Source organism: Nomascus leucogenys, chromosome 9 (assembly GCF_006542625.1).
Source record: "Nomascus leucogenys isolate Asia chromosome 9, Asia_NLE_v1, whole genome shotgun sequence".
Taxonomy (NCBI): domain Eukaryota; kingdom Metazoa; phylum Chordata; class Mammalia; order Primates; family Hylobatidae; genus Nomascus; species Nomascus leucogenys.
Window position 1 is genome coordinate 81580312 of NC_044389.1, and position 72089 is coordinate 81652400.

The 72089-nt window shown below is 39.1% G+C and overlaps 1 protein-coding gene and 1 pseudogene across 2 annotated transcripts; both read right to left on the reverse strand.

Annotated features, from left to right (window-relative positions):
• Positions 1 to 21619: 21619 nt before the first annotated feature.
• On the reverse strand, positions 21620 to 38697 carry ADH6 (alcohol dehydrogenase 6 (class V)). 2 transcript variants are annotated; one of them, XR_001114015.2, is made up of 9 exons: positions 38548 to 38697; positions 35577 to 35678; positions 33018 to 33159; positions 29547 to 29634; positions 29208 to 29424; positions 27806 to 28067; positions 26588 to 26723; positions 23895 to 24033; positions 21620 to 23214 (listed from the first exon to the last, which is right to left on the reverse strand). XR_001114015.2 is itself a non-coding variant. In XM_003257508.4 (9 exons), the coding sequence occupies exons 1-9, from the start codon at positions 38563 to 38565 to the stop codon at positions 23190 to 23192; spliced, it is 1143 nt and encodes a 380-aa protein (XP_003257556.2). The 2 variants fall into 2 exon arrangements, 1 of the variants encoding a protein (XP_003257556.2); XM_003257508.4 differs by having other exon boundaries at positions 23190 to 23214; positions 26588 to 26745; positions 27814 to 28067; positions 38548 to 38565.
• A 4311-nt stretch (positions 38698 to 43008) lies between these two features.
• On the reverse strand, positions 43009 to 44765 carry LOC115836641 (annotated as a pseudogene).
• Positions 44766 to 72089: the final 27324 nt, after the last annotated feature.

The window sequence follows — 72089 nt, forward strand, 5'->3', positions numbered from 1 at the left end:
TATCTATCTATCTATCTATCTATCAATCAATCATCTGTCTGTCTATCTATCTATCTAATCTATCTATCTATCTTTTACAGAACAATTTGTGGGATAGTAGCTTTGGGGTCCCAGATCTAGGATGGGCCTGGTCCTCCATGCTGGTTCTCCTAGGTGATATTTCTGTTAGTTTGAACAGTAATCACAATTTTATTACTGTTTCATCTTTTTTTTTTTCACTCTTAGACTGATTTTATCATGTGTATAAAGCATACACACACCTACATCTCAAGGATAAACATTAATCCTTGAAAAATATGTGGTCTAAAACTATATTGAGGAAAGAAAGAGAGGAAACTTTAATTGCCACATGATTAACAGGAGGTCACCACACAGCTTTCACAAATCTACAAGTCATTCAATTTAGGCTGATTCAAGTTCTCCCTTGGGCCAGCCAGAGCACAAATAATGGAGCAATTTGACTCTTCAATGACAGATCTCTGATTTCCAGAAAAGAGACTTTGAAATACCCAATTCTAGTAAATATGCAATTAAATTTCCAGCTAAATGACCTTTGCTCCTGTAATCTTCATCTTGGGGAAGGGAAAGAAGAAGGCTTATTCTGTTTAATAGTTTGATTTTTATAATAGGGTTTGTCTCTGTTATAATTCTTGTTTGATATTTAAAATGTTAGCTAAGAGAAAACTTCTGTTTGTTTTTATTTAGTGGGAATAAACTAACCCTCATTTGAGTGCCTAGTTAACATCAGGTGCTTTGTACACATAATCAATTTAAACTTGACCACAACCCTGTGATGTAAGTATTATGTACCATATTAACAAATAAGACAACATGCTTACCCTGTTTGATCTTTTCAGTGTTTGTTAGGGAAGCAGAGGTTTGATTTGAAGTCTGTTTGATTACAAAGTTCATGTTTGCTGTCAAATTGCTGATCTTGAAAGTTTTAGGCTGTTTGATGAAATTTGGGCTTTGTAGTCTCCTCTCTCTTGCTGTTATCTGTAAATAGAACTTGAGAAATTGTTCAGTTTTATGTTTGAGAGATTGTTTACATTTGAGATTCTGTACTGTTATTGTTGTAAAGTTAATGGTTACTCGATGGGATTACTACTCTAGGTCATAGTTACAATGCAGGAAAAATATTTTTTCATCATTAGATGAGTATCTGTAAGTCAACAATTCATACTAATATAATTATTTTAGTATTGAGATACCAGGCAAATATAACTTTTCTGTATTACTCAGAGTTTACTTAAACATTACCTCTTCAAGGTGGGCCTCCCTAAATCTCTCATACTAGGTCAGGGACCCTGTGTTACAAGCCACCTATACTTTTCCTTCATAGTACTTTAAACTTTTATTAATACTTTCAAAATGTTCCCCTTCTTGTGTCCATGTGTTCTCATTGTTCAATTCCCACCTATGAGTGAGAACGTGTGGTGTTTGTTTTTTTTGTCCTTGCGATAGTTTACTGAGAATGATGATTTCCAGTTTCATCCATGTCCCTACAAAGCACATGAACTCATCATTTTTTATGGCTGCATAGTATTCCATGGTGTATATGTGCCACATTTTCTTAATCCAGTCTATCGTTGTTGGACATTTGGGTTGGTTCCAAGTCTTTGCTATTGTGAATAGTGCCGCAATAAACATACATGTGCATGTGTCTTTATAGCAGCATGATTTATAGTACTTTGGGTATATACCCAGTAATGGGATGGCTGGGTCAAATGGTATTTCTAGTTCTAGATCCCTGAGGAATCGCCACACTGACTTCCACAATGGTTGAACTAGTTTACACTCCCACCAACAGTGTAAAAGTGTTCCTATTTCTCCACATCCTCTCCAGCACCTGTTGTTTCCTGACTTTTTAATGATCGCCATTCTAACTGATGTGAGATGGTATCTCATTGTGGTTTTGATTTGCATTTTCTCTGATGGCCAGTGATGATGAGCATTTTTTCATGTGTTTTTTGGCTGCATAAATGTCTTCTTTTGAGAAGTGTCTGTTCATGTCCTTCGTCCACTTTTTGATGGGGTTGTTTGTTTTTTTCTTGTAAATTTGTTTGAGTTCATTGTAGATTCTGGATATTAGCCCTTTGTCAGATGAGTAGATTGCAAAAATTTTCTCCCATTCTGTAGGTTGCCTGTTCACTCTGATGGTAGTTTGTTTTGCTGTGCAGAAGCTCTTTCATTTAATTAGATCCCATTTGTCAATTTTGGCTTTTGTTGCCATTGCTTTTGGTGTTTTAGACATGAAGTCCTTGCCCATGCCTATGTCCTGAATGGCATTGCCTAGGTTTTCTTCTAGGGTTTTTATGGTTTTAGGTCTAACATGTAAGTCTTCAATCCATCTTGAATTAATTTTTATATAAGTTGTAAGGAAGGGATCCAGTATCAGCTTTCTACATATGGCTAGCCAGTTTTCCCAGCACCATTTATTAAATAGGGAATCCTTTCCCCATTGCTTGTTTTTGTCAGGTTTGTCAATGATCAGATAGTTGTAGATATGCGGCGTTATTTCTGAGGGCTCTGTTCTGTTCCATTGATCTATATCTCTGTTTTGGTAACAGTACCATGCTGTTTTGGTTACTGTAGCCTTGTAGTATAGTTTGAAGTCAGGTAGCGTGATGCCTCCAGCTTTATTCTTTTGGCTTAGGATTGACTTGGCGATGCGGGCTCTTTTTTGGTTCCATATGAACTTTAAAGTAGTTTTTTCCAATTCTGTGAAGAAAGTCATTGGTAGCTTGATGGGGTGGCATTAAATCTGTAAATTACCTTGGGCAGTATGGCCATTTTCATGATAGTGATTCTTCCAACCCATGAGCATGGAATGTTCTTCCATTTGTTTGTATCCTCTTTTATTTCATTGAGCAGTGGTTTGTAGTTTTCCTTGAAGAGGTCCTTCACATCCCTTGTAAGTTGGATTCCTAGGTATTTTATTCTCTTTGAAGCAATTGTGAATGGGAGTTCACTCATGATTTGGCTGTCTGTCTGTTATTGGTGTATAAGAATGCTTGTGATTTTTGTACATTGATTTTGTATCCTGAGACTTTGCTGAAGTTGCTTATCAGCTTAAGGAGATTTTGGGCTGAGACAATGGGGTTTTCTAGATATAAAATCATGTCATCTGCAAACAGGGACAATTTGACTTCCTCTTTTCCTAATTGAATACCCTTTATTTTCTTCTCCTGCCTGATTGCCCTGGCCAGAACTTCCAACACTATGTTGAATAGGAGTGGTGAGAGAGAGCATCCCTGTCTTGTGCCAGTTTTCAAAGGGAATGCTTCCAATTTTTGCCCATTCAGTATGATATTGACTGTGGGTTTGTCATAGATAGCTCTTATTATTTTGAGATATGTCCCATCAATACCTAATTTATTGAGAGTTTTTAGCATGAAGGTTTGTTGAATTTTGTCAAACGCCTTTTCTGCATCTATTGAGATAGTCATGTGGTTTTTGTCTTTGGTTCTGTTTATATGCTGGATTATGTTTATTGATTTGCGTATGTTGAACCAGCCTTGCATCCCAGGGATGAAGCCCACTTGATCATGTTGTATAAGCTTTTTGATGTGCTGCTGGATTCGGTTTGCCAGTATTTTATTGAGGATTTTTGCATGAATGTTCATCAAGTATATTGGTCTGAAATTCTCTTTTTTGGTTATGTCTCTGCCAGGCTTTGGTATCAGGATGATGCTGGCCTCATAAAGTGTATTAGGGAGGATTCCCTCTTTTTCTATGGATTGGAATAGTTTCAGAAGGAATGGTACCAGTTCCTCCTTGTACCTCTGGTAGAATTCGGCTGTGAATCCATCAGGTCCTGGACTCTTTTTGGTTGGTAAGCTATTGATTATTGCCACAATTTCAGAACCTGTTATTGGTCTATTCAGAGATTCAACTTCTTCCTGGTTTAGTCTTGGGAGGGTGTATTTGTTGAGGAATTTATCCATTTCTTCTAGATTTTCTAGTTTATTTGCATAGAGGCGTTTGTAGTATTCTCTGATTGTAGATTATATTTCTGTGGGATTGGTGGTGATACCCCTTTTTCATTTTTTATTGCATCTATTTGATTCTTCTCTCTTTTCTTCTTTATTAGTCTTGCTAGTGGTCTATCAATTTTGTTGATCTTTTCAAAAAACCAGCTCCTGGATTCATTAATTTTTTGAAGGGTTTTTTGTGTCTCTATTTCCTTCAGTTCTGGTCTGATTTTAATTATTTCTAGCCTTCTGCTAGCTTTTGAATGTGTTTGCTCCTGCTTTTCTAGTTCTTTTAATTGTGATGTTAGGGTGTCAATTTTGGATCTTTCCTGTTTTCTCTTGTGGGCATTTAGTGCTATAATTTTCCCTCTGCACACTGCTTTGAGTGTGTCCTGGAGATTCTTGTATGTTGTGTCTTTGTTCTCGTTGGTTTCAAAGAACATCTTTATTTCTGCCTTCATTTCATTATGTACCCAATAGTCATTCAGGAGCAGTTTGTTTAGTTTCCATGTAGTTGAGTGGTTTTGAGTGAGTTTCTTAATCCTGAGTTCTAGTTTGATTGCAATGTGGTCTGAGAGACAGTTTGTTATAATTTCTGCTCTTTTACATTTGCTGAGGAGTGCTTTACTTCCAACTATGTGGTCAATTTTGGAATAGGTGTGGTGTGGTGTGCTGAAAAAAATGTATATTCTGTTGATTTGGGGTGGAGAGTTCTGTAGATGTCTATTAGGTCCACTTTGTGCAGAGCTGAGTTCAATTCCTGGATATCCTTGTTAACTTTCTGTCTCATTGATCTGTCTAATGTTGACAGTGGGATGTTAAAATCTCCCATTATTATTGTGTGGGAGTTTAAGTCCCTTTGTAGGTCACTCAGGACTTGCTTTATGAATCTGGGTGCTCCTGTGTTGGGTGCATATATATTTAGGATAGTTAGCTCTTCTTGTTGAATTGATCTCTTTGCCATTATGTAATGGCCTTCTTTGTCTCTTTTGATCTTTGTTGGTTTAAAGTCTATTTTATCAGAGACTAGGATTGCAGACCCTGCCTTTTTTTGTTTTCCATTTGCTTGATAGATCTTTCTCCATCCCTTTATTTTGAGTCTATGTGTGTCTCTGCACGTGAGATGGGTTTCCTGAATACAGCACACTGGTGGGTCTTGACTCCTTATCCAGTTTCCCAGTCTGTGTCTTTTAATTGGAGCATTTAGCCTCTTTACATTTAAAGTTAATATTGTTATGTGTGAATTTGATCCTGCCATTATGATGTTAGCTGGTTATTTTGCTCATTAGTTGATGCAGTTTCTTCCTAGCCTCAATGGTCTTTACAATTTGGCATGTTTTTGCAGTGGGTGGTACCGGTTGTTCCTTTCCATGTTTAGTGCTTCCTTCAGGAGCTCCTTTAGGGCAGGCCTGGTGGTGACAAAATCACTCAGCGTTTGCTTGTCTGTAAAGTATTTTATTTCTCCTTCACTTATGAAGCTTAGTTTGGCTGGATAGGAAATTCTGGGTTGAAAATTCTTTTGTTTAAGAATGTTGAATATTGGCCCCCACTCTCTTCTGGCTTGTAGAGTTTCTGCTAAGAGATCAGCTGTTAGTTTGATGGGCTTCCCTTTGTGGGTAATCTGACCTTTCTCTCTGGCTGCCCTTAACATTTTTTCCTTCATTTCAACTTTGGTGAATCTGACAATTATGTGTCTTAGAGTTGCTCTTCTCAAGGAGTATCTTTGTGGCATTCTCTGTATTTCCTGAATATGAATGTTGGCCTGCCTTGCTAGACTGGGGAAGCTCTCCTGGATAATATCTTGCAGAGTGTTTTCTAGCTTGGTTCCATTCTCTCCATCATTTTCAGGTACACCAATCAGACGTAGGTTTGGTCTTTTCACATAGTCCCAAATTTCTTGGAGGCTTTGTTCATTTCTTTTTATTCTTTTTTCTCTAAACTTCCCTTCTCACTTCATTTCATTCATCTTCCATCACTGATAGCCTTTCTTCCAGTTGATCGCATCGGCTGCCTAGGCTTCTGCAATCTTCGCGTAGTTCTCGATACTTGGCTTTCAGCTCCATCAGCTCCTTTAAGCCCTTCTCTCCATTGGTTATTCTAGTTATCCATTCATCTAATTTTTTTTCAAAGTTTTTAACTTCTTTGCTATTATTTTGAATTTCCTCCCATAGCTTGGAGTAATTTGATCGTCTGAAGCCTTCTTCTCTCAACTTGTCAAAGTCGTTCTCCATCCAGCTTTGTTCCATTGCTGGTGAGGAACTGCGTTCCTTTGGAGGAGGAGAGGTGCTCTGCTTTTTAGATTTTCCAGTTTTTCTGCTCTGTTTTTTCCCCATCTTTGTGGTTTTATCTACTTTTGGTCTTTGATGATGGTGATGTACAGATGGGTTTTTGGTGTGGATGTCCTTTCTGTTTGTTAGTTTTCCTTCTACCAGACAGGACCCTCAGCTGCAGGTCTGTTGGAGTTTGCTAGAGGTCCACTCCAGACCCTGTTTGGCTGGGTGTCAGCAGCTGTGGCTGCAGAACAGCGGATTTTCGTGAGACCACAAATTCAGCTGTCTGATAGTTCCTCTGGAAGTTTTGTCTCAGAGGAGTACCTGTCCGAGTGAGGTGTCAGTCTGTCCCTACTGGGGTGTGCCTCCCAGTTGGGCTGCTGGGATGTCAGGGACCCACTTTAGGAGGCAGTCTGTCCATTCTCAGATCTCCAGCTGCATGCTGGGAGAACCACTACTCTCTTCAAAGCTGTCAGTCAGACAGGGACATTTAAGTCTGCAGAGGTTCCTGCTGAATTTTTGTTTGTCTGTGCCCTGCCCCCAGAGGTGGAGCCTACAGAGGCAGGCAGGCCTCCTTGAGCTGCGGTGGGCTCCATCCAGTTCGAGCTTCCTGGCTGCTTTGTTTACCTAAGCAAGCCTGGGCAATGGCAGGTGCCCCTCCCCCAGCCTCGCTGCTGCCTTGCAGTTTGATCTCAGACTGCTGTGCTAGCAATCAGTGAGACTCCATGGGCATAGGACCCTCCAAGCCAGGTGCGGGACACAATCTCCTGGTATGCCGTTTTCCAGGCCTGTTGGAAAAGTGCAGTATTAGGGTGGGACTGACCCGATTTTCCAGGTGCTATCTGTTATCCCTTTCTTTGACCAGGAAAGGGAACTCCCTGACCCCTTGTGCTTTCCAAGTGAGGCAATGCCTTGCCCTGCTTCGGCTTGCACACAGTGTGCTGCACCAACTGTCCTGCACCCACTGTTTGGCAATCCCTAGTGAGGTGAACCTGGTACCTCAAACAGAAATGCAGAAATCACCCATCTTCTGTGTTCCTCAGGCTGGGAGCTGTAGACTGGAGCTGTTCCTATTTGGCCATCTTGGCTCCACCCCCAGGAATATGAACTTTTCTTTTATTGTTGTGCCTCTGCCAGGTTTTTGTATCAGAGTGATCCTGGCCTCATAGAATGAGTTAGGGAGGAGTTCCTCCTCCTCAATTTTTTGGAATAGTTTTAGCAGGAAGGGTACCAGCTCTTCTTTATACATTTGGTAGCATTTGGCTGTGTATTTGTCTGATCCAGGACCTTTTCTAATTGGTAGCCTTTTTAATTACTGACTCAATATCAGAACTCATTATTGGTCTGTTCAGGGTTTCAATTTCTTCCTGATTCAATCTTTGGAGGTTGTATCTTTCCAGGAATTCATCTATTTCTTGTAAGTTTTCTAGTGTGTGTGCAGAGACGTGTTCATAATAGTCTCTGAGGGCTTTTTTCTGTTTCTATGGGGTCGGTGGTAATGTCCTCTTTGCCCTTTCTGATTATGTTTACTTGTATCTTCTCTCTCTTTTTTCTTTATTAGTCTAGCTAGTGATCTGTCAATATTTATATGTTTCGCTGCCATCCTAGAAAGGGGCTATAGTGCTGCAGGTGTCCACTTTCAGGTGGTGCCTGCATATCATGCAGAATCATCTGTCAATCAGGCCCCAGTCTTCTCTTTTGGGCATTTAAGCCACTTCCTCATGTAACTTACTTGTGCCTTTAGGACCTGCTCAAGCCTGATCACGTGTATGCCACTTCCATTTGAAGATGGAATGCTGCAGTACATGACCCACTTTATGGCTAGATGGGTCAGAAAGCACCCAGTTCATGATAGGCAGTTCAGGTCACATGGTGACTTGATGACCCCTAGTCAAACATTCAGTTTCCACCAAAGCCCAGTAACAGGCCAAGAACTATCTCTCAAAAGGAGAGTAGTTATCTACAGAAGATGGCAGGGCCTTGCTCCAAAATCCTAGAGGCTCTTCTGTGATTCACCTATGGCAGCTAAAGGCTCCAGTCACCATCCCTATCTGCCACTGACACCTCAAGCACCTTTGGATCTGCTGGGTCATATGGCCCAAGTGGCACAGCAGCTTGCACAGCAGCCTGGACCTGTTGCAGAACCTTCTTCTGTTCTGGACCCCATTCAAAGCTGGCAGCCTTTTGAGTTACTTGATAAATGGGTCAGAGTAACACAATCAAATGCGGAATGTGTTGCCTCCAAAATCCAAATAGGCCCACAGGGCATTGTGCCTCTTTCTTGTTTATAGAAGGGGCCAAATGCAGCAACTTATCCTTTACCTTAGAAGGAATATCTTGACAGGCTCCACACCACCAGGCCCCTAGAAATTTCACTGAGGTAGAAGGTTCCTGAATTTTAGTCAGATTTATTTACTATCCTCTGACACACAAATGTCTCACCAATAAGTCCAGTGTGTTTCCTACTTTTTGCTCACTGAATCCAATCAACCTAATGTCATCAATATAATGGAACACTGTGATATCTTGCAGGAGCTAAAAGTTATCAAGGGCTCTCCAAATAAGATTATGACAAAAAGGCAGAGAGTTGGTAAACCCCTGAGGTGGACAGTAAAATTATATTGCTTGCCTTGCCAGCTGAAGGCAAATTGCGTCTGGTGGGCCTTATGGACAGGAATGGAGAAAAAGGCATTTGCCAAATTGATGGCTGCGTACCAGGTATCAGGATATGTGTTAATTTGCTCAAGCAATGAAACCACAATTGAAGTCACCACTTGGTTAAGCTTGCGACAATTCATTGTTATTCTGTAAGATCCATCTGTCTTCTGCACAGGCCAAATAAGAGAGTTGAATGCGTATGTGGTGGGAATCACCACCCCTGCATCTTTCAAGTCCTTGATGGTGGAACTAATCTTTCCAGTCCCTCCAGGGATGTGATATTGTTTTTGATTTACTATTTTTATAGGTAGAGGCAGCTCTAATGGTGTCCATTTGGCATTTCCACCATAGTAGCCCTCACTCTACAAGTCAGGGAGCCAATGTGGGGGTTCTGCCAGCTGCTAAGTATGTCTGTGCCAATTATGGATTCTGGCACTGGGGAAATGACCACAGGATGTGTTCAGGGACCCACTGGACCCACTCTAAGTCAGACCTGAACTAAAACTCCATTAATTACCTGACCTCCATAAACTGGAGGACCACAATGATATTTTGGGTCCCCTGGAGTCAACATCAGCTCAGAGCCAGTGTCCAGTAGTCCCTGAAATGTCTGGTTATTTCCTTTTCCCCAGTGCAATTACCCTGGTAAAAGGCTGGAGGGCTCTTTGGGGAAGGATGGGAGAAAGATTCACTGCATAAATTGTTGGTAATGTAATGGGGTCCATTCTTAAGAAGACCTGGCCTCCCCACCTCTGCCTCCTGGGTTCAGGTGATTTTCCTGCCTCAGCCTCTCGAGTAGCTGTGATTACAGGCATATGCCACCCTGATTGGCTAACTTTGTATTTTTAGTAGAGATGGGGTTTCTCCATGTTGGTCAGGCTGGTCTCAAACTCCCTACCTCAGGTGATCCACCCGCCTTGGCCTCCCAAATTGCTGGGATTACAGGCGTGAGCCACCATGCCCATCCTGGTTTTAATTTTTATCTTAAATTTATTTTTAGCTTTGTTTTTAGAGATAGGGTCTCACTCTGCTTATAGTGGTAGAATCAGAGCTCACTGCAACTTCAAACTCCTGGGCTCCAGTAATCCTCCCTCTTCAACCTTCCTAGTAGGTGGGAGCAAGTTTGTCCAAACCTCAGTTCACAGGCTGCATAAGGTCCAAGACAGCTTTGAATGCAGCCCAACACAAATTTGTAAACTTTCTTAAAACATTATGATATCTTCTTTCCTATTTTGTTTTTTTCTAGCTCATCAGCTATTGTATTTTATGTGTGGCCCAAGGCAATTCTTCTTCCAGTGTGGCCTACGGAAGCCAAAAGATTGGATACTCCTGGTATAGGTAGAGATGGGAGTCTCACTATATTGCCAGGCTGGTCTCCAACTCCTGGCCTCAAGCAATCCTCCTGCCTTGGCTTCCCAAAGGGTTGGGATTACAGGTAATTACAAATACCGTTGCTATGAACATTTGTGTATAAGTCCTTCTGTGGACATGTGCTTTCATTCCTTTTGAGTAAATACCTAGGGATGGAACCTCTGAATCACATGCAAATAAATATATGCTTACATTTTTAAGAAACTTCCTAAGTTTTTTCCAAAGTGGTTGTACCATTTCATATTCCCATTAGTAGTGTATGAGTTTCAGTTGCTCTATGTTCTGACAAATTCTTGGTTTGACTAGTCTTTTGGAATTTACCATCAAATAGGTAGGGTATGTTGTTGAGGTCTTAATTTGCATTTTTCTCTTAATCTGTATTTCTCTAATGATTAATGATACTGCATATCTTTTCATGCCTTTATTTGTCATCCATATATGGCTTCTTTGATGAAGTGTCTCTTCAAACCTTTTGCCCATTTGTTTTTTGGGTTATTATTGAGGTATGAGAGTTCAAAAAATAGACACTCTGGATATAATTTTTTCTTTTTTTGAGACAGAGTCTTGCCCTGTCGCCCAGGCTGGAGTGCAGTGATTTGGTCTCAGCTCACTGCAACCTCTGCTTCCTGGGTTCAGGTGATTCTCCTGCTTCGGCCTCCCGGATAGCTGGGATTGTGGGCGCCTGCCACCATGCCAGGCTAATTTTTGTATTTTTAGTAGAGACAGGGTTTCACCATGTTGGCTGTGCTGGCCTCGAACTCCTGACCTTGTGATCTGCCCACCTCGGCTTCCCAAAGTACTGGGATTGCAGGTATGAGCCACCTCACCCGGCCTGGATACAAATTATTTACCAGGGCCCAGCGTGGTGGCTCATTCTTGTAATCCTGGCACTTGGAGAGGCTGAGACAGGTGGATTGCTTGAGTCAAGGAGTTCGAGACCAGCCTGGACAACATGGGGAAACTCCATCCTCTATAACAAATACAATAATAGCCAGGCATGGTGGTGCACACCTGTGGTCGCAGCTACTAAGGAGGCTGAGGTGGGAGGATTGCTTGAGCCTGGGAGGTTGAGGTAGCAGTGAGTCGTGAGCATGCCACTATACTCCAGCTCTTTTGAGACACAGCAAGACCCTATCTCAAAAAAAAATGAAAAAAAAAGAAAAAGCCACACACACACACACACACACACACACTATCAGATACGTGATTTGAAATGCTTGTCTTTCCATTCTCTTTCTGGGGCTGCAGTGAGCTATCACATTCCTGGGCTCAAGTGATCCTCTGCCTCAGCCTCTCAAGTAGCTGGGACTACAGGTGCATGCCACCATGCCTGCCTCAAATATTTTTGGTGCTGTTGTAAATGGTATTTTAAATTTCAATTTCAGATTGTTCATTGCTGGTGTACTACAAATGCAATTGATATTTGTGTATTGATTTTATGACCTGTAGTCTTGGTCATTTATTTGATCTGATAGTTTTCTGTAGATTTTGTGCCAGAGTTTTCAATAAATAAAACCAGTTTTACTTCAAAAAAAAAAAAAAAAAAAACCTGGCCTCCCCTTCATTCAAGAGGTTCTGGGTCTGTAAACTGGCTCAAGTCTGGAAATTGCTTGAGGGGCTGTGATTCTCTGTTTTTATAACTCAAATTAGTCTTTGTCCATTCGACCTGAAAGTTTTCTGCTTATATAAATTAAGTAGGAATGCAGTAGGTTTCCTATCAATGTTACTTCTAGGAACACCATGATTAATTAGCAAATGCCAGAGCTCTACATGAGGCAGACTATTCTGATTGCTGCTTTGCCTTGCTGTCAATTACACTAGCTATGCCCACCTTGCCTTTGATGGTTGAGTGCCACCACTTGGCCCCTGCCACCTCAGGATCCAATTATTGTATTTAAATTTTGTAGTTGAGTGACTATTGGTCCCACTGTTAGCTCTGACATACAGAGAAGAGCAATTACAGGGCTCTTCAAGGATGCAAGTGCTGCCTTCAGAAATCTATTTCACAAAGCATTGGTTACGGGTATATCTTCTGCACCCTCCCAGTTGGGATGAGTAGATCTAAAGTGACTAATCCACTCCACCATCCCAATTTCTGTGAGCCTTTTGATCCCCTCCTCTACATTTAACCAAGGGAGATCAGGCTTTTCCAGCTCGCTCACAGTGGGCCATCTTTTAATCCATATTTCAACTAACCAAGCAAATAAATTATTAGAACCTTTTTTAACTCCCTAAGCTGTAACATTAACTGCAGAATCCCTACTTAGTAGGCCCAAATCAATAAATTCAGCCTGACCCAGTGCTATGTTCCTTTCACCATTATCCCACACCCTTATCCATTCCTATGCCTGTTCTCCAGATTTCTGCTTATATAAATTAGAAAACCCAAGCAGTTCTTTTCGAGTGTGGCGCACCTCCCCATGGGTCACACTCAACCTTACCTCTAGGGGTCTGCTGGGACTTTAGTCTGATTATAGGTCTAGAAGCAAACAGGGGTGTTGGGGATGGCTCCTGAGGTGAATCAACATTATCTTGCCCGGCAACTGCCTCAAGAGAGGCCATCACTCTTGCCTCAGGCAATGCAGGGTTTATCTCTTCAGACAAAGGTGGAAAGGCTGATGGCAGCATGGGTTGGGGAAGGGTGTTGCCACTACTGGAGATGGGGAAGCTGTTTCTTCTGGCAAAGAAGGTTCGTCAGAGTTTACAAGCTCAGTGTCCCCAGCTTCATCACGGTCCTCCCACACATCCCCATTCCAAGTTTCAGGGTCTCATTCTTTTCAAATCAATGCCCTCACTTTAACAGGAGACACCTGGCAGGACTCTGCATGCACCTGTCATTGCAGGACAGCCACTCGCATAAGAGCTTGTGTCTGTTTTTCCACAATTTCAGCTCTTCTCTATAGGAGATAAGACTCTCAGGGCAATCTTAGCAGATTTGAGGCTCAGTATCTGCTTTTGATGCCTGGAGTTAGAATCCCTGAGTTCATCATTTTCTTTCTTTGCTTTGTCCAGTGAACTTAGGAGCAACCAACCAACTTCATTGTGTCTCTTGGTTCTCCACATATAGTCAAAGGTATTACTTATAGAGTCACTAAACTCCTTGCCTCTGATGAGCAGTGAATCAGCAGTGTCAAATGCATTTATTTTGCATAACTGTCTAAACAGTTTGTACCAAGGACTACCAGTATTCTCCATACTATTAGAAGTAGAGTCCTTAGCATTTTTGGGTGTAATCATATTAAGCAGCCAACTCCAGAAATCCCAAAACCAATGAAAGAACTCCATCCTTAATATTCTGTTCCTCTAGAACAACTCCTGGTACCAAAATCTGTATTAGTTAGGGTTCTTTAGAGAAACAGAACTAATATGTAGGTATTTTATACACATACACACACACACATAGGAGTTTATTAAGAAGTATTAACTCACATGATCACAAGGTCCCACAATAGGCTGTCTGTAAGCTGAGGAGCAAGGAAGCCCATCTGAGTCCCAAAGCTGAAGAACTTGGAGTTTGATGTTCGAGGGCAAGGAAGCATCCAGCATGGGAGAAAGATGTAGGCTGGGAGGCTAAGCCAGTCTAGTCTTTTCACATTTTTCTGCTTGTTTTTAAATTCTGGCCATGCTGGCAGTTGATTAAATGGTGCTACCCAGATTAAGGGTGGGTCTGCCTTTCCCATCCCACTGACTCGAATATTAATCTCCTTTGGCAACACCCTCACAGACACACCCAGGATCAATACTTTGCATCCTTTCAATCCAATCAAGTTGACACTCAATATTAACCATCACATTGCCTTTTTCTATTTTTCATTTGCTCGGTTGATTTCTCTCCATCTTTTTACTTTGAGCCTCTTCTGTCTTTGTATGTGAGATGGGTCTCTTGAAGACAGCACATAGTCTAGTCCTGCTTGTTTGTCTAATTTGCCAATCTGTGCCTTTTAATTGGGGTTTTTAGCCCACTTACATTCAAGGTTAATAGAGATAGGTGGAGATTTGATCCTGTCATTGTGTCGTTAGCTGGTTATTATCCAGACTTGATTATGCAATTGGTTATAATGTCAATTGTCTGTGTACTTAAGTGTGTTTTTTTGGTGGCAAGTAATAGTTTTTCATTTCCATATTTAACATTCCATTAAGGGCCTCTTGTAAGGCATGTCTGGTGGTAACAAATTCCCTTAGCATTTGCTTGTTTAAAAATAATCTTATTTCTCCTATACTTATGAAGTTTAGTTTCATTGGATATGAAATTCTTGGTTGTAGTTTCTTTTCTTTAAGAATGCTGAATATAGGCCCCCAATCTCTTCTGGTTTGTAGGGTTATTGCTGATAGGTTTGCTGTTAGCCCAATGGGCTTTCCTCTCTATGTTATTTGCCCCTTTTTTCTAGCTGCCTTTAATATTTTTTCTTTCATGTCAACCTTAGAAAATCTGATGACTATGTGTTGTATTTGTTAGTTCTAGTACTGCTATAAAGAAATTCCTGAGACTGGGTAATTTATAAAGAAAATATGTTTAATTGGCTTATGGTTTTAGAGGCTGTATAGGAAACATAGCAGCTTCTGCTTTGGGGGAGGATTAAGAAAACTTACAATCATGGCAGAAGGCAAAGTGGGAGGGAAGCATGTCACATGGATGGAACAAGAGGAAGGTTGCAGGGGATGTGCTACACATTTTTAAACAACCAGATCTCAGGAGAAGTCATTCACTATCATGAGAACAGGGCCAAGGGGGAAATCCATCCCCATGATCCTATCACCTCCCATCAGGCCCCACCTCCAACATTGGGGATTAAGATTTGACATGCAATTTGGGCAAGGACACAGATCTAAACTATATCATTCTGCCCCCGACCCTTCTCAAATATCATGTCTTTCTCACATTTTGAAATACAATCTTGCCTTCCTAACAGCCCCTCAGAATCTTTTATATACATATATATATATTTTTTTTATTATACTTTAAGTTCTAGGGTACATGTGCACAACGTGCAGGTTTGTTACTTATTCTAGCATTAACTCAAAAGTTTAAGGTCCAAAGTTTCATCTGAGACAAGGCTAGTCTCTTGTACCCATTAACCTGTAAAATCTAAAACAAGTTAATTATTTCCAAGTTACAATGGGGATACAAGCATTGGGTAAATCCTCCTATTCCAAAAGGGATAAATTGGCCAAAAGAAAGGAGCTACAGGCCCTGTGTAAGTCCTAAACTCAGCAGGGCAGTTATTTAAATCTTAAAGCTCCAAAATAATTTTCTTTTGGCTCTATGTCTCACATACAGGTGGGCTCCTAAAGCCTTGGGAAGTTCTGCCCTTGTGGCTTTTCAGGGTTCAGTCCCTGTGGCTAGCCTAGTTATGCTGTGACTCTTGCAGACTTGTAGAGGTACTGCCTTGGTGGTCTTAGATAACTGCTGGGAGAATTTTCTGCATTACCAGGCAGAGTCTCTTGTTATCTTCCCCTACTTCTTCCCAAACCAACAGTCTCTCTTTGTGTACCAGGCTGCCTAGAGTTGGGGTAGGGGTTATGCAATTACTCCTGTGTCCACCACAGGTGGGACTGTGCTGGGTCACACCTGAAGCCAGCAAGGTACTGAGTCTTGCTCAAAGCCCATGGTGACTATTTCCTGGCTACTGCTGATGTTTTTCAAGCCTCCAGATCTTTTTAGTTAATTGGTGATGAATCCTGCCAGGCCTAGATTTTTCTCTTCAGGGCACTAGGTTCCCTTCTGGCCCAGGATGGCCTAGAAATGCTGCCAAGGAACTAGGACCTGGTATCAGGGGCTTTATACTGATAAGTCTGTTTGGTGCTTTATTTTACTGTGGCTGAGTTGGTACCCAAGTTGCAAGACTAAGTCTTTTTTACTCTTTCTTCTTTCCTCAAGCAGAAGGAGTCTTTTCCTGTGGCCACCACAGCTGGAACTGTGCTGGGTCATACCTAAGGCCTGTGGTGACTACTGCCTGGCTACTACTGATGTTTATTCAAGGCCCAAGGACTCTTTAGTCAGCAGGTGGTGAATCCTGACAGGCTTAGTTTCTTCCCTTCAGGGTAGCATCTTCCCTTCTGTACATCTAGAGGTGTCATATGGCAGCTAGGGCCTGGAATGGGGGTCTCCAAGATCCTGTTTGATGATTTATTTTATTGTCACTGAGCTGACATCCAAGTTGCAAGACAAAGTCCTCTGTACAATTCCCTCTTTTTCCCACAAGCAGAGGGAATCTCTCCAGGAGCTGCAAGCTGCATTGCCTAGAGTTGAGAAGTGGGGTGACATAAGCACTCCCTTGGCTGCCACAGCTGGTGTCTTACTAGATTATGTGTACCCCCCTAAGTCCACTGGCTTTAAGCACAGCACAGTACCTAGGACTCGCCCAAGGACTGCTGTCCTTGTGGCCTATATTGCCTTTCAAATTGATTCAGAATCTTAAGGCACTTTAGCCTGCAGTGGTGGGGATAGCCAGAACTTAGGTTTCTGCTGCTGAGATGCGACTTTCTCTCTGGCTAGGGCTTATCTAAATGCTCCCTCCATGGGCTCTGGCTGAATTCAGCTCTGTGTTGTGTTCAGCTGTGACAGGGCAGCACTGAGTTCCAATGCACAGTCCCACAATCACTTCATTCTCCCTCACACAAGCTCACAAGTATTCTCTCTGTGTTGGCAGGGGATGGGGGAGGGGTGGTGAAGGCAATATAAGACTGTCTTTCCTACCTTCCTCAGTGCTTCTTTCCATGATGTCAAAATCAGGTACTGTAATCACTCATCTGATTTTTGTTCTTATGAAAGTAGGTGTTTTCCTGTTTGCATAGTTGTTCAAGTATCCATTTTTTTGGTGTTTCTGAGGGTGGTATTCCTGAAGGAGGGGTGATCACTGGAAGGTTTTGTTTGGTCATCTTGCTCTGACTCCTCTCTGGTGCCTTTCTATCTTGTGACCCATTCACCTTAGGAAGGATCCACGTGCTGTCTAGGTAAAGAGAGACTGCTATGCTATAGCAAGGGGAAGTGGGCCACTTCTTTCATCCTAGAGGGCTTGGAAGAATCTGCGGTTCAAGACTCCCAAAATGATCCCAGCTGAGTTTCAAGATTCCACTCCTTCTCTATTAGGACCCTCCCTTTAGTTTCAGAGGTTTGTGGGGGGACTGTAGAATAAAACTTCTCTGCAATGCCTAATCTCATGATCAAATCCCAAGTATGATTTTCAGCCCAATCTGTCCTCTTGTTGTGGGAGATAAGGGAAAATTTAAATGCTGTCAAAGAGGTCTTATGATTTTCAGTTATGCCCCTAGTTGGTTATTGGCTGACTCAAGATTGCCATTTTTTTTCTTCTTCAGCACATTGGTCACACTTAAAAATAACCCACTAAACTCACAGTCCTTGTAATTACCATTGCCATCTTATCTCTCAAGTACTAATGATAGCACGTAAGGTAGTGCATACCCTTCAATCTGCATTCCATCCCAACTCACCATTGGTGAGACATTGATGTAATTGTGTTACAACAGCATCCTGAGGGGATTCTTACCCCACTTATCACCGTGCGTTAGTTATCTATTGCTTAGCAGCTTAAAACACACATTTGTGTTCCCAAAGTTTCTGTTGGTCAAGAATCCAGGGACAGCTTAGCTGGTGGTTTGGTTCAGAGTATCTCACAAAGCTGTGATCAAGTTGTTGTCCAGAGTTGCAGTCATCTCAAGGCTTGACTCAAGAAGAATCCACATTCAATTTTATACACCTGGTGTTGACAGGTCTCGGAAAATCAACTTCCAGGCTTACTCAGGGCTCTCTCCAGGGCAGCATCTGGCTTCTCCCAGAGACAGTGATCCAAGGAGAAACTCTCCAAATGGAAGTCATGGTCTTTTTATAAAAAGACTTCTAATCTTAGAAGTGACATTCTATCATTTCTGCTGTTAAAATTGAGTCAATAAGTCCAGTTCACACATGAAGGGATTATGTACGGGCATGAATACCAGGAGGCGGAATCATTGGGGTCCATCTGGCCACGACTTGCAATGGTGTCCTTTTGCCATCTTGCTGGCATGTGATCCAATTTCAGGATCCCATCCTTAGGCTCTGCTTTCTGCAACTACTTCTGGTACCATTTTCCTAGTTTGAGCTCTTTCAGAAGCAGGTATTGAGACAAAAATTACACTTCTAGTAATTCTACTGACAAGCAGAATAGGACCCCAATAGGATATGGGGAAGGAGATACAAAGAAGGAAATACTGCCAATAAGAGTGCATTAAAAAATTATGATAAAATATATGTAACAAAATTTACCATTTTGACATTTTTTAACAGTTTTGACAGTTTGGTGGCATTAAGTACATTTATGTTGCTGTGAAACCATCACACCACCCATCTCCAGAAATTTTTTTCCCTAAACTGAAATTTTTTGTCTATTAAACACTAATTCCTAATTCTCCCCTCCCCTAGCCCCTGGCGACCACCATTCTACTTTTTGTCTCTATGAATTTGACTACTCTACGTACCTCATGTAAGTGGAATCACATAGTATTTGTACTTTTGTGACTGGCTTATTTCACTTAGCTTAATGATATTAACATGTCACTTAGACATTATGCTAAGTGAAATAAGCCATCCATGCCATATCATGTGTCAGAATTTCCATTCTTTTTAAGGCTGAAAAATATTTTACCATAGGTACACACCACATTTTGTTTATCCATCTGATATGATTTGGATCTGTGTCCCCACCCACATCTCATGTCAAATTGTAATCCCCAGTGTTGGAGATGGGGTCTGGTGGGTGGTGATTTGATCATGGTGGTGGTCCTTTATGAATGATTTAACACCATATTCTTGGTGCTGTTCTCATGATAGTGAGTGAGTTATTGCAAGATCTCATTGTTTAAAAGTGTGTGGCACCTCCCCACCCCCTGCTTCTGCTCCCACCACATGAGATGACTTCCTCTCCCTTTGCCTTCTGCCACGATTGTAAGTTTCCTGAGCCGCCCCAGAAGCTCAACAGATGCCGACTTCATGCTTCCTGTATAATCTGTATAGCCTGTGGAACTGTGAGCCAATTAAACCTCTTTTCTTTATAAATTACTGAGGTGTTTCTTTATAGCAACTCAAGAATGGACTAATATACCATCTATCCACCTGTTAATATTTGGGCTGCTTCTACCTTTTAGCTATGTGAACAATGCTGTTATAAATATGGGTATAAGAGTGCATTTTAAAACTGGCTACCAAAGGGGGCAACTAGAGTTTAATCCCATGGAAAACTCTATGGCCTTGTTTATTTTGTAGAGACTTCTACTAGTCACTTGTGGAGGGCTGCTTGGTGGGGTATAAATTCCCTAGGTCTTCTAGACTGCTTTAACAGAAGTAGGCAGATCAATCTTCTATAGTTCTGGCAAAAGCCCTCAGACATGAGAGTGCTGACACCAGCAGCTGAAAGCCAATAGGGCACAGAGAAGTGGTAAGGTCCTAGGAATATGGATGAGGAACTGATGGCAGCAGCTCCAAGAACCTTTTGCGTAACTTGTACTCACAGCCATTGGCTTTAGATGCAAAATTTTTCTCCTTAATTGCACCTTAATACACAGATTCTCAATTGTGCCTTAACACACAGCTTGTCAATTATTTTTCCTACTTCCAGTCTCTGTCCTCTTCATACTATCCTCTACAGTGCTGCCAAAGGCATTTTTTTTTTCTTTTTGTGAGACAGGGTCTCGCTTTTTTGCCCAGGATGGAGAGCAGTAGCATAATCCTGGCACACTGCAGCCTCTAACTCCTTGGCTTAAGATTCTCCTACCTCATCCTCCCAAGTAGCTGGGACTAGAGGCATGTACCACCATGTCCGGCTAGTATATATATATATATATATATTTTTTTTTTTTTACTTTTTGTAGAGAATAGGCCTTGCTATGTTGCCCAGGCTGAAAAGTCATGTTTTTCTGAAACACAGATTTGGGCATGCCAATGCTTTCCTTGAAAGCCTTCTGTAACTATCCCTGGTCTATAGAAATAAATCCTTCCCCCTCTTCATTGTTTGGTTCAGCCACACCTCTCTCTCACCTTTCTCATATACAGTATCACAGACCATACTCTTTCACCAACTTGAACTTTTCTCATGCTATTACATAGGCTTGCAATATTCTTTCTCCACTTGGCAAAACCTGATGCACCCATTGAGGCTCAACTCAAGGTTTCCTTCTCTGTGTATTTTTCTCTAATCTCTCCTAGGTAGGACTAATTTTTTCCCTCTGTTTATTGTTTGATTGTTCCTCTGACATAATAGTTATTATATTGCATTTTGATTACTTTCATATATGTGTCCCTAAATGTCAAGCTGTATGAGTCATTTTTATGTCTTCAATACTATGCACATTACTAAATAAATGTTGGTTGAATGAGTGATTAGTTAAGAGACTATCAAAGCTCATCAAAAAGGCAAAAAAAAACCCACCAAAAAACAGAGAACGAAGTTCGTACTCTTGTCAGTCCTCCAGTGACTGGTCATCTGGCTTATGAGTGATGTTAGAGAGAAATAAGTGAGAGAAATCAAATTCTTTTGAAACTATTGTGTAGGCAAATGTCAAATTTCACCACTAGAGAGAACCCTAGTGTTAACTTACAACAATTTAATAGGAAACTGAGGGTGTGTGTAGGATTTAAAACATTTTCAGAAGCTTGTGCCAACACCAATATAAAGGCTTCCTTGTGAATATGTAGGAGCTGATGGTTCTCACTTGAATATTATCAGGGAACATTAACTCTCAATGTCTGGTAGTGCATATTCCTGGTGGTACAATAATGGGCTTTTGCATGTACCTTGTGTGTTAGTATGGGGCATTTATATTGTATGGACACACATTATTTTATTATTGTTGGGTGATAGCCTGGAATATAATTATTCTTGTTCTCAGGTAAAAATATGAAAAACTTAAAGCTTCTCATTATGCAGGCAAAAGCTGTAAAAAACTGTAGTTCTCCCTGAAGGCTGGACTCCTATAGTGTGGATCTGGAGTTAGGTAAACATTGCTGAAGTCCATAAACTGCCCCGTGTAGTGACTGTCTAGGGAAGTGCAGTGACAGGGATTGGAAAGAAAGATTTTGCTTTGTGCTTTGAACAAGACACTTAATGTGGACAAAACAGTGGGACTCAGAGAGAGTTCGCAGAGTCTATTCACAGAGTTTACTGGGCCTGATAGGATTCAAATGTGGTCTTGAAGGTGGCCACAACAGTGAATGGTTATACAGTGATGTAGATAGTCTCCAGTACTTGGTAATATGTTTGATTGTATATTAACAGGAAGGAAAAAAGAGTTCCTGCATTTGTGATAAAATTCGGTGAATTTTGCAATGAGCTACAACATAACAAGACATTCAAAGTAGCTTAAGGAACCGAGCTTTATTAGAGCAAAGAGTGTGGACACTGTTTACAACAAAACATTTCTGGGAAAACTTGGATTTCCCAAGACCTGAAGACTCCTCCAAGTTCTCACTGTTAGTAAGCTTAATTTGGGGGCAGAACAGGAGCATGCCTTAGCTGCTGTCAGGAAATAGAAGAGTAGAGCAGAGTTGGGCATGGAGGCTCCAGCTCAGACTTGGGAAGATGGAGAAGAGCCATCCCAAGTCCAATGTGAATAGGTTTCATAGCACCCATCTCCTCTATCTGAAGGAAGCAGGCCCCTAAAGGGAAACACAGGATGCCCAACTCATGAGGATCAGACTCTCATGAGAGTCCTTTGATATCATGTGAAAACCATGATGGGACAAAGAGACTGAGGGTGCAGCCCACCTTCCTGGCCAATGTTAAATCAGGAAACTATTTTGTTTAGATCAAAAAATGATATTCCATTTTTTGGTCTCCCAAGGTCAGCCAAAGCTTACTGACATGCAGGGGCCCCTGTGTGATTTAGTGGGAGCCCAGAGCTAGGGGAGTCCAGCTGGAGCAGAAGAGTCTGCAACTAGGAAAGGAACTCTTGTTGTGTGTATGAGGGTTGGTAATAGGCTCTTTTTGTATCAAGAGGAAAGGAAGGAAGTCATATCCCAAGAGGGCACTTAACCTTAGGCCTAATTCTAGGAGAACTAAGAGGGGCTAGGGCAGAAAGTCAAAGGGTCAGGATAGAAGGATTGGATGCCACAAAACATTACTGGGGCTCATTTTCCCCTAAGCCACTTCTTGGAGGAAAAACTCTGTGGGACACATTAGTAAAAAAGTATACAATTATTCCTGTTTTATGTGAAGATTGGAATAAAAAACAGTTTTGTTGTTTAATATTACAACCGCTTTGTAGGAAGTGTGGATCCTGGTAAATGATCCACCTCATGTATGATGACTCCCCTCACCCCTTTTTTTTCTGCTGGATCCCTAGGTGGCTTAGTTATGAAGATGGGTACTATGAGCTGCTGATAGTCAAATCATCCTGACCAATTGAAGAATAATTTGAATTTCCTTTGGCAATCCAGGAGACGAGAGATTTGTGCCAAGGAGATAGGATAAGTGAGCATTTGAGACTGGGTTAACTTGATTCAGGTTAACCTGAATCTTCAATAAACTCATTAATGTGGAGTTTTGTTTCTTTAGAGTAAAATGGCAGAGTTTCATGTCTAGGCCTGTGAGAGAGACATAGTGTACAAAAATATAAAGGTCCACAGGTAGAGGAACTATGAAAATGGGAGCATCTTGCATTGACCTTTTATGTCTGAAGGATGTGGAGTTGGGTGATTCAAGCCAACCTTAATCTAGCTCTGAAAAGGAGGCTGATCCTTGGTGATGCTGGGTTACATAAGAACAATTTTGATGAAATGGTTAGGTCAGAAGCCAGATATAGGTCCACTGCAGAGTGAATCAGAAGTCAGAATATAGAAATGGGATTGCGTGAATAATTCTTCTAAATCATGAAAATTATTGAGTTGGTGAAATATCCTTTGGGTCTTGCATATATTACATTACACTTAAAGTAACAGGATACAGCGGATACTGAAAAAAAGAAGAAGAGAAAAAAGGTTGGAACATTTTTAGAGCAACATTTGTGTTTTGGATTTCAAATTCTCACTTTGTAGAGCAGTAAACTAGATTTTTTTCTCTTTAGTTTAGGTGAAAAATGAGATTAAATAAGCCATGGGAAGATTTTTAAAAATGCCATGAAACTCCAAGGGTAAAAAGTAGGTAAGCAAGCTTATACTCATGTGGGGAATGCCAATTTCTGGGTTATGGCTGGTTTCTGTTTTTTGGGCTAAAGATAGGATTCAGAATTTGGAATCCTATGAATAATTCCTCTTCTCCCCAAAGTAGAACAACAAATACAACAATGGCCTATTTGTGAACTACATTCTTATGTTTTTAAACTTGAGCTACAATTTTACAAGCTGACTTCCATTAATGTGTCATGTAAAAAAAAAGCCATATTGGAAATACAATGCTAATGGCAAAGGTAACAGTAGGTGAACACTTAAATACTTTCAGGATTATGTATTTTATTAGCTAGAAATAAAACAAAATGCAGAGGGGAAGGAGATGCTTTACAAATTCCTGAAAGCCTCTTCAATTATCTGTACATAGCTTCTGCAGAAAGGACGACCCTTCTTCTACTCCAAAGCCCATACACCCTTTCTCTTGGTCTCAGACACACAGACATAAAATTTATGTGGGCAGTTTACCATTTTCCAGTTTTCATTAATTCAACTGCTTCATTGATTTTATCAAGATTCATAGTATGAGTAATTAGTGGATCTAGATTCAACTTCTCTGCCATATAATCAGCAACCAGTTTAGGGATGTGCTGTCTGCTCTTCCAGCCTGGAAATACAGATTAATGATGAATTTTATACACGAGGCTTCATTATAAAGGAAAGGTCAAAGTAACTGCTGAAGTTGTTGGCTTTGACTGAGAAAATCTGAGGCTGTCCCATTTACTTGCCTCAGTCATCAGGAGAATGCCTACCCCAACCACACACCTTATGTAGAGGGTTGTGTTCCTAAAGGAGACTTCTGGTACTACAGAGGAGAATTAATTCAAAGCAGATAGAATGTGGACCTTGCCTTGAGGTGTTCCTGGTGTCATGTTGCAATCTCTGGGGAGCAGTGAATCCATATCTAATGTATAACAAAGGCCCAAGTTCTTGGGAATCATGAAAAGAAGCACATTTTGTGTGTGTGTACATTCCCTCATGTGTAATATATAGCACATTTTTTTTGTGTGTGCATTCCCTCATGTGTATGTTTTGATCTGCTTTCTGATTTCACTGGGGAGCAGTGAATCCATATCTAATGTATAACAAAGGCCAAGGTCTTGGGAATCATGAAAAGAAGCACTTTTTTGTGTGTGTGCATTCCCTCAAGCTAAATATAGCACATATTTTTGTGTATGCATTCCCTCATGTGTATGTTTTGATCTGCCACTTCATAAAAGAGTCAAATAGCTCAAAGGAAAAGAAGAACTCTCACTGTGGCAGCGGTCCCAATGAAAGCTCTTGGGAAAAGAATGTGTACAAAGCAATATAAGAATAAAATGTGCTTTCTGGAAGTAAGAATTGCACAAGCAAAGATGGAGTTAGCTAAGATAAGATAAATTTAGCATTGTATTTTCTCTATTCCCGTGATTTTCAAGAAATGCATTAAATTTAGCACTGTGCTAAGTGCCATGCTCAGTGAGTTACCACACAGAATTTGGCAGTCTGCTCATTGCTAGAAAGGGTGAGTGTGGTTAATTGTGCAAAGTGTAATGTGGCATAATCTGCTCAGTGTTCTATGCAGATTATTCTGTGATAGGATCTTGACAATTACTTGCTTTTCCTGGTTCTAGCTTAGGTTAGGCTCCCCAGCTTATGCTCCAAACTACCACAAACTCTTCTAATAGATTTATTTTTAATTTGTTTGTTTCTGTTATATGTAACCAAGAATTCTAATTACTGTTCTATGTCATGACACGAAGGGCCAGTGTATATTTCTATTTGTTTTCATATTTTGATTGGTGATCTGATAAAGCATTTTTACATCTATGTCAACTCTTCACTTTTTTTCTTATTTCAACCAAATGATATAGGAAAGAAAATTCTAGGACCACAGACGGGACTAGGCAGTGTTTCTCAACAAGGGCACTACTGGCATTTTGGGTGGGGAACATTCTTTATTTTGCACATTGTAGGAGGTTTAGCAGGACTGTCCAACACCTGTTAAATGCTATTGTTGATTGAACCAGAGAACTATACTATTTGTGGAATAAACTAATTTACATTAATGATCACTATATGAGTGCTAGAGTGGCCAGTGAATTAGTTTCATTCACTGAGGGTTTTAAGAATATTGGTAATCTTATTTTTACAAGACTTAGCTGAGTATGTGTATTTTGAATTAACATTATCATCTATAAATACAATAGAGAGAAATGGCAATGGATGTATTCAATGATCTTAAATAGAGGAACTGAAATTACAGTTCCTCTATTTAATAGATTATATATATAACTGGATTATTACTTTTTTTTTCTTGCTGGTCCTGCCATGTATGTACTTTTTATAAATGAATTAGGTAAGGCTTCTAATATCTGTAATAACATGCTGCCATAGCTTACTTGGGGACTACAGACAGCTCACTTGTGCAAGTAATTCAGGCACTCCTCTAATTCTCATCTCTTTTTGCCCAGGCATTCAGATTGCCCAGAGTTTCTGGATAAATACGTTTCTTCATAAATTTCAGATTTCTTGCTTATGAGCCCAGAATCTTAAGCAGATTTATTTAATTTAGTTTGTCTTCTACTTTTTCAATAAAATACTCTTCTAAAGTCTATAAAAATGTTCCAGGACAGGTAAAAAAAAAGAAAATCAAAGGATTCTATAAGATATTTTTCCTCTGGGTAAAATAATTCTTTTTTTTTTAATCAATAGTATTTCTTTTAACTCAAGAATCCGTTGTGTTTAATATATTTGAGTTGGTAGCATGACAACTCATTTGTTTGGGATAAGATTTTACATGAGTTGAACAATGACAACAAATGGCTAAGTATATTCTCCAAAGAATCCCAGCTGGCAGGTGTATAATTTCGCTGAAGTATAGTTATAGATTACAATATTGCCTTCTTTTCAATTTGGAGTTTGCTTTAAATGTTGGACACTGGATTCTTTACCAATCAATTAAAAAACCTCTTCTCCATCTTTGCATGAGAAAAAGCTTTCCAAGAGGCACTAGATATACCCACTATCTATCCCTTTGTATTGGGTATTCATATATTGAAAAAAAAATCTGTAATATAAAGCTGTTGTTTTATGTCCTTTCTTAAGCGTTTATGGTACATTTTTCTATTTCCCACCTTCACCTCCTCAGGCATTTCCACCCTTCCCTGCTTCATCCATACCTCCAAAAACAGAACCCTTCAAAGAACGTCCTGAGAAGAACAACTGGCCACTGATTTTGAGTTGAACACCAGCAGGCAACACCCCAATAACCACACAGACCCCATAGCTCTCATTGCAGGAGGCGAGGGCAGCTGCCTGTAGAAAGTGATGCAATACAGTACAGGGGTTAAAAGATGTATGTGAGGATTGAGCCTACGTCTTAATTTCAGCTTAACTTCTAAATGGTCTATGACTTTCTTTTCTGATTCTCCCTATTCTCATTTGAAGTAACATTTGTCTTGTAAGGATGCTATGAAACACATATAAGACGTTGTATGTTGCCTAGCATAGTACCTGGCACTTTAGGACTCAAGAAATGGAAATAACAAAAATGAATATAGTAAAAACATCCACAGTAGTGATAATAATAAAATAATTTTCATAAAAATTATTACTGATGCAGGTGGCTGGTAAGAATTGACATTTTTCTTTTAGACATCTAAGAAGACAGATATTTATATAATAAGATGATAGCAAAGTGAGAAACAGATACCATTACATTCGTTATGTTCAAAGGCTATTTCTCAGAGTAAGAGTGTGAGAAAGGTTTTGCTGTATCTTCTTACAGATAAAGGAATTTATGTATGGTGAAACATGAAAAGATATTTTATGCGGGGAAAAGGGCCCAAGTTGGAAGAGGCAGTTGTTGAGTTTCCATACAGCTGACTAGAAGATAGAGCCATGCAACCTAATAATACACTATTTCTTCAAATCCCCAAAGAAAACAAGCCTCAGATTTTGAAGTAACTTCCCCTCACTTTCTATTCTTTTATATAAACCATGTTTAGCCGGAAAAACCACCACTTTTTTTCCCTTTCATTTTTGAAATGAACCTGTTTAATCATGACTAGTAAATATTTTTCTTGGAAACATCTCAGATCCGACATGAAAGACAACTGAAAGTGAAAAGCACATTGATTTATAAGGTCATTAATCAAATTTTAACCTTATCTTGCTTAAAACTTCTGGCTTTGAATTATATGAAAGTTCTAGATTTAGTATCTGGGATAGTGAACAAATTTGTAGGAGTACACAGAGGGCACCAGCTGAGATGTCATGGAACACAAGGAAAATTAAATAGAGCTAAGTGGAGGGAATTTCAGAAAGCTCATTCAACTATAATCTAAAATGATGACTGGTAAAAGTATTGGTAATTTTCACTCCAGAGGATTACATACCAGAACATTCCAGATTTCCAATGGCCTCAAAGCAGAAGTCTATACCAGCATCTGTCATATCAAATAAAACTTCTTGAATGGGTTTCTTTAAGTCCTGAGGATTGAAGCACTCAGTAGCACCCAATTCCTGTGCCTTCTTAAATTTCTCCTTGTTGACATCCACTCCAATGATCCTGGCTGCTCCTGCCGCTTTACAACCCATGACAACAGACAAGCCGACTCCTCCCAGGCCAAACACAGCACAGGTAGAACCTGGAGTCACCTAAACACATACAGGCAGAAAACCCAGAAAACAAAAAGCAAAGAGAACATACACCTTTACTCAGTTGGGAAGGCTAAGTCTATATGCATGTATTTTTTAATGAGTCATAAGCAAATGATGTTTACTTACATAACATATTATAACTAGAAAGTTTTGATTTTTCAAAAATGTTTCTAGATATGGAATACTCTTGTTACAGGAACAAAAAACTACCTGAAATTAGAGTTTCAAGTCCCAGGAATTAGTCTGAGTAGTAATTTAAATGAATTTTCATTGAATCTTAAGACTTATTTGACAGTGTATTTAATTCCAGATATTTTTGAGTTCTTTAAAATTACCTCTATCTTCCTACAACCATTTCTCTCTCTTTCTCTCTCTCTCTATCTGTAAATTTTTCATTACTTATAGTGTCAATGCCTTGTGAAGGCAAAGGCTTTTTTTTTAATCGAGTACTGTCCTACATGGGACTAATTTAAATAATTTTTTTTCCATTCTATCTCTCTGTATAGTATTGGGACTGATGGACACTGGAAAAGGCAAAGTCCTAAAATTCAACAGCACCTTTAAGAAGGGAGCTGGGAAGGTTTGAGTGATGTTTTAGAAATTAGAGTTCAATAGCAGCCCATTCAGCCAGAGTGGGATCCCCTGGTCAATCTGTCTAATGTAGTAACACCTACTTCATCACTTGGCTCCTTTACTCTCCTTTTCTTTTTATTAGCATTTATCACTACCTAATATATCATGCAATATAATATTAGCTTCATGAGTTTTGTTAGCTGCTGAATTCTAGCACCTGGGACAGTGAATGGCTCCAAAAATATTTGTCTAAGGAAAGAAAGGATAAACTGGAATATGAAAGGTCACATGTTACTATGTTAGATTTAATTTCCAGTAATTCCTGATCTTTCCACTTGTGAATGGCATCCAGACTTAATCTGTCATTTACTACTCACCAAGAGGGAATGGGAAAAATGTTGAAGGGGGTGTGGGATGACTAGGTAGATAGCAGAGAACTCAAGGATGTTTGGAGTCAGGCTTGGGATTTTTCCTTTGGTATGATAAGACATGACCAAGATACAAGAGGCCTTTCAACTCCATATCCCAATAATTCCCTTCCAAATGGGTATAAATGCCCCTCACGTTGGCAGTATTGATTGCAGCACCAAACCCTGTGGAAAAGCCACAGCTAATTAGGCATACTTTCTCCAGAGGAGCGACTGCATCAATCTTGGCAACTGAGATTTCCTTTATCACTGTATATTCAGAGAAGGTGCTGGTATTACCAAAGTGATATATTGATTTTCCCTTGCAGGTAAACCTGCTGGTACCATCAGACATCAGTTGGGTTTTTGACTGTCTTTTATAGACAAAATGAAAAACAAAAACAAAACACAAAGTTTATTTTGAATTAGAAAGCTTAGATCTTCTCCAATGAAAGTGAATTAAGTTTTCAAAAAGAAAATATTAGTAAAAACTTACTTGAATTGTATACAAAAATTGCCCTCAGAATTCAGGCAAGAGGTACATTCTCCACACTGTGGCAGAAAGAGTGTGATAACTTTGTCACCTAAAAGAGCAAAATCATGTCTTATTAACATATTATTTTTTAAAGTAAAGAGATAGCTGTCTTTCAGGATTTTGACAGCAAGGCACCCAAGAAGAAATGACAGCTGAGAATTATTTCCACATTCAGTTGTGCTTGATACCACAAAGAATATCAAATACTTACAAAAAGAGAGAATGTCTTTAGCATCTGGGCCCAGCCCTGGGCTCAGTGGCTGAATCTTGAGGAACTGACCCCAGATTTGCCTCTTTTGTAAGTTCCTTTTGGAGTATGAAATAGTTTTTTGTCATACATCCATTCAGTCAAGTCTTATCTCTTCTTACATTTTCAACACTAATTTCCTCTTGCTCAGGGATTGAATTAAAATAGTATAGATACTACATACTCACAGAGTAAGCTCTGGATTAGGGAGAAAAAAATTGCTTCTATGCTATTCTCTGTGTTTGACATCAACCCTTTCTTCTTGACATCAACCCTTTCTTCTTGACCGTAGAGATCAAAGGTAGGCAGATTTCTCTAGTAGTGGTCAAAGTATCAGGACATGATTAGAAGAGCTTGCCTGTGATGTATTTGACTGGCTGCCCCCATGGTCTAACACTGTAAACCAGAGAAATTTGTTTTATACTTTTAGTTAAAAACCTTATTAAGATTCAGTTTCTTCTATTTTATTTATTTTTATTTTTTAAAAAATAACACATACATATGGTAAAAACTTAAACTGCACAAAAGTGAAAATTATCACTCTATTCCCCAGTTCCCCATCTTAGAGACAGGTACTCTGACCAGTAACCACGATATTTTTCAGTGCTGTAACCCCTTTAAAAATGCAAAGGTAAGCATGCTATCTACCCTGGTTTGGGCCTAGCTTTTTTACTTAACACTGTATCATGGAGCTTTCTATTTTAGTACATATAGTGCTCCATCATTAACCAATGCCATGAACACTGATAGATATTTAGATTGTTTTTTGTTTCTCTCCACCCCAACACTAAAACCAATAATGCAATGAGTATATTATTGTAGACAGAGTTCTAAAATGCCCTCCCAAAGATATCCTGCACAAATCCCTAGAAACTGTGACTATGTTGTGGTGTCATGCCTGTGAGTATGTTATGCTACATGGCAAGGGGTACTCTGTAGATGTAACTAAGGTTACTAATCAGTTGTCATTAAGATAGAGAGATTATACTGAATTATCCAGGTGGACCCAAGGTAATCACATGAGCCATCAAAAGAAGAAGAGCAGAGGAAGGCAGAAGAGGAAGTAAAAGTGACTTAACACCAGTGGAAGGATTTAGTGGGCCAGGGATGCTTCGAGGCTGGAAGGTGCTACAGAAGAAGAACTGTGAGCAATTTCAGGGAGCTGACCACTGGTGAGGAAATAAGGATCTCAGTCCTACAGCCTCAAGGAACTGGATTCTGAAAACTACTTTTTTTTTTTTTTTTTAAGACGGAGTCTTGCTCTGTCGCCCAGGCTGGAGTGCAGTGGCGCGATCTCGGCTCACTGCAAGCTCTGCCTCCCAGGTTCACACCATTCTCCTGCCTCAGCCTCTCCGAGTAGCTGGGACTACAGGCGCCCGCCACCACGCCCGGCTAATTTTTTTGTATTTTTAGTAGAGACGGGGTTTCACCGTGGTCTCGATCTCCTGACCTCGTGATCTGCCCGCCTCGGCCTCCCAAAGAGCTGGGATTACAAGCGTGAGCCACAGCGCCCGGCCGAAAACTACTTGAATGAACTTGGAAGTGGATTTTTCTCCAGAGACTCTAGATAAGGACCCAGTTGGCTACCCCCTTGATTTTGACCTTGAAACGTGAGCAGAGAACTCAGCCAAGCCCACTCAGATTTCTGACCTATAGAAACTGAGATAATAAATTTGTGTTGCTTTAAACTGTTATATTTGTGGTGATTTTTTCCAGCAGCAATAGAAAATGAGTACATGAACATATATCTATGGAATAAGTTTCTAGAATTGAAACTTGTGTCCAAGAATGTATAAATTTAAATGATATTACATATTGCCGCATTTAGAGTTGAGCAAATCTACGTTCCAAACAATAAGATATTATTAGGGAGCTGTCTGCCTATATTCTTGTCAACTCTATATATTATCAAATTTTTTAATCTTTGCTGATCTGCTAGGGAAAAAGTGTTTTTTCACTGCATTTTAAAATGTTATTGTAAATTGACAAATTATATATTTATGGGGTACAATGTGATATTATGTATATATAATATGGGATGATTAAATCAAAGTAATTAACATGTTAAACACTTGAAGACATATTTTGTTGTGAGAACATTTGAAATGTATGCTCTTAGCAATTTTGAAATATAGTATAATTCATTTTTATCAACTGTAATCACCATGCTGTTCAATAGATCTCAAAAAACTTATTTTTCCTATCTAGCAGAAATTTTATACCATTTGACCACATCTCTCCATTTTTCCCACCCCCAGCCTTTTAAAATGTTATTTATTTTTAATATGTCTGAGGTTGGGCATATTTTAATGTGTTTAAAAGCATTCATATATATATATATATACACACACACATGTGTATATACATATTTCTTTAAATTAGACATGTATTTTATTTGCCCATTTTTTACTCAGCTTTTAAAAATTGCTTTTAAAGAAATTATTTCTATATTAAGAAAATTGGTCCATTGTCATACTGGGTTTTGACTTTTGGGGTTTTTTTAAACATGCAGAATCTATGTAATTTTTACATTGTCAAATTTATCTATATAAATATCTATTTTATATCTTTTGGGTATTTTTTTGTATTGATTAAAATTTCCTTCCCTCCTCCGAGATAATACAGTGTTCTCCCATGTTATTTTATAGTACTTCTATGGTTTTACTTTTCACATTTAATTTTTAGATGCATGTATAATTTTTTTATATAAAGAATGAGATGGCAACCCAATTTACTTTTTTAGTGAGGATAACTATCTAGTTGTTTCAACACAATTTGTTGAATAATCTGTTTCCACTCTTAGTTTGAAAGACAAACCTCATGCTGCATTAACTTCTTATGCTTATTTGGATTCAATTCTGGACTGCTTCTTTATTTGGTTCCACAAATGTGTTTGATTATTTATCATATGCCTCATTTAAATAATTGTTCAATTTGTACTTTCAAGTCCAGTTTCAGTGCATTCTACTTCTTGTTTTTTCTTATTTTCAAAATGTAAATGCAAATAATACAATATATTTAGTATTTTATGTAACTTACAAGTAATTATCCCTCCTTTTCTAAGAAGTTGGCAACATTTCACCTTTTATTTCACTTGATCCTGACATACTTAAGGGGTGCTTATCATTTTCTTGATGTTGGTTCCAAGTTGTAGCTGTTTCCTGTTACCAGGTGCTAATTCCTACCTGGTTTCACTGTGCTTACTCCTTCTCCAACACTCTCAACGATTCCAGCCCCTTCATGGCCCAAGATGGTGGGATACAAGAGGTCCAAGTGTTTACTCCCCAACACTTTCATCTCTGTACCACACAGTCCGGTGGCCACAACCTGTATGGAAGGCAAAGAGTACTGCAGCTCCCGCTGTTTCAGATAATGGTGTTTTAGAGTTGTTGACTGTAAGGCTTTTTGCTAGTTTGATATTCTTCATTTATACACTGCATTCATTTCTTATCAGTTTTAATTCTAGGTAAGGGTCAATAATAATTTGTTAAAGCAATGAAATGTTTTTCATTAGCTGATTTCAGAATCAAGATGATGATTGAAAATTTACTGGGGAGGGTGGGTAGAATGGGGTCAGAAGAGAAGCTGTAAAATTGCAGTGTGACTTGATGTCTGAGGTCTCAATTGGCTTCATTGATCTTGTAGATGGAAGTGTGGAGGAGAAAGACCGACTATAAAAATAAAGGAATTGAGCTGAGTGCAGTGGCTTATGCTTAAAATCCCAGCATCTCGGGAGGCTGAGGCAGGAGAATCACTCAAGGGCAGGAGTATGAGACCAGCCTGGGCAAAATAGGGAGACCCCCATCTCTACAATAAATAAATAAATTAGCCAGGCATGGTGGCATGCATCTGTAGTCCAAGCTGCTTGGGAGGCTGAAGTGGGAGGATCACTTGAGCCCAGTAGTTCGAGGCTGCAGTGAGCTATGATTTTGTACCACTGCACTCCAGTCTGGGTGACAGAGTGAGATCCTGTCTCTAAAATGAAATGAAATAAAGAAATCGGAACACAAGAGGCAGAGGAATAATGTTTCCTATTATAATTTAATTAAAACCTTAATTTATTTTACAAGTGAGCTTTATAGTTTTGTTATTTGTACAAGTCATAATCCCACTTTATTGTAAGTTAGCCAGACAGTTTAAAATGAAGGCACTCCAGAACAGTGGTTAAGAGTTCAGGGATGAAATACTGGCTCTCCCTCTTCTCAGCTGTGTGAACTTGGGGGTAAATTTTTCTTTCTGGGTCTCAGTTTCTTCATTTCTAAAATAAATATGAAGTTTGCATACACATAGCCCCACATTCACATGCACACAATCCTTAGTCAAGAAATGAAATATATTGAAATTTGTGCATGTAAAAGGAGGATTATTGGAACAATACCATAAAATTGCCTGAATTGCCTGCAACCCACCTGTAGAAAGTGCTGTCAGACCTCATGGACCTAGACATTTACCGAATAGTCATTCTCTTTATCTCTTTACTTTGATTCAATATGGGCATAGTTGCATTCACCTATTATTCTCTGCAGATTGGCTTTCTCCGTTTATTTTGCTGATCATAGTTAAAAACAGTTACCAGTGATGAGTCTGCCTAACCTCACCATTGCCTGCCATCACTTACTCTGCTATAGTGCCCATATCTTGGTTCAAATTCACTGGTGAGAGATTCAGATGTGTAGCTTGTCTGTTAATGGTTGAATGTCTTTGAGTGAGGGTCCAAACCTGGTTGCATGAGTTGTGACCCTGTGGGTGGGGAGTGGATGCGGACAACCCAATAGCCCACTGCTTACTCCATAGGGGATGTAGGATGGAGAAGCCTCTCTGAGAAGAAGGCATGAACTGTGAAGATGAGATGACTTAGAAAATGACTGTCTCTTTGTAATCTATCATTAAACTGTACTTATTCTTTATTGTTACAATTAAAATAATAACAAAGGACTCTGAACTGCAAGTCAGGTAAACTATTTTCTAGTTTGGAGGAGGCCTATAGAACCATCTGGAGGCAATTTAAAAACTTTCCATGTCCAGGCTGCACCCCAGACCAATTAAATCACAATTTCAGAATTTCTGGGGATGGGACTTGGTTATCAAAGCTTTTTTTTCAAAGCTTCCAGCTGATTCCAAATAGGTAACCAAGGTTGAGAAAAACTGTTCTCATCTCCTGCACTCAAGCAATCTTCCCGCCTCTGCCTCCCAGAGTGCTAGGATTACAGGGATGAGCTATCACGCTCGGCCAAGAAAAACTAGTCTACATTTTTACTCTACTAGCTGTGTGACCAGTCACTAAACTGCAGCTGGCTTCAGTCTTCGCATCTGTAAAATATCAGGTATCCCTAAGACCCTTCCAGCTCTAACTTGAATTTCCAGATTCAGAGATGATTTGTCTGTAATCAAACAATTTTTATTCAAAATATTTCAAGACAAATATTATGAAGGATGCCATAAAAATTTACAAGTACAGATTAAAATAGGATTTGAGGGTAGAATTTTTTTAAATTAATAATTAGTACAATAGCTGTAAATAAGCCTGAGTTTTATCCTTTGGGCAGTTAGCCTATGCTTTACCTCCCTAACCTTTTATCTGGCTGGATTTAAAAACTGATGGAAATGTTTAATGAAAAAGAAATACAAAGATATGTAGTTTTATTATTTTTTTTTCTGAGTTGAATATCCTGATAAGAATATGTAACTTACAGTAAGAAGCTCTGGCTTTTGGCTTTTGGTGTGATTTTTTTTTTTTTTTTTACCTTTATGCGAACTTCCTTTGCCTTTGGTGGGGCCACTTCTACCTCCCCAATAGAAAATGGTGCACCAGGCTTCCAGAGTATGGCTGCTTTGCATCTGATAACCTGGGAAATAGAATACAGGGGCAGAAAGAGAAACTCCTTAAGCTTGGGAGTTGGAAGATTGCTATATTAGTGATTATAGAATCACTAAATTGGATTAGTCCAATTTTCTGCACTCAAGAAAAAAAAAGAATAAATATATGCTGAAGGTAGTCTTTCTGACCCCAATTTAAGTTTTCTTGTACTATCAGCCTCTGTATTCAAATTAGTTTTAAAAATACCAACTATATTTACAAAGTGTAACATGACCAAGAGGATAGATGTCATACTTTTAAAGATTTTAATTAAAAAAATTATGCCTATTGGCCAGGCACGGTGGCTCACGCCTGTAATCCCAGCACTTTGGGAGGCTGAAGCAGGCGGATCACGAGGTCAGGAGTTTGAGACCAGCCTGACCAACATGGTGAAACCGTATCTCTACTAAAAATACAAAAATTAGCCAGGCGTGGTGGCCTGTACCTGTAATCCTAGCTACTCGGGAGGCTGAGGCAGGAGAATTGCTTGAACCTGGTTGAACCTGGGAGACGGAGGTTGCAGTGAGCCGAGATCATGCCACTGTACTCCAGTCTGTCAACAAAGTGAGACGCCATCTAAAAAAAAAAAATTGTGCCTATTTATGGCGTACATGAAAAATTTTGTTACATGTATATAATGTGTAGTGACCAAGTAAGGGTTTTCAGGGTGTCCATTATCTGAGTATAATACATTTTTGTTGAGCATAGTGATCCTACTCTGGTATCAAACATTGAATTTATTCCTTCTATCTTATTGTATGTTTGTACTTTTTTTTTTTTTTTTTTTTTTTGAGATGGAGCCTCACTCTGTCGCCCAGGCTGGAGTGCAGTAGCACAATCTCGGCTCACTGCAAGCTCCGCCTCCCGGGTTCATGCCATTCTCCTGCCTCAGCCTCCCGAGTACCTGGGACTACAGGCGTCCACCACCACGCCTGGTTAATTTTTTTGTATTTTTAGTAGAGACGGGGTTTCACTGTGTTAGCCAGGATGGTCTCGATCTCCTGACATCATGATCCGCCCACCTCAGCCTCCCAAAGTGCTGGGATTACAGGCGTGAGCCACGCCCAGCCATGTTTGCACCTTTTCACCCACTTATCATCATCCTTTCCACTCACCCTTCCCAGTCTCTGTTACCTATTTTTCCACTCTCTACCTCCATGTGTTCAAACTTTTTAGCTCCCACATATGTGTAAGAACATGTGATATTTATCTTTTTGTGCCTGGCTTATTTCACTTAAGATAATGATCTTCAGTTCTATCCCTGTTGCTGCAGATGACAGGATCTCATTCTTTTTTATGGCTGAATAGTACTCCGTTGTGTATATGTACCACATTTTGTTTATCCATTCATCCATTGATGGATACTTAGGTTGATTCTATGTCTTTGCTATTGTTAATAGTGCTGCAATAAACAGGCAAGTTCAGGTATACCTTTAATATACTATCTTCCTGTGGGTAGGTACCCAGTAGTGGGATTGCAGATGTCATACTTTTTATATTACTATAAATAAAGGGCCTGGTGGTTGTTTCAGGGTAGGAATGGCATTACAGTGTGGGAGTTATCTGTGATCCTAAGCATGAGAAAAATCAGTTTTGGGGTGGAAGGTTGAGTTATGGAGTAAGGAATGGAGGCAATCATCAAATGGTGTCTATTGGTAGATTGAGGTTGGAGAAGTTGTTGGTGGCAAGGTAGTTCTTAAAGGTTCTGATTTCAGGCCACCACTGTTGTCACTATAAATTCTCTTTCTGTGTGGTCTTATCTATTTTTGCAAATTCAACCACTACCTTTATGTGAGTAATCTATATTTATGGGACATATTTCTCCCTAAGTTATAGGCTAATGTATTCATTTGCTGTTTGAAGGTACTGGACGTATCTCAAACTCCATGTTAAAACATGAACATATCATTATTTCTTTTTCCCATCTCCACCTTCCACCATGCTCTAGTGGACAAAACACTCAATATATTCCTCCCTCTGCTACCTCTATGTCAATGTGTTCACTCACCCAAGATAGAAACCTGGGAAGTAGCCTCAATTTTTCTGTCCCTTGATCTTCACAGTCTAAATTTTTCTGGGATATGTCTCCTTTTCTCTACCCCTGCTAGTACTAAAAAAGCTTTCTGCTTTATCTCTTTCTTGCTTTTACCACCTTCAACATCACCCTTTATACCATTGCCATTTGAAATATAATCCTAATCACACCAATCTCCTATCTAAAAATGATGTTGTTACCATTTGCTTACCTGGATCCACTGACATCAGGGTTTTCTCTCTTGTCAGTCTCTCCAACCTTATTTCCTGTCACTTTTGTGTTTTAGGCTTTACCTTTCAGCCCCCAAACATATTCTGAAGCTTCTTGCATGGGATATTTTCTGTCTCTGTATTACTCCTTATGTTGTTTTATCTGCCTGCACACACTTCTCCTTTACCTGGTGAATTCATATTTCTCCAGTGATTTCCCCTTTGGTATCACCTCCGGGAAGCCAAGCTGGGTTATGAGCTTTTCCTTGAGGCTCCCATCCTCTTTCTCCTTTACTATTCTTGTATATTGCTTTATAATTGCTCTTTTATAATTATTGTCTCTCTGTGAGATCCTTGGAGAAGGGGATATATCTTTGACTCTGGAAATTCTGATAAAGGGCTTGGACATTATTTATTGAAGAGATGAGAGAACTGAGGGAAGTCAAAAGGGAATTAAGGAAAATGGAGAGGAGGAGGAGGAGAGAGACTATGATTATGACAGCCTCTCACCTTTAGGAGCCCAGAGACTAGCTGGGCGATGAGATGCTGGTAAAGAGATGAGCACACAAACTGACAAAGCTATGACACAACATAAAGAATAAGACTGCACCTACTTGGCCTGTAGTTCTCATGCTGATTTTCTCCACCACAGACGAATTTATTGAGAAAGGGAGATCCTGTTGCAACTTTCACTGTAGAAAGTACAAAGGTACACAGGCGACTGGTAGATCAGAAGGCTGGGTCCTGAGCTTTCTCTGCAGTCTGGTGATTATTAAACAGGAAAAGCAGTCTCTCCCACTGCTTGAGGGAATTTCCTAAGTGTAATCTGAAATAGGCTTAGCTCAGTGAAAGAGCACAAAAGGTGAAAATGCAAACTATTTTTTTCTCCCTTAAACAGGTTCCCTCTTAGTAACCACTTTTCTGAGTTTTAAATTTGGACTTTTAAATGTCCAAACTTAAAATTTCTAACAGAGTGTATAAAATTATTTATTTTCTGTTGTTTTCAAAATACAAAATGGTCATATTTGTCTCTAAACTTGAGTAATTCTTTCGGGTTTCTGAATGTAGGCCCCTTGTTGACAGATTAGGATGGGATCAGATTTTCTCCAGTAGTTTATCAAGAGCTCCTCACTCTTTGGTATGCAGAGCTGGTTACTCAGAGGAAGTGAAACTAATTTGCATACAGGGCCTACCAACTTGGATTTGGACCTAAGAAAATCTCTGTGTGTGGACCTGGGTCTTGACCCAAGGCCCAAGGATCTTGATGAAGAATGGAGATAAAATACATTTCCAGTGAAAGGCAACACCAGTGGGCAGGGTTTAGCTAGAAGACAAGAGAGAATAAGTAAATGCTTGTTCTGTGTCAAATGATACAATCATATGATTTTTCATTTTTAGCATGTTGATATGGTAGATTACATTAATTTTCAAATGTTGAACCAGCCTTGCATACCTGGAAAAAAATCACACTTGGTGTATAATTCTTTTTTATATATCAATCACTGGATTCACTATGCTAACATTCTGTTAAAGATTTTTGTGTCTATATTCATAAGAGTTATTAATGTTAGTTTTCTTCTTTTTTTGGCACCATCTTTGGTTTTGGTGTCACAGTAATACTAATTTTATAAAATGAACTTGGAAGTATTTTCACCTCTTCTATTTTATATAGGAGATTGTGTAGAACTGTTATGTCATTTTCATTTTTTCTTTTTAAAGATAGGTTCTTGCTTTGTCACCCAGGCTGGAGTGCAGTGGTGTGATCATAGCTCATTGCAGCCTCAACTTCCCAGGTTCAACTGATCCTCCCACCTCAGCCTCCTGAGTAGCTGGAACCACACATGTGTGTCACTACGCCCAGCTAATTGTTGTATTTTTAGTAGAGGTGGGGTCTCACTATGTTGCCCAGACTGGTCTGGAGCTTCTGGGCTCAAGTGATCCACCCACCTTGGCCTTCCAAAGTGCTGGGATTACAGGCATGTGCCACCATTCCCAACCTATGTTAATTCTTTAAATGTTTGGCAGAATCTCCTTTTTGAGATGTCTTAAGTTATCAATTAAATTACCTTAATAATTATAAGGTTATACAAATAATCTATTTCTTATTTGATGAGTTTTCATAGTTTGCAATTTTGAGGAATTGGTCAACTTTACCTAAATTGTCAAATTTATCTGTGTAGAGTTGTTAATAGTGTTATTCCCTTATTATCTCTCTGATGTCTGCAGTGTCTGCAGCCATATTGTTTTATTCTTTTTTTTTGAGATGGAGTTTCACTCTTGTCGCCCAGGCTGGAGTGCAGTGGTGCGATCTCTGCTCACTGCAACCTCCGCCTCCCAGGTTCAAGTGATTCTCCTGCCTCAGCCTCCCGAGTAGGTGGGATAACAGGCGTCTGCCACCATGACCAGCTAATTTTTGTATTTTTTTAGTAGAGGCGGGGTTTTGTCATGTTGACCAGGCTGGTCTTGAACTCTTGACCGCAGGTGATCCACCCGCCTTGGCCTCCCAAAGTGCTGGGATTACAGGCATGAGCCACCGCACCAGGCCGTTTTATTCTTAATATTAGTTGTGTCTTCTTTTTTTCTTAGTTTATTAATTTTATTGATCTTTTCAGTGCTCTTGTTTCTTCGATTTTTCTCTTCTGTTTCATTAATTTCTGTTCTTATTTTTCTTATTTCCTTTCTTCTGTTTGTTTTGGGTTTATTTTGCTTTATTTCTTTTGTTTATTTCTGTCTGGGAACTGAGAGAAAATGTATATAACCTAGATTTCTGAGAACTTAGAGGCCTTGCTAAACTGTGATTTGGACAATGGCTAGGAGTTAATGAGACATGGAATTTGGTGGGGTTGGGGCATGGCATGGGTGGGTTCCAAAACAAAGAACTACAAGTGTGAAAGCTCAGAGACAAGAGAGCTGAGATCATTCTTTGAGGGGCAGACTTTGGGGGAAGCATTGAAAGGACCTCAGTGTGATTGAGGCATTGAATTCAAGGGGTGAAATGACAAAATATGAGAATAACATGGAAGGTTGATGTAGAGAAAGGAGTCGCAGGCTGGGCGCAGTGGCTCACACCTGTAATCCCAGCACTTCGGGAGGCCTAGGTGGGCGGATCACCTGAGGTCAGGTGTTTGAGACCAGCCTGGCTAACATGGTGAAACCCTGTCTCTACAAAAACAAAAAATACAAAAATTAGCCAGATGTGGTGGTGCACCCCTATAATCCCAGCTATTTGGGAGGCTGAGGCATAAGAATCGCTTGAACTCGGGAGGCAGAGGCTGCAGTGAGCCAAGATCATGCCATTGCACTCCAGCCTGGGCGACAGAGTGAGACTCCATTTCATAAAAAAGAAAGGAGTAGTTGAGAATCCAGGAGAATCTGCTCAATTGGTAACTGGCTATGTAATTCTGGAAAGTCACTGTTCTTCTTTGGGTCTTGATTTCCCTCTCCATAAATGAAAGAGGCAGTCAAGTGATGTCAGAGCTTATATCGGCTCATATCCTATAAACGCTAAATTCAAAAGGTTCCTCTAACAAATGGCTTCCGTTTGTGGGGTGGAGTGGGTTAATACCATTCTTGCCTAAGAGTCTTTGCATAAGCTCTGGAGGCTTGGTCTGCATTTTTTTTTCCTCTCAGGGAAGTTTATCCCAGATCCTCTGTAGCACATTTTATTCTGTTACCACACATCGTGCTAATGTTACAAAGGCAATATTAATGTTTTACCACTGGTGCCAACATCAAATGTTCCTAAGTCATAAAAAAAAGAATTATCAAGTCAATTCCAATAAAGTATATTTAAACATAAGTAGTATTTCCTGATAGCTATTTCAGCAATGTAAATTGCATGAGGTCTTTGTGAATAAATTAATGAAAAATCCCTTCTTCCAGGGTTAAGTTCTGGAATTAAGTTTCAAGGTAGGAATAATACTGTTTAAAATAAATTTCTAGGGCTCATTAGTTGTCACTATCTATTAGTCATAGTTAATGTGAGTGGCAGAAATGGCAGATTTTCTCTTCTTTTTATTGCTTCTCAACTTTGCAAAAGTGGCCATTCCATAAATAAAAGCATGCTTTCCATCAAATTATTATCAATGCTTATCTCGTCTCCTCAGATAATTAGATTTACTCTTGCATTTCCCCCAAAACTTTGGTGACTTTGGTCTTTAAGCATTTTTGAGAATTAATTTAAAAAATGCACGATAACTCTATGTGTTTTCTAACCTTTAGCTTAGTTTTTCTCACAAACACTGTTGTATGAAACATTGTGTTAGCCTGATGCTTTGAATATGAATACCTGCAATTTTGCTAAATTCTCAGCGTGTTTGTCTTTTCTATAAAGGTGAAGCTTCTAATCCACTGTTAGCAATGTAGGGGTGTCTTTTGCTTTTCTAGGACTAGTGATGGATGGATTTCAATACTCCCTCGCTGTTGGTGACTGATGGAATGCACCCATTTGAATACCGCCTGGGTGTAGGAGTCAAATATTTAGCTAAAGATTTTTAAAGATAGCTAATTAAAGGTAAATTTAAAAATTCTATAAATCTATTTGATTACATTATTATAGAATCCACAACACTAGTCTCATTTGCTCTCATCTCAATATACATAGAGACACAGGTGGCATCACCAAGCTGGAAAGTGACTTTAAGGTCAAACAAACCAACATCTATATTTTTCAGATGCTTTGGAGCTCTACTGATTTCAGCCAATCCACTCAGTGGACTCTAATAATTTCAACTGAAACTATTGTTGATTTTTGTCAGTCACTACTAAGTGGGGTTTCATAGCAATATTATATACTTAGGCTCAGGAAAAGCAAGATCATATGCTAGGGAAACCTAGTTGTTTTTAGATGTAAAAGTTCTTGCACTCTAATTTAATTAGATTAAAAATATACTTTGCAATCAAGACCTTTAAACTCACTATTCTACTCAAACACAGTGTGGTCCTTGCAAACTGTATTGTTTGCTATTTTCTGTATGCAAATTTTATTTTCTGTCCTATGGATTCTTGTTCCAATTTCCATGATGCTTTTCACTTAGAAGTTTGTGTTATAGATCTACAAGCTCCCAAGGCCTAGCTAAGTGGTGTTTTCCCAGCTCTATCCAGTTAGTAATGAGGTTCCTATGCCCTGAATCTTGAGTCTTAGCTTTTCTGACCAGACGTCACATCCAGCCCTCTATTGTAGTTATGCAGACATGTAGCGCCCTAAGCTCCAGGACTGATCCATCAACAACCTGAAGACAGTGATTACATTCAGTTTTGTTTTTCCAGTTGTCTAGAGTAGAGTCTTATTGTTAGGCACTTAAGGAATGTATGCTGAATAGAAATACTTCTGAAATGTCAAATAGTAAATGCTTGATTGAAAATAAACCCTTAGAAGTAGCACACATTGTAGCTTTTCCTTTTTTTCCCTAAAAAGATGCAACTAATTTTTACTGTAAATTGACGATTTATAATTGTATAAATTTATGGGTTACAAAGTGATGCCATAATTTGTGGATACCGTGTAGAATAATTAAATCAAGTTAGTTAACATATACATCACTTCAAATATTTAACATTTTTGTAGTGAGACCATTTGAAATTTAATGTCTTAGCAATTTTGAAATGTCTAATCCTCTATTATTAACTATATTCACCAGCTGTACAACAGACCTCAAAAAAGGGGGTAAAACAGATCCTTCCTGTCTGAGATTTTGTACTCTTTGATCATCATTTAAAACTTTTAAATGAGACAAAATATCAATTTCAAAACAGCATCAAAAAGTGAGTGTATTTACCCATACTTAGCTCATAATAGAGAGCATGGGTGAATAGAATAATAATTCATGGTATTGCATGTTTAATGAACTGGCAGCAAGAGAAAGTTGGTAGAAGAAAGGCAGAAGAACTTTGTCTTGTATGTATTAGAACTGAGGGGCTCCATAATCATCTGGCATCTGTTCAATATTGTATCTATGGTAAGAAATGCACATGATTACCAACACTTGGAATCTTATGTATTCATCTTTTAAGGTCCAGTCAGTCATGGCCACAAAGTAACACTGATGAAGCTGAATCAGTCATCTGCTAAGCAGTCATCTGCATAGGTTCCTTTGTGTGTGCATGGTCATTATTCAGATCTTGGATCTTGGCAATCTGTAGAATCACTTGACACTTCTGCCCCAATTTCTCAATTTCAGCCATTACACAATCAGTTATACAAGGAATACACTTGGCATAGAGACAGCCCATCATTGACTGTATGTACTAAGTCCAGTTTGGCTTTAATGGAAAAGTTGATAAAGTTGGTATCAACAAAATTACCAATGTGATAAAGTGGGCCCAGCTGTGTAATTTATTGGAAAAATAAGCAGGACGGGTGTTGGGGAACTTCTCTTTCCTTTAGCATGCTGGGATCTTTCTTTTCTTTATTTTTAGGTTTTATTCTATCTTTTTCTTCAAGCCTCTGATCTCTGACACTAAGTATTCGCTTCATGGTCACATGCTTCCTTGTTTCCTTTTGCTTCTCTATGCTCACACCACACTCTTGTTTCTTCCAGAATCCCACTGTAGCTTGTTAGTTTTGTAGGTAGCTAATTAAGATATAAGTTTTCTTTGTCATATCTACTAGGACTCAATATACTAACAAAGAAAATTTTATTATAATATACTTTGGTAGCATGTTTTCTTTCATTGGTCGTTTTTGTTTTCACATTTGATCTTCATAGGAGTCTCTCAAAAGATGTGGTATCATTATCTCCATTTTATAAATGAGGACAGCAACATGGGCAAAAGGCTGAAGGCACCTCACAACTGACTCAAAGCTCTTTTTTTTTTCGCTATTCTCTAAACAATTTCCCACAACTGCTCAGTTTTACACTTAATCTGAGCCCTCTCATTTTTCATGAAACTTCAGGTAAGAGTCACATGTATAAGATCTCTTACATAAATTCTTCACACACGCACACACACACACACACACACAACTCATGCACAATCACCAACGTCCACCTTGGAACAATTCAAATGCCTTACTGATTCTTTCAAAAGGAAACATATGGATTATAAGTGGGTCTATGTTTATTTATTTATTTATTTTTGTTATGTAGTCAGTTATCAGTTTAGGAATAAGGTCTCTGGCTTTGAACTCTGTAGAAAGAAAGGTCAACAATAACAGAACCTGAAAAATATTAAAACCAACAACAGAATCCAATGAACTACTCATTCATAAAGTTGGCAAAAGCATTCATAGTAAATGGTAAATTTTGATCCTTTTCCCAATCACCATCAGTGAGGCAATTTATTGCATGGTAGAATCCAGTTGCTGCTCAGGAGTATTAAAAGCACCCAGTGTCATAGATGAGCCCTGTATACGTGAGCCTAGTGGACTGTCAGAGCAGACCCAACACTGTCATGATGGCAGCCTATCAACCTGCAGCTCTCCATGTCTTCAGGGCACTAACAATTTCCAGTAACAGCATACTTTCCCCTGGTCTGATTTGAGTTACTGCATTCTCCCTTCTCCTTCTATATGTATCTGCTTCACAAACCTAAATTTCAACCTCAGAAATGACTCTCTTTAGTTCTATAGCACTGTTGTGGAGAGTGGTGGGGTAGAGTAGTTGTAGTAGGTGCTGGCAACACCCTGCCAAGATCCCATTTATTATTCGATCACCATGATTAAGGCAGGGATTGCTTTATTCATTTTTGTAACTTTGAGGAAGCTGAGGATTAGAGAAGTTAAATATTTTTCACTGATGTATTAATCATGTTTATTTTCTATATATTATGATGCTTTGATATTTTGGGACCTTGGGGAGCTGGGGAGAGATTGCTCCTCCCAAGGTTAGTGATTTTCTAGAGTTACCAATCAGATTGCTGAGAGCATACATTTGTCATGCGAACCAGCCAATCTGGAGTCCTTATACCCGCTTCCACCTGTCTCTTTTTTTAAAAATCTTTTTTTAAACCTTTTTTAAAAAAGGTTCCAATTGTTAGGGACATTATCCTCCTTCCCTAACTCACCATAGTGCCAGTCACTAGAAAGCAAGGGACCACCTCATATATTCCAGAACAAATGGAAGTTATTCAAATTATCGAATCCTAACTTATTTAGCTTGCCTGTTCTGTCTTGATTTTTTTTCCTGTGAAAGCCACAATAAAGACTCTGACTCATGCTTTCTACTACACCCCTTTTGCCTCTTGAGTGGCCCCAGTGCTTTGCTGTGTGGCTCTGCATGGTGTGACATGCACCCTCCTCTTGGGAACCGTAAGCCATTAGCTCTTCTTTCAAGGTAACCGTGTGCGTGTCTATCATCTTAACATACCTGATTAAAACAAATCCTGGGTATATTTTAAAACACTGATGGATTTCTAGAAAGTGACAAGGCTGAACCTAGAACCCGAGTTTTTATATTCCTAACAGAGTTCTTCATAACTCATTTATAAAGAATATTATGTTCTTTATAAATGCCACCTAAAATTTAATTTAAGGTTATTATGCAATGTTAAAATGAAGTTAAAAAAAGATTGAGGCCGAGTGTGGTGGCTCACACCTGTAATCCCAGCACTTTGGGAGGCCAAGGCAGGTGGATCACCCGAGGTCAGGTGTTCAAGACCAGCCTGACTAACAGGGGAGACCCTGTCTCTACTAAATATACCAAAATTAGCTGGGCGTGGTGGCGCATGCCTGTAATCCCAGCTACTCGGAAGGCTGAGACAGGAGAATTGCTTGAACCTGGGAGGCGGAGGTTGCGGTGAGCTGAGATTGTGCCATTGCTCTCCAGCCTGGGCAACAAGAGTGAAACTACGACTTAAAAAAAAAAAAAAAAAGGTTGAGCTCTTGTTAAAAAAGACAGCCAGTACTCTTGATCAAGCTCTGGTTACAAACATTTTATGTTGCTTACTAGAACTATCTGTACTAAAATATCTAGGTCTTATGTAACTGAGCAACTTAGAAATTTGTCAGCATAGAAATGAATGAAAGAAAAAGACAGTCACAGAGTTTTGCATCCAGAGTAATTTTCCTCAGTATATTTAGCTATAGTTAGGTGGAAGGAGACATGCAGATACATGATGAGGAATGTTATAGTATGTGAATAAATTCCTTTAATGAAGCCAAGAATGTTTAGTATGAAATGAAATACCAGTGTCAATTATGCTTAGTCATTCTCAGCACCAACCTAATTACTTCTGAAAAGGTTAATTTTTTTTTTTTTTTGAGATGGAGTCTCACTCACTCTGTTGCCCTGGCTAGAGTACAGTGGTGCGATCTTGGCTCACTGCAACCTCTGTCTTCCAGGTTCAAGCGATTCCTCTGCCTCAGCCTCCTGAGTAGCTGGAATTACAGGCGTGCACCACCATGCCTGGCTACCTGGCTAATCTGTGTGTGTGTGTGTGTGTGTGTGTGTGTGTGTGTGTGTTTTTAGTAGATACCGGGTTTCACCATGTTGGCCAGGCTGGTCTCAAACTCCTGGCCTCAAGTGATGCTTGTGTGTCAGCCTCCCAAAGTGCTGGGATTACAGGCGTGAGCCACCATGCCCAGCCAAAAGGTTTAATTTTTAAACTGGGTTTTTATTCAAGTTGGAAAATTCAGACATCAATTTTTTTTTGTTGTTTGTTTGTTTTTTGAGACAGAGTCTCACTCTGTCACCCAAACTGGAGTGTGGTGGCACAATCTCGGCTCACTGCAACCTCCACCTCCTGGGTTCAAATGATTCTTTGCCTTGGCCTCCCGAGTAGCTGGGATTACAGGCATGCACCACCATGCTCGGCTAATTTTTGTAATTTTGGTAGAGACAGGGTTTCAATATGTTGGTCAGGCTGGTCTCGAACTCATGGTCTCAAACAATCTGCCCACCTCAGCCTACCAAAGTGCTGAGATTACAAGCGTGAGCCACCCCGCCTGGCAGCTACAGTTTCTGAAGGAAGAAACTTGCACAGTAGAAGACTGGTCAATGGGAAAGTTTCCTCTAATATTTGATGACTATATACAAATTTAATTTTAATAATAATCATCTCATATAAATCTACACCAATGAATAAATGAAACAGCACTAAGGTATTTCAAAATAGCAAAAAGAAAAAAAATCCTCCAGTCATCTTTTGCAACATACGTGCTTTCCTCTTCATCTTTTGTCTAGGCCAATCACCTACTGTTATTGTTGCTACTGCTACAATTAAACACTTATTTTGTGTCTATTATATGTCAGCTTGTTTGCCAACTGCTTTATCTCCTGTCTTATTAATTTAGTGTTGCTCTAAAGGAATATCTGAAGCCAGGTAATTTGTAAAGAAAAAAGGTTCATTTGGCTCATGATTTTGGTGGCTGGGAAGTTCAAGATGGGGCATCTGCTTCCAGTGACAGTCTCAGGCTGCTTCCATTCGTGGGAGAAGGTGAAAGGCAGCTGGTGTATACAGAGATCGCATGGTGAGTGAGGAAGTTAAGACAGAGAGAGAAGGAGAGAGAGAGGTGGGAGGTGCCAGGTTCTTCATAACAACCCCTCTTGCAGGAACTAATAGAGTGAGAACTCACTCACCACTTAGGGAAGGCATTAGTCTATTCATAAAGGATCTTCCCCCATGACCTAAACATCTCCCATTAGGCCCCATTTCCAACAATGGGAATCAAATTTCAACATGAGGTTTGGAGGGGAAAAATATCCAAACCATAGCACTTGCATTGTTTCATTTAGTTCTCACTACATTATATAAGAAAGAAACTACTATTTACTCTATTTTTCAGATGCTGGGCTGTGAATTAGAAAGTTTAAATAACCTGCTTAACATCTCATGTCTGTTAAGTAATATGACAGCAAAGCTCATATTTTTAAGCTCCATACCATAGTTCCCTCAAATTAATTTATCTTATCTGAGCATTCTAGCTGAAGTCAGGGAACAAGATAATCTCACCTGCATTGTCCAATAAGGTAGCCACTAGTCATACATGGCTACTTAAGTTTAAATTAATTAAAATTAAATATAATTAAAAAGTCAGTTCTCCAGTCCTTCTAGCCACAGTTTGAGTGTTCAATAGTCATATATGGTTAGTGGTCACTGTATCGGGCAACACAGCTATAGGACATTTTTATCATTGCAAATTTTCTCTTGGATAGTTCTTGTCTGGAAGCATACTGGGTGTGGGTGGGAGGTGTGGTAAGAGAGGAATTTAAAGGTGTCATTTGGGAAAGAGAGATTCAAATACACCACATTAGAGTTGTCTGTTTTGTTCTTAAATAGCAAATCAGGGTAATTTTTAAGAAGAGAGTTGGGAGCCAATACAGAGAAACTTTCTTCCTGTCTTATCCTGTGCTGGAAAATACCCTAGAGACACATAATGGCTTTCCATGAATTATGGTATGTCTGGGTGCCAGTGGGTACCCTAAAATGTGACTCTTCCATATCTTATCAGTAATGTCAAACTGTTAATACATTTTTGCTCCTATAGGTTATAAATACTTTAGGGAGGGTAAAGGTGTGCTTTTCTATTTGTGACATGTTGTCTTCTCTGTTCTTTTCATAGAGGAATATTTTTCCTACTTTCTCTGCCCTCCATTTTTTGTCAAGGAGCATACAGGGTGTCTAGGTTTCTGGAAAAGGCAAAAGAACAGTGAAAGACCCACCTCCTATAATGTCACCTTCAGGGTTCTCTTATAGAAATTCAGCATTGGGTAAAAAAAAAGTTGTGAATTTGAGGGTGCTAATAATCATACATACTCTATAGTTCAAATGGCTTGATTCCAAAGCTGTGACTTAATTTCAGAAATAGACTGATTAGCCTCTCAGTAGCCCCAAATCATACTTCTTCTGATTAACAATCACAAAACACATTCAGAGTGATTATATGAGAGAAATAATATAGAATAGTATGTGGTACACTCACTATGATATCTTGGGCAAGCTCCTTTAATTATGATTAAGTTTTTCAATCTTTAAAATGAGAATAGAGGAAAATGGCAGCTAGGAGGCAGGAATAGATTGCAGCTTTCACTCAGACAGACAGAGCAGTGGGTGGAGACTTGCACTGTGAACTCTTGCTCCAGAACTACTGCAGGAATATAACAGGAAAGACAAGAGAATCCATAGGTCCTCTGGAGGGAGCAGATTGCTCCTGCAGGAACCGGGAGACAGCCCAAATATTGTTAGTGCCCAAGTTGTGAAAGTGGGAAAAGAGTATCGTCCTTCCCCAAACATGCACCCTTACTGGGGAACCTGAAGGTCTAGACCACAGGAGAAGGATTTGACCTTACCTGGAGCTGAGTCAATTTAGAGAGCCAGGCAAAATACCGGGGTAGAGGAAGCAGAAGGAAAAGACCTGTGGGCTCTCTGGGTCCCCAGAGAACCCATTTCTGACTTGTCTCACAGGGGTCCTTGGGGAGGACTGCCAGAGGCAGTGGGAAAAGACCACAGAGAGAAGGAAACTTCCAGATGAATTTTGTAACAATTCCAACAGAACACGAAGTCTTCTGGCCAGAACTCAGGGTAGGGCATGACTGCACAGGCAGGGAGGTGAGAAAGCCCTGCTTGCTTTCATAGCAGTGAGGCTGGTAGCCCAAAGCAAGTTCTCAGCCCTGTTCACCCACTGACTGGAAACAAACTTGGTGCTGTTGTGGGGGACATGGGAGTCTGGTCTTTTGGGGTGCATGGGAACTGGTGAGGCCTGTAACTGCCAGCTTTCCCCAACTTCCCTGACAACCTGCATGACACAGCAGAGGCAGCCATAATCCTCTTGGGAATACAACTCTATTGACCTGGGAACCACACCCCCATCTGCCACAGCAGCTGCAGCAGCCCCACCCAAGGAGAGTCTGAGCTCAGACACCCCTAGACCTTCCCCAGCCTGATGGTCCTTCCCTACCCACTCTGGTAACTGAAGACAAAGGGCATACTCTCTTTGGAGTTCTAGGGCCCTGCTCATCGCCTGATCCTTCCTTTACTACCATAGCTGATGCTCTCTTGAAAGTGCCACCTCCTGTGGGAGGCCAACCAGTACAAAAATAGTGTATTAAGGAACCAAAACTAAGGACCCTCATAGAGTCCATTTCACTCCCCTGCCACTTCCACTGGAGCAGGTGCTGGTATCCATGGCTGAGAGACCTGCAGACAGTTCATATCACAGGACTCTGTGCAGATAACCCCCAATACCAGCCTGGAGTCTGGTAGCCCTGCTGGGTGGCTAGATCCAGAAGAGATATAACAATCATTACATCTCGGCTATCAGAAAGCCACATCCCTAGGAAAAGGGGGAGAGTACTACATCAAGGGAACACTCCATGAGACAAAAGAATCTGAACAGCAAACTTGAGCCCTCTGACACAGCCTACCCAAAAGAGAAGGAACCAGAAAAACAATTTTGGCAATATGACAAAACGAAGTTCTTTAACACCCCCCAAAAAATTATACTAGCTCACCAGCAATAGATCCAAACCAAGAAGAAATCCCTGATTTACCTGAAAAATAATTCAGAAGTTGATTATTAAGCTAACCAAGGAGGCACCAGAGAAAGGTGAAGTCCAATTTAAGGAAATAAAAAAATGATACAAGAAATGAGGGGAGAAATCTCCAATGAAATAGAAAGCATAGATAAAAAACAATCACAACTTCAGGAAATAAAGGACATACTTAGAGAAATGCAAAGTGTTCTGGAAATAGAATCTCAGAAGCAGAAGAAAGAACTTCAGAGCTTGGAGACAAGGTATTTGAATTAGCCCACACTAACAGAGACAAAGAAAAAAAGAATTTAAAAAAAGGGACAAAGCCTCCAAGAAGTTTGGGATTATGTTAAATGACCAAATCTAAGAATAATTGATGTTCCCAAGGAAGAATAGAAATCTAAAAGTTTGGAAAAAATATTTGGGGGAATAATCAAGGAAAACTTCCCTGGCATTGCTAGAGACCTAGACATCTAAATCCAAGAAGCTCAAACAACGCCTGGGAAATTCATCTCAAAAAAATCATTGTCTAGGCACATTGTCATCAGGTTATCTAAAGTCAAGATGAAGGAAAGGATCTTAAGAGCTGTGAGACAAAAGCACCAGGAAACCTATAAAGAAAAACCTATCAGATTAACAGCATATTTCTCAGCAGAAACCCTACAAGCCAGAAGGGATTGGGGCCCTATCTTCAGTCTCCTTAAACAAAACAACTATCAGCCAAGAATTTTGTATCCAGCAAAACTAAGTTTCATAATTGAAGGAAAGATACAGACTTTTTCAGACAAACAAATGCTGACAGAATTTGCCACTACCAAGCTGGCACTACAAGAACTACTAAAAGGAGCTCTAAAATCTTGAAACAAATCCTGGAAACACATCAAAACAGAACCCCTTTGGAGCATAAATCTCACAGGACCTATAAAATAAAAATATAATCAAAAAAACCAAGGTACACAGGCAACAAATAACACAATGAATGAAATAGTACCTCACGTCTCAGTACTAATGTTGAATGTAAATAGCCTAAATGCTCCACTTAAAAGATTCAAAATTGCAGAATCAATAAGAATTCATCAACCAACCATCTGTTGCCTTCAAGAGACTCACCTAACACATAAGGACTCATATAAATTTAAGGTAAAGGGGTGGAAAAAGACATTCCATGCAAATGGACACCAAAAGTGAGCAGGAGTAGCTCTTCTTATATCAGACAAAACAAACTTTAAAGCAACAGCAGTTTAAAAAAGACAAAGATGTAAATTATATAATGATAAAAGGCCTTGTCCAACAGGAAAATATCACAATCCTAATTATATATGCACCTAACACTGGAGCTCCCAAATTTATAAAACAATTACTACTAAACTTAAGAAATGAGATATACAGCAAAACAATAACAGCGGGGAACTTCAGTACTCCACTGACAGCACTAGACAGGTCATCAAGACAGAAATTCAACAAAGAAACTGTGGATTTAAACTATACCCTGGAACAAATGGACTTAACAGATATTTATGGAACATTCTACCCAACCACTACAGAACATACATTCTATTCATCAGTGCATAGGACTTTTTCCAAGATAGACCATATGGTAGGCCACATAACAAGTCTCAAAACATTTAAGAAAACTGAAATTATATCAAGTACTCTCTCAAACAACAGTGGAATAAAACTGGAAATCAACTCCAAAAGGAACCTTCAAAACCAAATACATGGAAATTAAATAACCTGCTTCTGAATGATCATTGGGTCAACAAAGAAATCAATATAGAAATTAAAAATTCTTTGAACTGAATAATAACAGTGACACAACCCATCAAAACCTCAGGGATACAGCAAAGGCAGTGCTAAAAGGAAAGTTCATAGCCTTAAATACCTACATCAAAAAGTCTGAAAGAACACAAATAGACAATCTAAGGTCACATCTCAAGGAATTAGAGGAAAAAGAACAAACTAAACCCAACCCCAGGAGAAGAAAGGAAATAACCAAGATCAGAGTAGAACTAAATGAAATTGAAACAAACAAACAAAAAAATGATACAAAAGATAAATGAAACAAAAAGCTGGTTCTTTGAAAAGTTAAATAAAATTGATATGCCATTCACAAGATTAACCAAGAAGAGAGAAGATCCAAATAAGCTCAATTAGAAATGAAGGGGGAAATATTACAACTGACACCACAGAAATACAGAAAATCATTCAGGTCTACTATGAATATCTTTGTATGCGTAAACTAGAAGACCTAGAAGAGATGAATAAATTCCTGGAAAGATACAACCCTCTTATTTTTAATCAGGAAGAATTAGAAATCCTGAGCACACCAGTAACAAGCAACGAGATTGAAATGGTAATAAAAAAATTACCAACAAAAAAAAGTCCAGGACCAGATGGATTCATAGCTGAATTCTACCAGACATTCAAAGAAAAATTGGTACTAATCCTATTGACACTTTTCCACAAGATAGAGAAAGAGGAAATTCCCCCTAAATTATCCTATGAAGCCAGTATCACCCTAATACCAAAGCCCAGAGAGGACATAACTGAAAAAAAAAAAAACTACAGACTAATATCCCTGATGAAAATAGATGCAAAAATCCTTAACAAAATATTAGCTAACTGAATCCAACAGCATATCAAAAAGATAATCCACCATGAGCAAGTGGGTTTCATACCAGGGAGGCAAGAATGGTTTAACATACATGAGTCAATAAATATGATCTACCACTTAAACAGAATTTTTGAAAGTCATGTGATCATCTCAATAGTTGCATAAAAAGCATTTGACAAAATCCAGCATCTCTTTATGATTAAAACCCTCAGCAAAATTGGCATACAAGGGACATACCTCAATGTAATAAAAGCCATGTATGACAAACCCACATCCAGCATAATACTGAACGGGGAAAAGCTGAAAGCATTTCCTCTGAGAATTGCAACAAAACAAAGATACCTTGTCTTGTCTTTTACTACTTCTATTCAACATAGTACTGGAAGTCCTAGCCAGAGCAATTGGACAAGAGAAAGAAATAAAGGGCATCCAAATTGGTAAAAAGGAAGTCAAGCTGTCACTGTTTGCTGATGACATGATCACATACCTTGAAAACTTAAAGACTCATCCAAAAAGCTCCTACAACTTATAAATGAATTCAGCAAAGTTTCAGGATAGAAAATTAATGGACACAAATCAGTAGCTCTGCTGTATGCTAACAGCAACCAAGCTGAGAATCAAATTAAGAGCTCAACCACTTTACAATAGCTGTAGAAAACAAAACAAACAAATAATATAAAATGAAAAAAAGCTTAGGAATATACCTAACCAGGAGGGTGAAAGACCTCTACGAGGAAAACTACAAAACACTGCTGAAAGAAATCATAGACAACACAAACAAGTGGAAACACATCCCATGGTCATGGATGGGTAGAATCAATATTGTGTAAATGACCACACTGCCAAAAGCAATCTACAAATTCAGTGCAATTCCCATCAAAATACAACCGTCATTCTTCACAGACTTAGAGAAAACAATTCTAAAATTCATATGGAACCAAAAAAAAGAGCCTGAATAGCCAAAGCCATCATAAGCGAAAAGAACAAATCTGGAGACATCACATTACCTGATTTCAAACTATACTATAAGGCCACATTCACCAAAACAGCATAGTACTGATATAAAAATAGGCACATAGACCAATGGAACAGAATAGTGAACCCAGAAATAAACCCAAATACTTACAGTCAACTACTCTTCCACAAAGCACACAAAAACATAAAGTAGAGAAAGGATGCCCTATTCAACAAATGATGCTGGGGTAACTGGCAAGCCATATGTAGAAGAATGAAACTAGATCTTCATCTCTCACCTTTACAAAAATCAACTCAAGATGGATCAAGGACTTAAATCTAAGACCTGAAACTATAAAAACTCTAGAAGATAACATTGGAAAAACACTTCTAGATATTGGCGTGGGCAAAGATTTCATGAGGAAAAACTCAAAAGCAAATGCAATAAAAACAAAGATAAGTAGGTAGAACTTAATTAAACTAAACAGCTTTTGCATAGCAAAAGGAACAGTCAGCAGAGTAAACAGACAACCCACAGAGTGGGAGAAAATCTTCACAATCTATCCATCTGACAAAGGACTAATATCAAGAATCTGCAACAAAATCAAACAAATTAGCAAGAAGAAAACAAACAGTCCCATCAAAGGCGGGGTAAGGACATGAATAGACAGTTCTCAAAAGAAGATATACAAATGGCCAAGAAACATATGAAAAAATGCTCAACATCACTAATTATGAGGGAAATGCAAATCAAAACCAAATGCAATACCACCTTACTCCCACAAGAATGACCATAACAAAAAAATCAAGAAATAATAGATATTGACATGAATGCAGTGAAAAGGGGACACTTCTACACTGCTGGTGGAAATGTAAACTGGTACAACCACTATGAAAGGCAGTGTGAAGATTCTTTAAAGAACTAAAAGTAGAACAACCATTTGATCCCACAGTCCCACTACTGGGTATCTATCCAGAAGAAAAGAAGTCATTATACAAAAAAGATACCTGAACATGCATGCTTATAGCAGCACAATTCACAGTTGCAAAAATGTGGAACCAGCCCAAATGCCCATCAATCGAGTGGATAAAGATATATATATATGTATGTGTACACACACCCACATATGTATGTATGTATGTGTACACACACACATGTACATACACACATACGTGTGTGTGCATACACACACATATATGTGTATATACACACACATATGTATGTATGTGTATATACACACACATGGATTTATGTGTATATACACACACGTATTATGTGTATATATACACAAACTATGTATGTGTATATACACACATATGTATGTATATGTATATACATATACACACATATATGTATTTATGTGTCTATACATATACATACATATATATGATGGAATACTACTCAGCCATAAAAAGGAATGAATTAATGGCATTCACAGCAACCTGGATGGGATTGGAGACTATTATTCTAAGTGAAGTAACTTAGGAATGGAAAACCAAACATCGTATGTTCTCATAAGTGGGAGCTAAGCTATGAGGGTGCAAAGGCATAAGAATGACACAATGGACTTTGGGGACTCAGGGAAAAGGGTGGGAATGGGGTGAGGGATAAGAGAATTCAAATTGGGTTTGGTGTATACTGCTTGCATGATGGGTGCACCAAAATCTCACAGATCACCACTAAAGAACTTATTTATTTAACCAAATACCACCTGTCCCCAAAAACCTAAGGAAATAAAAGTTAAAGAAAAAAAAAAAGAAAAAAAAAACCCAGGATAATGTTAGTACTTAATTTGTGAGGATGAAATAGAGTTAAATGAGATAATAGGTGTAAACAGCTGAGCACAGTGCAAGGCGCATAAGATGTGTTCAATCACACTAGTTTTAAAATTACAGTAATTTAGTGTATTCATGAAGTTTATTTAATGTGTATCCACATATTAACAGGCAGTTTTATTCTCTGTGCCCCAAGACTGCAGACCATGGTATCTGTGAGTCTGATGGCCTCAAAGGCAAAGTCAACACTAATACCTGTCATTTCCACCACCACCTCCTGGACAGGCTTTTTAAAGTTTTGAGGTTTAAAGTAATCAGTGACCCCTGGCTGGGCATGGTGGCTCACGCCTGTAATCCCAGCACTTTGGGAGGCTGAGGCGGGTAGATCACAAAGTCAGGAGTTTGAGACCAGCCTGGCCAACATGGTGAAACCCCATCACTACTCAAAAAAAAAAAAAAAAAATTAGCCAGGTGTGGTGGTGCATGCCTGTATCCCAGCTACTCGGGAGGCTGAGGCAGGAGAATCGCTTGAACCCAGAAGGTAGAGGTTGCAGTGAGCTGAGATCAGGACACTGCATTCCAGCCTGGGCGACAGAGCAAGACTTTGTCTTGGGGGAAAAAAAAAACCAAATCAGTGACTCCTAGTGTTCTTGTCCGGGGAAACGTCTCATTGATGTCAGCCCTGATGAGCCTAGAACCACTAGAGACTTAGTAGCCCAAGAAAATGGCTGAGCCAATTCCTTAAACTCCAAGGCCATACAGGTGGAATTGGCAGTGACCTACGAATGCAGAGGATAAACTTCTATTAGGTATGCAAAGCTGATGCACCTGTGTTGATAGGAAGAAAAAAAAAGTCTGCTTGGTTTTATCTGTGATGGAAGGACCTCTTTGTCTGCATGGCTCTGGATGTGACATTGTATAGAGTCACTGAAAACAATGCAATAGACAGAGTCACTGAAAACAATGCAAAAGTACATTCTTACTCTTGTGGTGTTTAACACAGCTCCAAAGCTTGTAGGCACCTCGTGGCTTATGATACAGGCCTTATCCATAGGAGCAAGCACTGATTTTCCCCACTGTGATTTCATGCACAACAGTATATTCAGTGACTGTGCTTGTGCCATAAAGATAAGTCTTACTTCCTCTGCAGGTTAATCCGCTAGTTCTATCTAACGTTAATGTAGTTGGCTAGAGAACAGTGTTCCACAGGGACATAGAGTGACAAGAAAAGAAATAAAAGATTTTAGCTCCGAATCAATAACTGTACCAATGAAAGCAAATCAGATGAAAGGAAGTCAAAGAAACTGGAACTAACTTTTCCTTCAAGCAGAAGTTGCCCTTGGGATACAAGAAAGGGCTGCATTCCCTGCTCTCTGCAAGAGGGGGCATTAAGACTTTATCTCCAAGCTCCAAATTTCCAGCTTGAATGGAGACATAGAGTGCGATTAACACCATTTATTGATCAGAAATGGTTTATGGTATCAATTTGTTGTAATGAAAGTTACCATTATTTTTGAAGTCAATTATCATTTCACTTTGGAATGGAAAAAAAATTTGATGCAAACAAACCTTCAAAGTTCACAAAAAGGATTTGAGATTTATGTCTGTAATAATGTTCAGGCTCAAAGGTAATATAAAGCTAAATGTGAGTGACATCAATATTTGTGGCATAAGGCTTGTCTATTTTGCTCAGTGTTTTATCCCAGGAGCCTAGCAGAGCTTGCACTTAGTATATGCTTAATATTTCTTGAAAAAATAAATTAATACTCTTGTGTTAACTCTAGAATTAATACTCATTATGAGATATTATATTATCACAACAAGAGTCCAGAATTTGAGATAAGACACTTATGTTTTAATCCTAACTCCACCATTAAGTATCTAAATCAATTGAATATGATCATTAATTTAACAAAGGTTATATTTCCACATACATAAAAGGGCATAAAATATCTATGATGTATGTTTGTTGCTAGAATAACAGGTAATAACATAAAGTGTTTGAAACATTGATGTATCCAATGTGGAATAAGAAAATACAAATTCTGGAGGAAATTTTATCACAGGTGATGGTTACTCCAAACAATTTAAAGGATTATCACGTGTGTGTATATGTGTGTAGAAAAAAAGCTCTTAATCATATATATTTTAAATCTGAGGATATTTCAATATACTGTATATATTTGCAATTCTTAATTTAACTTCGATTAGGTAGACTTGAGGTAATTTCTTTAGAAGTGGAGAATTATTCTTTTGCTTTGAGTCCTTTTAGTCAAACACAAAACTGGAAGATTCTGAATCTTAGACTGTCTATTCCTTGTATCTGGTGTGTAAATGCATTTTAATGTTTCTGTCAACATAGGACAAGTTCTGCCATCTTTATGGTGCCTTTGGGGAGGAATCAGGGAATGACTTAGGAAAGGAGCTGGCACCATATATTACCTAGTTACCTCCTTGATTTCACACTGGTTTCATCTTCTCCGATGCTCTCTACAACTCCAAATTCCTCATGGCCCCAAACTGCAGGAAGTGTACTTTGTTTTCCCTTCCAGACTGCTTATCATTACCACAGAGCCCAGAGGATGTAATCTGAAAGGTGATTAAGTGATTGGAGAGAAAATGTACCATAAAATGAAATCTTTTCCCAAAATGCAGTATTTCCAAGTCTAGAGGCAGAATATATTCCTTAAAGGTTCAACTGAACTACACATTTGATGTGTTATTGATTGGACCTGTCTAGTACAGCTGTTTCAGAAAAAAGGACAGATGTACTTAGTTTGTCTCTATCATTAGAGTTTCCCCCTAGGTCTCTTTTGAATTATTTTGAGCTGTGTGTTCTATGGGATATGACAAAGCAGACACCTCAAACTTTAGGGTCTATATTGACGTCTCAAATAGAAGGAACTTGTGGGTGAAAACATATTAATCCTTCTCTGCCTGTTTTGCCCTCAACCAGCCATTAGAAGAAGCTAAAACAGAAGGCTTTTTTCTGTCAAGTTTCCTATCATGATCCTGGCTTGCTAGTTCATGGCTTGTAGCTAATATCCAAAAGGAAAAGTAAGAAGGCCTTTTCACTGAAGACTGTGCCTTGTTTCATATTTTTTTTCCTCCTTGTAATTTGTTTCTTTTTTTCAGCTATTCCAGTACAAAATGTCAGCTATCATTCCTCCAGGCTAAAAAGGTTCCACAGCTGAATGGAGGTGGTGGCAAATCACAAGTTCGATCTCTTTTTACAAATTTCACTTGTTGCATGTTTAAAGCATTAGCAAGTTACATCTAGAAATTCTCTTTACTGTTTTTTCTTTTTTTCTGATCAGCAGACATTGATCCTTGGAGCTCTGATATACCTTTTTCTTTTATTTCTTTCTGCTTTTTGGAAGTGGAAGACATTTATGTCTATGTCTTCTTGGTCCATTTGCTCAGGCTTTTGGTCAAAATAGCTGTCCTCGCAAGCTCATGTCTTTCTACCTTGAGTTTAGACTGCAGGAAATCATTGACTAATCATGTGTCCTGGTTGTTGGTACTCTGAGCAAAATGACTTTCTAGCTTTATTCCCATAACTAAAATAATTTTGCTCTTCACTCCTTTTTGTTTTCCAAGTTAGTTTATGCTTTCCCCCATCTTTTGTAGTCTGAATAAACTGTGTGTTCTATTATTTTTTCCTATTTTGATGAACATTTTGATGAGCTGGTTCAAGGCTATACTTTATCCATTAAAACAAGTTTTGAATGTTATTACTAACTATTTAGCTAATGTAGGAAAAGATATTGATTCTATATATCTAACATGAATATAGCGAAAAGGCAATAAAATTCCATAAATGCTGCTACTGAGAACTTTTAATGACATTACATGGAAAATGTTCTGGCTAAGATCAATGGAAAAATCTACTTTCAGATCTGACTATTTCAGGAAATATTATTTTCCACTAAAGAGTGTTTAATAGGGTGTATCTATTGCCAATGATCATGAAAAAGAAAAAAGATGCTAGAGAGAGAGCAAAACATAGTGCTCAGAGGAGAGAAAGTAAGAAATTATTTTACCCCAGTTAACAGGTAAAGCAGGCAGACAAATTTCCATAGTATGTATTGAATACATGTACATTTTTCTGCAGATAACAATTGAAAATTAATTGGTCCCTAAAATACTCTACTTTGAGCAGTGCAGATTGAAAGCCTGAAAACTTACTATGATTAATAATAAAGGTTTGGAAGCAAGATGTGACATTCAGGGTAGATTGTTCTTCTCATGAAAGGAAAAGATGTAGTCCGGTTCTCTGAAACCCGGAAGAAGAATCCTGGCAGTGAACTAGAGCCTATGAGCAGAATCTTATAGCTTATAGGTTTTTAGTAAACCACATGTATGCATTTTACAAATTTCAAAATGTGGGTTCTGTTATTAGCAACAGAGACCTAGTGTGTTTGACACCTGAAGTAGATAGATATATTTTCAACCCTCCCTCATCTTCCTGAAAGTTTGAACTTTCATCCTTTTGTTACATTCCAATATAATAACATTTAATGTAAATTATTGTTCAGCAACTGAAATGTGAATTTAATGAAAGTGAAACATATATAAAAGGTTTAATGTAGACAATTATGAAATTGTCCCACTGATGTTTTATTTTCTTGAATTGTGCTTTAGTTTTAAAACAAAATACTATTTAAAAAGAATAAATATCAATTTTGAAGACATAATTTTGAAGACATCTATAACTTAAATTCAGCAAAACACTTTATGTATGAAGCATTTAACAAGAAAGATTATTGTGTATTGTAATCCAGCCTGAAGAATTTCCTTGAGTATCTATTTTAAGTCAGGTTCATTGGCAACAAATTGTATCAACCTTTTAAAAAATATGTAAATGTCTTTATTTCACCTTCACTTTTGAAAGATAGTTTTGCTGGATTCTTGGTTGACAATTTTTTTTCTTTAAGCACTTTGAATATGTCATCTCATTGCCCTCTGTATTTTGCTGTTTCTGGTGTTAAGTCAATTATTAGTCTTAATGAGATCCCCTTGTATGTGATGTGTTATTTTTCTCCAGCTTCTTTCAAGATTTTCTCTTTACCTTTGTCTTATATTTTATTTTAATTTATTGTGGTAAGAACATGTAATGTTAGTTCTACCCTCAACACATTTTTTGAGCACAATACATTATTGTTGACTACAGGAAGAATGTTGTAAAGCAGATCTGTAGAGTTTGTTTGGCTTTATTAACTGAAAATTTATGCCTGTTGACTAATAATTTCCCATTTCCCTCTTCTCTCCACCCTGGAAAATACCATTTCACTCTTTGATTCTATGAATTTGACTATTTTAGATAACTTATAGAAGTGGATCATGCAGTATTTTTCTTTCTGTGTCTGACTTATTTCATTTAGCATAATGTCCTCAAAGTTCATCTATGTTATCCCTTACTGCAGAATTTCCTTCTTTCTTTTTTCTTTTCTTTCTTTCTTTTTTTTTTTCAGATGGAGTCTTGCTCTGTCACCCAGGCTGGAGTGCAATGGTGCAATCTTGGCTAACTGCAACCTCTGCCTCCTGGGTTCAAGCGATTCTCCTCCCTCATCCTCCTGAGTAGCTGGGATTACAGGCATCTGCCACCATGCCTGGCTAATTTTTGTATTTTTAGTAGAGATGGGGTTTCACTGTGTTGATCAGGCTGGTCTCAAACTCCTGACCTCGTAATCTCCCCGCCGTGGCCTCCCAAAGTGCTGGGATTACAGACATGAGCCACTGCGCCTGGCCTCCTTTCTTTTTAAAAGAGAAATAGCATTCCATTGTATGTGCATACCACATTTTTTTTATCCATTGAAAAACATTCTTTAGCCAAACAACATTTAGGTTATTTCTACATTAAAATTGTTGTGAATAATTCTTCAATGAACATTCAAGTGCAGATATTTCTTCAACATACTGATTTCAATTCTTTTGGATAAATACCAAGAAGTGGGATTGCTGAATCATATGGTAGTTCTAGTTTTAGTTTCTTGAGGACTTTCCATACTATTTCTTTTTTTTTATTATATTTTAAGTTTTAAGGTACATGTGCACAATGTGCAGGTTAGTTACATATGTATACATGTGCCATGTTGGTGTGCTGAACCCAGTAACTCATCATTTAACATTAGGTATATCTCCTAATGCTATCCCTCCCCCTTCCCTCACCTCACAACAGGCCCCGGTGTGTGATGTTCCCCTTCCTGTGTCCATGTGTTCTCATTGTTCAGTTCCCACCTATGAGTGAGAACATGCAGTGTTTGGTTTTCTGTCCTTGCGATAGTTTGCTGAGAATGATGGCTTCCAGCTTCATCCATGTCCCTACAAAGGACATGAGCTCATCATTTTTTATGGCTGCATAGTATTCCATGGTGTATATGTGCCATATTTCCTTAGTCCAGTCTATCATTGTTGGACATTTGGGTTGGTTCCAACTCTTTGCTATTGTGAATAGTGCCGCAATAAACATATGTGTGCATGTGTCTTTATAGTATCATGATTTATAATCCTTTGGGTATATACCCAGTAATGGGATGGCTGGGTCAAATGGTATTTCTAGTTCTAGATCCCTGACGAATCGCCACACTGACTTCCACAATGGTTGAACTAGTTTACAGTGCCACCAACAGTGTAAAAGTGTTCCTATTTCTCCACATCCTCTCCAGCACCTGTTGTTTCCTGACTTTTTAGTGATCGCCATTCTAACTGGTGTGAGATGGTATTTCATTGTGGTTTTGATTTGCATTTCTCTGGTGGCCAGTGATGATGAGCATTTTTTCATGTGTCTTTTGGCTGCATAAATGTCTTCTTTTGAGAAGTGTCTGTTCATATCCTTCACCCACTTTTTGATGGGGTTGTTTGTTTTTTTCTTGTTAATTTGTTGGGGTTCTTTGTAGATTCTGGATATTAGCCCTTTGTCAGATGAGTAGATTGCAACAATTTTCTCCCATTCTGTAGGTTGCCTGTTCACTCTGATGGTAGTTTGTTTTGCTGTGCAGAAGCTCTTTAGTTTAATTAGATCCCATTTGTCAATTTTGGCTTTTGTTGCCATTGCTTTTGGTGTTTTAGACATGAAGTCCTTGCCCATGCCTATGTCCTGAATGGTACTGCCTAGGTTTTCTTCTAGGGTTTTTATGGTTTTAGGTCTAACATTTAAGTCTTTAATCCATCTTGAATTAATTTTTGTATAAGGTGTAAGGAAGGGATCCAGTTTCAGCTTTCTACATATGGCTAGCCAGTTTTCCCAGCACCATTTATTAAATAGGGAATCGTTTCCCCATTTCTTATTTTTGTCTGGTTTGTCAGAGATCAGATGGTTGTAGATATGTGGCATTATTTCTGAGGGCTCTGTTCTGTTCCATTGGTCTATATCTCTGTTTTGGTACCAGTACCATGCTGTTTTGGTTACTGTAGCCTTGTAGTATAGTTTGAAGTCAGGTAGCGTGATGCCTCCAGCTTTGTTCTTTTGGCTTAGGATTGACCTGGCAATGCGAGCTCTTTTTTGGTTCCATATGAACTTTAAAGTAGTTTTTTCCAATTCTGTGAAGAAAGCCATTGGTAGCTTGATGGGGATGGCATTGAATGTATAAATTACGTTTGGCAGTATGGCCATTTTCACAATATTGATTCTTCCTACCCATGAGCATGGAATGCTCTTCCATTTGTTTGTATCCTCTTTTATTTCCTTGAGCAGTGGTTTTTAGTTCTCCTTGAAGAGGTCCTTCACGTCCCTCGTAAGTTAGATTCCTAGGCATTTTATTCTCTTTGAAGCAATTGTGAATGGGAGTTCACTCATGATTTGGCTCTCTGTTTGTCTGTTATTGGTGTATAAGAATGCTTGTGATTTTTGCACATTGATTTTGTATCCTGGACTTTGCTGAAGTTGCCTATCAGCTTAAGGAGATTTTGGGCTGAGAGGATGGGGTTTTCTAGATATACAATCATGTCATCTGCAAACAGGGACAATTTGACTTCCTCTTTTCCTAACTGAATATCCTTTATTTCCTTCTCCTGCCTAATTGCCCTGGCCAGAACTTCCAACACTATGTTGAATAGGAGTGGTGAGAGAGGGCATTCCTGTCTTGTGCCAGTTTTCAAAGGGAATCCTTCCAGTTTTTGCCCATTCAGTAAGATATTGGCTGTGGGTTTGTCATAGATAGCTCTTATTATTTTGAGATCCGTCCCATCAGTACCGAATTTATTGAGAGTTTAGCATGAAGGAGTGTTGAATTTTGTCAAAGGCCTTTTGTGCATCTATTGAGCTAATCATATGGCTTTTGTCATTGGTTCTGTTTATATGCTGGATTATGTTTATTGATTTGCATATATTGAACCTGCCTTGCATCCCAGGGATGAAGCCCACTTGATCATGGTGGATAAGCTTTTTGATGTGCTGCTGGATTTGGTTTGCCAGTATTTTATTGAGGATTTTTGCATCGATATTCATCAGGGATATTGGTCTAAAATTCTCTTTTTTTGTTGTGTCTCTGCCAGGCTTTGGTTTCAGGATGATGCTGGCCTACTTTCTATACTTTTTCTATATGGCTGCAACATTTAAAATTACTACCCACCTGTAATCCCAACACTTTGGGAGGCTGAGGTGGGCGGATCACGAGGTCAGGAGATCGAGACCATCCTGGCTAACATGGTGAAAGTGCATCTTTACTAAAAATACAAAAAATTAGCCGGGCGTGGTGGCAGGTGCCTGTAGTCCCAGCTACTCAGGAGGCTGAGGCAGGAGCATGGCGTGTACCTGGGAGGCGGAGCTTGCAGTGAGCCGAGATCGCACTACTGCACTCCAGCACTCCAGCCTGGGTGATGGAGTGAGACTCCGTCTCAAAAAAAAAAAAAAAAAATTACTACCAACAGTGTGCAAGGATTCCTGTTTCTCTATATCCTCACTAACACTTGTTATCTTTGGTTTTTGATAATTGTGACCTAACAGTTGTGAGTGATTGCTCATTGTGGTTTTGATTTGCATTTCCTTGATAATTAGTGATATTGAGAATTTTTTTCATACCCCTGTTGGCCATTTGTATGTCTTCTTTGAAGGAATGTCTATTCAGGTTCTTTGCCTACTTTTGAGTTGGTTTATTTGTTTTCTTGCTATTGAGCTGTTTGAGTTCCTTATACATTTTGGATGTTAAACCCTTAGGTGTATGATTTGCAAATATTTTCTCCCATTCCATAGATTGTCTCTTCAGTCTGTCAATTGTTTTCTTTTGTGGGCAGGAACCTTTTAGTTTGATATAATCCCATTTGTCTATTTTGCTTTTGTTGCCTGTGTTTTGGGGTCATATCCAGGGAATCATTTCCTAGATAAAAATTGTGGCGCTTCCCCTCTATGTTTTTTTCTAGTGGTTTTAGTAGTTTTACAACTCTCAAGTCTTATGTTTATGTTTTTAATCCATTTTGAGTAGATTTTTGTGTGTGGTGTGAGATAAGAGTCCAATTTTATTCTTTTAAGTGTGGATATTCAATTTTCCCTACACTGTTTATTAAAGAGATTATCTTTTCTGCGTTGTATATTCTTGACACCCTTGTCAAAGTTCAGTTGATTATATATACAGAGTTTTATTTCTGGACTCTTTATTCTGTTCCATTGGTTTGTATGTCTGTTTTTAAGCCAGTAACATTCTGTTGTGATTTCTGTAGCTTTGTAATATGCTTCAAAATTAGGAAGTGTGATACCTCCAGTTTTGTCTTTTTTCAGTATTGCTTTACTATTTGTAGTCTTTTGTGCTTCTATATGAAATTTAGAATTTCTTTCTATTTAAAAAATCCAGTTGGAATTTCAATAGAGATTGTATTGAATCTCTAGATCTCTTAGGGTAGTATGGAGACCTTACCAATATTAATTCTTCCAATTCATGAACATGGGGTATCTTTCCATTTGTTTGTGTCTTGTTTCTCTTTCTTCAGTGTTTTGTAATGAATAGTGTTCAAATCTTCACCTCCTTAGTTAAGTTTATTTCTAGGTATTTGATTCTTTTTAGTGTCATAAATGGGAATCAATGGGATTATTTTCTGATTTCCTTTTCAGATAGTTCATTGTTAGTGTATATAAATGTGGCTGATTTTTTTAAAATTATACTTTAAGTTCCGGGGTACATGTGCAGAACGTGCAGGTTTATTACATAGGTATACACATGCCATGGTGGTTTGCTGCACCCATCAACCCATCATCTACATTAGGTATTTCTCCTAATGCTATCCCTCCCCTAGCCTCCCACCACATGACAGGCCCGTGTGTGATGTTCCCCTCCCTGTGTCCATGTAGTTCTCATTGTTCAACTCCCGCTTGTGAGTGAGGACATGTGGTGTTTGATTTTCTCTTCTCATGTCAGTTTGCTGAGAATGATGGTTTCCAGCACCGTTCATGGTTCCTGCAAAGGACATGAACTCATCCTTTTTTATGGCTGCATAGTATTCCATGGTATATATGTGCCACATTTTCTTTATGCAGTCTATCATTGGTGGGCATTTGCGTTAGTTCCAAGTCTTTGCTGTTGTGAATAGAGTCACAATAAACATATGTGTGCATGTGTCTTTATAGTAGAATGATTTACAATCCTTTGGGTAGATACCTAGTAATGAAATTGCTGGGTCAAATGGTATTTCTAGTTCTAGATCCTTGAGGAATTGCCACATTGACTTCCACAATGGTTGAACTAATTTACACTCTCACCAACAGTGTAAAAGCGTTCCTATTTCTCCACATCCTCTCCAGCATCTGTTGTTTCCTGACTTTTTGATGACTGCTATTCTAACTGGCATGAGATGGTATCTCATTGTGGTTTTGATTTGCACTTCTCTAATGACCAGAGATGATGAGCTTTTTTTCATATGTTTGTTGGCTGCATAAATGTCTTCTTTTGAGAAGTGTCTGTCATATCCTTTGCCCACTTTTAATGGTATTTTTTTCTTGTAAATTTAAATTTGCTTAAGTTCCTTGTAGATTCTGGATATTAGCCCTTTGTCAGATGGGTAGATTGCAAAAATTTTCTCCCATTCTGTAGGTTGCCCATTCACTCTGAAGATAGGTTATTTTGCTGTGCAGAAGCTCTTTAGTTTAATCAGATCCCATTTGTCAATTTTGGCTTTTGTTGCCATTGCTTTTGGCGTTTTAGACATGAAGTCCTTGCCCATGCCTATGTCCTGAATGGCACTGCCTAGATTTTCTTCTAGGGTTTTTATGGTTTTAGGTTTTACATTTAAGTCATTAATCCATCTTGAGTTAATTTTTGTACAAGGTGTAAGGTGAGGGGTCCAATTTCAGTTTTCTGCATATGGCTAGGCAGTTTTCCCAGCACCATTTATTAAATAGGGAATCCTTTCCCCATTGCTTGTTTTTGTCAGGTTTGTCAAAGATCATATGGTTGTAGATGTGTGGCATTATTTCTGAAGCCTCTGTTCTGTTCCATTGGTCTATATATCTGTTTTGGTAGCAGTACCATGCTGTTTTGATTACTGTAGCCTTGTAGTATAGTTTGAAGTCAAGTAGCATGATGCCTCCAGCTTTGTTCCTTTTGCTTAGGATTGTTTTGGCTATGTGGGCTCTTTTTTGGTTACATGTAAAAATTTTTTTTTTAAACAGAAAGTAATAGAGCTTTATTAATTTTTTTCGCACACAAAACAATAAACATTTTCTAAAAATACATACAAACAAAAAGATGCATATCAAACACATTAGGAAGCTTGCACATGGGAAGACGGGGAATAGAAATGGGGGGTGGGAATTAAAGAAAATAAATGAGAGAGGGACTTTTTATGGATCAATGATAGTAACTCAATCCTCTATTTGACAAAGAAGAAGGAGAAGGAAGAGGAAGAAAAAGAAAGTGGGATGAAGGATCAGAAAGGGAGGAAAATAGAAAAAATTAGAGTATGACTCCAGGGTAGACCTGTTTTGTTGTCACTGGGTTGGTTGGTTGGTTTGTCTGTTGTATTTTTCATGTTTCACCATGTTGGCCAGGCTGGTGTCAAACTCCTAGCCTCAAGTGATCAACCCGCCCCTGCCTCCCAGAGTGCTGGGACCACAGGCATGAGTCACCACATCCAGCCCCTACATTGCGTCTGGCCTCCGTGGTAGACCTCCCAGATGGGGCGGCTGGGCAGAGGCATTCCCCACATCCCAGATGGGGCGGCCGGGCAGAGGTGCTCCTCACTTCCCAGATGGGGTGGCCGGGCAGAGACGCTCCTCATTTCCTAGTCAGGGTGGCGGCTGGGCAGAGGCGCTCCTCACTTCCCAGACGGGGTGGCCAAGCAGAGGCGCCCCCCACTTCCCAGATGGGACGGCTGGGCAGAGACGCTCCTCACTTCCTAGACGGGGTGTCAGCCAGGCAGAGGCGCTTCTCACTTCCCAGATGGGGCAGCCGGGCAGAGACGCTCCTCAACTCTCAGAGAGGGCGGCCAGGCAGAGATGCTCCTCACTTCTTCCCAGATGGTGCGGCTGGGCAGAGGCACCCCTCACTTCTACCCAGACGGGGCTGCCGGGCAGAGGCGCCCCTCACTTCTTCCCAGACAGGGCAGCCGGGCAGAGACACTCCTCACTTCTTCCCAGACGGGGCGGCCAGGCAGAGGCGCTCCCCACATCCCAGACGGGGCAGCCGGGCAGAGGTACTACCCACTTCCCAGATGGGGCGGCTGGGCAGAGGCGCTCCTCACTTCTTCCCAGACGGGTTGGCCAGGCAGAGGCGCTCCTCACTTCCCAGACGGGTCGGCCAGGCAGAGGTGCTCCTCACATCCCAGACGGGGTGGCCGGGCAGGGGCGCCCCTCACTTCCCAGACGGGGCGGCTGGGCAGAGGCACTCCTCACTTCCCGGTTACATATGAAATTTAAAGTTGTTTTTTCCAATTCTGTGAAGAAAGTCAATGGTAGCTTGATGGGGGTAGCATTGAGTTTATATATTACTTTGGGCAGTATGGCTACTTTCATAATATTGATTCTTTCTATCCATGAGCATAAAATATTTTCCCATTTGTTTGTGTCCTCTCATTTCCTTGAGCAGTGGTGCGTAGTTCTCCTTGAAGAATCTGTCATGTCCCTTGTAAGTTGCATTCCTTGGTATTTTATTCTCTTTGTAGCAATTTAAATGGGAGTTCACTCATGATTTGGCTCTCTGCTTGTCTATTGTTGATGTACAGGAATGCTTGTGATTTTTGAACATTGTTTATCCTGAGACTTTGCTGAAGTTGCTTAACAGCTTAAGGAGATTTTGGGCTGAGATGATGGGGTTTTCTAAATATACAATCATGTCATCTTCAAACAGAGGCAATTTGACTTCTTCTCTTCCTATTTGAATACCTTTATTTCTTTCTCTTGCCTGATTGTCCTGGCCAGAACTTCCAATACTGTGTTGAATAGTAGTGGTGAGAGAGGGCATCCTTGTCTTGTTCTGGTTTTCAAAGGGAATGCTTCCAGCTTTTGCCCATTCAGTATGATATTGGCTATGGGTTTGTTATAAGTAGCTCCTATTATTTTGGGATATGCTCCATCAATATCTAGTTTACTGAGAGATTTTAGCTTGAAGGGATGTTGAATTTTATTGAAGGCCTTTTCTGCACCTATTGAGATAATCATGTGGTTTTTGTCACTGGTTCTGTTTATGTGATGGATTACGTTTATTGATTTGTGTATGTTGAACCAGCCTTGCATCGCAGGGTTGAGGCCACCTTGATCGTGGTTGATAAGTTTTTGATGTGCTGCTGGGTTCAGTTTGCCAGTATTTTATTTAGGATTTTTGCATTGATGTTCATCAGGGATATTGGCTTGAAATTTTCTTTTTTTTGTTGTGTCTCTGCCAGATTTTGGTATCAGGATGTTGCTCATCTCAAAAAAATGAGTTAAGGAGAATTCCTTCTTTTTCTATTGTTTGGAATGGTTTCAGAAGCTCCTCTTTGTACCTTTGGTATAATTTGGCTGTGAATCCATCTGGTCCTGGGCTTTTTTTGGTTGGTAGGCTATTAATTACTGCCTCAATTTCAGAACTTGTTATTGGTCTATTCAGGGATTTGACTTCTTCCTGGTTTAGTCTTGGGAGGTTGTGTGTGTCCAGGAATTTATCCATTTCTTCTAGATTTTCTAGTTTATTTGCATAGAGGTGTTTATTGTATTCTCTGATGGTAGTTTGTATGTGTATGGGATCAGCGGTGATATCCCCTTTATCATCTTTTTATTACCTCTATTTGACTCTTCTCTCTTTTCTTCTTTATTAGTCTAGCTAGTGGTCTATTTTGTTAATCTTTTCAAAAAAACAAGCTCCTGGATTCATTGGTTTTTTGAAGGTTTTTTTTTATGTCTCTATCTCCTTCAGTTCTGCTCTGATCTTAGTTATTTCTTGTCTTCTGCTATCTTTTGAGTTTGTTTGCTCTTGCTTCTCTAGTTCTTTTAATTGTGATGGTAGGGTGTTAATTTTAGATATTTCCTGTTTCCTCTTGTGGGCATTTAGTACTATAAATTTCCCTCTGCACACTGCTTTAAATGTGCCTCAGAGATTCTGGTACATTGTGTCTTTGTTCTCATTGGTTTCAAAGAACATCTTTATTTCTGACTTTATTTTGTTATTTACCCAGTAGTCATTCAGGAGCAGGTTGTTCAGTTTCCATGTAGTCATGCAGTTTTGAGTGAGTTTCTTAACTCTGAGTTCTAATTTGATTGCATTGTGGTCTGAAAGACTGTTTGTTATGATTTCCATTCTTTTGCATTTGCTGAGGAGTGTTTTACTTTCAATTTGTAGTTGATTTTAGAATAAGTGCTATGTGGGGCTAAGAATAATGTATATTTTGCTGATTTTGGGTAGAGAGTTCTGTAGATGTCTATTAGGTCTGCTTGGTCCAGAGCTCAGTTCAAGTCCTGAATATCCTTCTTAATTTTCTGTCTCATCGATCTGTCTAATATTGACAGTGGGGTGTTAAAGTCTCTCACATTATTGTGTAGAAGTCTAAATCTCTTTGTGGGTCTCTAAGAACTTGTTTTATGAATCTGGGTGTTCTTGTATTGGGAGCATATATATTTAGGATAGTTAGCTTTTCTTGTTACATTGATCCCTTTACCATTATGTAATGCCCTTCTTTGTCTTTTTTGATCTTTGTTTTCTTAAAATCTGTCTTATCAAAGACTGGAATGGTAACCTCTGCTTTTTTTTGCTTTCCATTGCTTGGTAAATATTTCTTTATCCCTTTACTTTGAGCCTATTTGCATCTTTGCACGTGAAATGGGTCTCCTGAATACAGCACACCAATGGGTCTTGACGATCTAATTTGCCAGTCTGTGTCTTTTAATTGGGAAATTTAGACCATTTACATTTAAGGTGAATATTGTTATGTGTGAATTTGATCCTGTCATCATGATGATAGCTGGTTATTTTGTAAATTAGTTGAAGCGGTTTCTTCATCGTGT

What these genes read in the sequence shown, in the direction of transcription:
- ADH6 (XM_003257508.4), bottom strand. An exon ending in AGTAAGCACAGTGAAACCAG is followed by an intron (nt 29,635 to 33,017) that starts GTAGGAATTAGC and finishes TTGCTCTTTTAG; the next exon opens with GTGACAAAGTTATCACACTC. An exon ending in AATTTTTGTATACAATTCAA is followed by an intron (nt 29,425 to 29,546) that starts GTAAGTTTTTAC and finishes TGTCTATAAAAG; the next exon opens with ACAGTCAAAAACCCAACTGA.